This window comes from Lygodium microphyllum, chromosome 25 (genome assembly GCF_053477565.2).
Source record: "Lygodium microphyllum isolate KBCC chromosome 25, Lygodium_microphyllum_v1.1.10, whole genome shotgun sequence".
Taxonomy (NCBI): Eukaryota; Viridiplantae; Streptophyta; class Polypodiopsida; order Schizaeales; family Lygodiaceae; genus Lygodium; species Lygodium microphyllum.
This window is the reverse complement of record NC_141159.1, coordinates 40,887,821-40,959,909: the sequence shown is the minus strand read 5'-3', so window position 1 is coordinate 40,959,909 and position 72,089 is coordinate 40,887,821. Positions and strand designations below refer to the sequence as shown.

Here is a 72,089-nt window from a genome sequence, read left to right as displayed (position 1 = left end):
GAAAGGCAAAGAGGGTGCTACCATAACAGTCAAGCCTGCTAACGAGAGTAAGGACTTGTTGGAAGAGTTGATACAAGCACAGGTCGAACAACGAGAACCAGTGAGTGAAGCCATGCCTGAAACAAGAAGGTCAGGAGACAAGGCCAAGGACGGGCTTTGGACTTACAAATATTGTAGAAGACCCCAAAAGAAGCCCAAGCCTTATAAACGAAGGCATCGATGAAGGGTCAATACAACGCCAAGATAGATACCCAAAGCGTTGCTACATGCTCAAGGGTATTATGCAGGTAACCGATGGATTTGGGTATCAAAACCCCCTGCTAAACCACCTCTATCAGCTAAAGACCAGATTGCATCAAAAGCAACAAAGCACAGGAGGAAATCTAAGAGAAACTCCAGGTCTCGAGGCAAGAAACCAAACATGAGTGTTTGAAAGAAAGAGCCTCAGCCTAGCATGCTTAATAAGCAGATGCCATATGTAACCATTGAGCATGCACAAAGACCACTAGTGCTCAAGAAGCTTTTGACTTCCCAAGAAGATAATGAGCACTAGAGGCACAGTGCTGCTCGTGAGAAGGCTGATTTCTCAACAAAGCAAATGGCACAATCATCTAATAGCCTCGAGCAAATCATTCAGCTAGTGCCACGTCCACTTAAGAGTCCTAGATCTCCTACACCCTCTTTTCCCAAAAAGACACAGGAATCACAACAGCAGTCGTCAAGGGCAGTTGCTCAATCCCAATCTCTATCTCCATCTAAGCTTCCAAATGTCCAAGAGGTGGGACATGACACTAGCCATAGCTCTCGGCCCAAGGATATGCATGTGCAACCTAATGTGACTAGATCAACACATGCTCGATCTACACAAGTGAATGCTCAAAGGGCAACAAAAGACACGACCACTTCCGATTGCCCTAGGGACTTGACACTGCAATCTACTAGCAGTAGCCAGTCCATTGAAATAGCTGCTATTACTTCCAATCAGGAATCACAACAGTCATAGCTCTTGGCCGTGACAATGCCCCTTGCGGAACGTGTCCTTAGCAGTTCACCTGTGGAGGAGGTGCCACAACCAGTATCCTTGACAACTCCAACACTTCCAAAGTGCTTAAAGCCTAGGCTGGAGGAGTTAAACAGAGGGGAATTGGCTGAAGACCTACACTCAAGAGAGGCAGTTGTACCCTTACAACCTAGCGAAGCTATTCAACAGGCCACGGCCATGTCCCATAAGGACACACTAGAGAAGGAGAATGCTGAGGCCCAACCAAGCACATCAACGGTTGACCGAGTCCAGGGTCCTGAGTTGTTGAGAGATGCACCTTCACTAACCAAGAAAAAGAGGAGAAAACAGCAAAAACAACAATAGTTACAGGTGGTTGTGGACCCCAAGAACATTGACACCAGGAGCGCTGGAGAGCTGAGGAATAAAGCATCGAGTCCATCCACCAACGACCCCATTGACGCATCTCCTAATAGCGGTGAAACCTCAGACACATCCATGTGCTCTGAAAAATCAAAGCGGTCGTTGCCATCAACGGCTGCTTGCAACACTCAATCCACCGACAATAGAACTCGCATTGACCAGTTAAGAGTGGATACAATGCTATCAACAGGGTGACAAATCTATACCAATCACATCTAAGGAGAACCATGATGCAATAATGAAGCCTCAGGAATCATGATGCAATAACGAAGCCTCAGGAGAAACTTGGAGACCCCTAGAGAATAAAAAAGCCTAGCATTGGCCAAACTTACTCGTCTAGGCCTGAGCCCCAGGCTATGCTAAAGCCCAGGCAAACTCCTAGAACCTTGCATGAGATAGCAACCGAGCAAGCCCTCGTTGAACATAGAAGTGTCACAGAATGCTTAACCGAGTTGGATGCTAAGCTCAAAGTGTTCGCACGTGTCTATGTCCTGGCAGACATGGGTGCATTCCCTAAAGAGCAGCTTGAAGAATACTTGCCATTTCCCTTATCCTGGGAAGAGCAAGAACATCTTGACGAGCACTATAATAGGATCCTGTATGAATGCATGCGACTCATCTCTAACGAGTAAGCCGACGAACTAGCTTAACTGTCACATTCAATGAGGTGCTTTGCCAACCAAATCTCTTAGAGATAGAGCAACTAAAGTGACTATCAGAGGGTCGGAGTCAATTTGAACAACGTTGGTGTGAAAACCGCATTGCAATGGCCAAACTAGGAGCCCAGATCATGACAGTCTTAGAGGAGCGATTGGCCAAATGGCAGTCTCAAAGAGACCCAACCTATGTGGCACCAACTTCCTTTCGAGTGCTAATTGCCATTCGGGGTAAGGACTTAGCTGAAACTAGCCAAGAGAACTCTCTGTCTGATAAGGTTCTCACTGAGGAGGAGTTACATGTTGGCAGTAGACTCGGACAAGGTTTCATGCTACTCGATGTTGCAAAATATCTATATGTATTGAGTAAGCTGCCACGAGTACTGGATACATGTGCCACACTCCAGTACAATCCGAAGTTCTACAATTGGCTTTCATCCTCGTGAAGTGACAAGGATTCGTATATATGTACATAAATAAACAGTGAATTTTGTGACCCTGTATAGACAATATCAACACACATAAGCAATGATAGTCAAGCGCAGGGAGAAGAGTTGGGTTCAACATGCTAAGCTCCTCAAGTCCTCCTCTCACCACACATTTAGAAGTTGTGTGACCATTCCCACCTCTAGGTGGAGGGCATGCAACCCTCATTACCACCATAGGGAGCCCTGACCAACATCTTTGAGTGTGTAGACAGGGTACCATCCCTTTCTATACACCTTTCCCCCTTTCCGATCTATCCTTCCGAGGATGAGCCCTACCCCACTCCATGACAACGAGTCCACGCAACTTAGCATAAGCCAAGATCTGCTAATGGCTGGAGGCCAAATGAACATCATCATAGGGGCCATCCCTCTACTACAAACACTGCATGCCTCACCTCTCCTCTCCTCATCATATGCGCTTGATAACCCACTGTATAATCCCTTCCATGCGAATGGTTTTATCCTGTCTCAAGGCCTAATCCTTGGTTCGCATTTTGTAGGTCCCCCTACGTAGCAGACATGAAGCACCCAATACAGCTGGCTTGTAAAGACGCTCTCTGCCCCCGTCGAAGGAAGCATGTAGCAGAAGCTCCTCCACCGGAATGCTACATGCCTAGCCTCAAAAGGTATGCAAAGAAACGAGGCCCCAAGCAACACCACCCCGGACGTAGGCCGAAAAATCCCCAAGCTAGGGGAATAGAAGCTCAAAGAAGCACACAAGGCGTGGCAACACCGGATGTGCGGGCCCCTAACAGACGCTCGGGCACCAGGTGCTCGAAAGCGGAGAGGGCAGCTCGAGACAAGGAAGAATTCGATGCATTGTTCAAAAGCATTTTGGAAATGGTTGCGGCCAGAGACTACACAATTCAGGTCCCGGTCGACATCTTCCTTGTCCAACCTCACAGGAGCCCCTCACCAGCAGAGCCTCAGTTGCCTAACCACCCGGACTCACCCCACCTCGTGCAAATCAAGTAGCCCCTATGATATATAAGCAACTTAACAAAGGCCATCCTGCCATGACTTTTTGTCTTTAAATGGTTAAAGGGACAGGCTCCCCACTTGTACGCACTTTCCTCACCTATTGCTAATATATGCCAAGTCTTTAACAAGCATCGGAATAGGCATCGCAATCAGCATCATAGGATTTTGAAAAAGTAATATCTTGACATGATTGCATTTGTTCGTTGTACTTGACGCATGTGACTTGCATATACTCTCATGAAGTGACAAATGGATACAGGATGACACAGGTCTTCGTGCGAACGTGTTCAATGCCCAAGTCACCGCAAGACCACCAACCTCACAAAGAACTGCGACAAAACCACGCTGCCGAATGCGAAGAGTCACCCTTACAAGTGCCCACATCGCATGACCCATAGCATAGTCATGGGCTACGCTCTCTTTCTGGGTCAAGCTCTACAGTTGGCTCATGACAGTTGTTACCTCAATTATACCGACATCGCGTGTCGCAAAGAGGTTTGCAATATCTCAAGTGTATCTCCCATTCTCAACAACTGCTTCTCTAACAACAAGGCTAGGGCACAATCATCACTGTAATATCCATTTCCTGAGCCTTTGAAGCTTGACATTTCTCAACCCATTGAAAGGCTGATAGCCTCAACATATTGCAATGGTTGTACTCAGGCAAGTCAAAAGAAAAAAAAGAAAGAAAGAAAGAAAGAAAGAAAAAAGCATAAGAAAAAGAAACAAAAAAAGAAAACAAAAAAAGAAGATAATAAGCACCCACGATCACAGCACAGCACCTAGGGGTCCTCAAATTAGGTGCGTCCAGTGACCTTGGTCGGCTGGCTCCGTCCCTAGTCCTCTAGCCCCTTAGCATCACCCACAATTGTTCAGGGCACACCAAGGGCAGGACATACCTAGGGAGCTTGTCTCGCCTATGATTAGACTTGTTACCCTGACTCATTCACACGATTCCCTCTTGCACTCTGCCTTAATACCATTGCAATCAATTGTGGTAAGCACTGGCCATGAGATGTACATTGTCCTCATCACGCAGGTCCAATAGCTACCAGCTCTATCGATCGTGCAATATCCTTGTGTTCAATTATGTTACGTCATGCAGTCACGTTGCAAAGAATGTCGCAGACACCTTCACATGTACTTCTTCTCAACATGGACAACTTTGCTTCATCCACACATCGTTACGAGAAACCAGCCGCGGTCTTCTAACTACGTAATATCTAAGTATGCATGAGCACTCACATAATATCTGCACCGAAATATATACACAGTTTGGATCCTTAAGTGCAGGACAATACTCTCAGCTTGCTTAGAGTTCGTCGACCTGTCTCCCAAACTAATTGAACTATGTCTTGTGCACGATAGAGAAGGCTAGCACTACCCCTAGGGAGAGACCACCTATGAGAGGTTTTCAATTGCAGGTATTGAAGACTCCAATGAAAGTGTCGTTCGCTCTTCATTGACACCCAACTCTGAACTCTTATCATTTATCATCCTGCAAGCCCGCCAAGAATGGTCATGTGCAGAATCCCCAACAAACCAACATTTGTGCTGGCCATCAGTGCAATCCCTAACAAAGAACAGCCCTACCACCAACTCCAACAACCCTACCACTAACCACCTAGGCCACCAACATGCCCCCAACAGCCTTCCTCCCCACCACTACCAACACTCCTCCATGGCAACCACAGACGTCCTTGCTACCCACGTCTTCGGTGCATGCTAAAGTCTGCTACCTACGACGGTGAGTGCCATGGGACTGGCACTCGTCTAGGAGGGGGGGTAATGTTAACCCTCAAACGAACGAAGGTGGAAAATCCGAAAAAGCTAAAGCAGAAGACAAAGGCCAAGGCAAAGTGAAATGGAAGACAAAGACCCACAAGGAGAAAAGTCCTAAATAAGGGAGAAAGGCACGCAAGGAAAAGCGCAAGTCAATACTTTTGTAAAGAAGCGCAAGCGCATCATGGTTTAATTCAAGGAGCACCGGGCTCTTACCCGTGCAATTTGTAAATGTAAACGGGCGGTGGAAAGGAAGCTAGGAAGATAGAAGGACAATGGGAAAAAGGGCCTAGATCACGGCCGGCCATGTAAAAAAAGGGGATAAGGGGATGACCACTCAAAAGGGATTTAGGGTTTTGTATATAAAGTTGAAAAGTGAATGAGAAGCTCATTCTTGTGTGTGGCCAAAAGTGGCTCTCCTCTTCTTCTTCTTCTTCTTCTTGCTTGCTTCAGCTTGTGCTTGAGAGAGGGAGTGTGAGAGTGTGAGGGAGTGAGTGTGTGAGGGTGAGGGACCAGGGAGGAGAAGCTCTCCATCTTTTCCTCTCTTCTTCTATTCTATTCTCTTCTCTTGTCTTGCTTGCGGTGATGGAGCTTGGAGTGTGGAGCTTGAGGATGGAGCTTGCTTGAAGCTTGCACTTGGATCGTGAAGCTACTGGAGTGCGCGAGAGAGGAGGTAACTCGATTGGCATGGAGGTAAGCTCACTACACTTGTAGATATGGAGGGCGCGTCAGCTATGTGAGAGGTAGCCATTAGTGCTCGGCTTAGAACGTTGAAACAATAAGCGGTCCGTGGGTCTTGGCGGTTGAGCGAAAGCTCCCACATGTGTGTGTGTGTGTGTGTGTGTGTGTGTTTGCCTAGCATTCCTTGTGTGCAAAGGAATGCGCGCGCGTGCACACACACACACACACACACACACAAATATATTAGATAAAATCTCAAGAAGCAAAGGCTTCATAATCCAAGCGTTAGGGTATTGGGGTTAGAGTTAAAGGATTTGTTTTGGGGAGGGATGGACTTAGGGTTTTGAAAAGGTGGCCTTATGATTTTACAACACAATAAGGAAATCAATGTTTGGGTTTTTTTAGAGAGGAGCACACCAAGAGTTTGGAACAGTGGATAGCATTAGGATTTAATGTTTGCCATGGTTGGTAGCATGAGCAATTAAGGCTTGGAGGGGTATGGTTTAGTTGCTAAGATATTAAAGTATTAGATAAGGTTTCAAGGAACAAACTTTTAAGAGCTTCACAACATAGGGTTTTATATTCGAGGGGCATGGTTTAGTTGCTAAGATATTAAAGTATTAGATAAGGTTTCAAGGAACAAACTTTTAAGAGCTTCATAACCTAGGGTTTAGGATATTGGGGTTATAACAGAAGGCTTTGTTTTGGGGAGGGACGGGCTTAAGATTTTGAAAGGGTGGGTTTGTGGTTTTGCATAACAATAACAAAATCAAACTTTTCGGATTGTTTGAGAGAGAAGCACACTAAGAGTTTGCAACAGTGGATAGCATTAGGACCTAATGTTAGGCATTGTACGTAGTAGGTGAAGAAATTAATAGGAAAAACAATGATGCTTCTTGCAGTTCACATGCTTTATCCGTTAGAGGTGGCAAAAGTGACAAGAAAGATAATGACTGTCATGGGTAGGACTACTCATGGCTTTTCTTTTCTTATTAGCTTGTTTAGTGTATGATTGTTGGGTTTTCACAATCATGTCTTTAACTTGAACAAAAATAGTACTATGCATATTGGCAATATCATCAGCAGCTTTAACTTTGTTCAACAATGATGTGATAGGTGTAGACAATCTATGTCCATAAATGATTTCAAAAGGTGCTTTATGCGTAGCTGTGTGTGGTGTATTAGTGTATGCAAATTGAAGTAGATGTAAATGTGTATCCCATGTTTGTGGTTTTGAAATTGTATATGCACACAAAAGATCCAAAATTGTACTATTAGTAGCTTCTATTTGCCCATTGGTTTCAGGATGGAATGCAAATAAGAAATCAATATTAGTACCCAAATTAGCAGACAAAGTAGTCTAAAAATTATTACAAATCCTAGAATCACGATCAGAAATAATAACTTTTGGCAAACCATCATTAGTGAAAATCGTCTTAAAAAATAATTGTGGAGCTTGAGATGCAGTTAATGTTTTCTTGCATTGTAGAAAATATGCTTGTTTGCTAAACCGATCTAGTATAGTCCAAATCATATCATGATTAGCTTGTGTATTAGGCAAACCAGTTATAAAATACATTGAAATATGTTCCCATGGACGGTCAGGAATTGATAAAGGCATTAATAAACCATATTGCTTACCATGGTCTCGCTTGACTCTTTGGCAAATTAAACACTCACAAACAAAGTTAGAAACATCAGATTCCATTTGCGGCCATTAAAAATCTTTAACCAATGTTCTTAAATTGGAGATAATGCCTTTATGACCTTGATATGGAGGACAATGAATTTCGTGTGACATAAATGATCTAAATTGAACAGTGACATACAATCTTTTCTCATAAAACATAAATCCATGATAAAGAATAAATCGAAATCCAGTTATTAGCAACTAATTTGTTCCAATCAACTTGAAAATCGGGGTCATGGTCATAGGTATCCTTCATAGGAGTAAGGGAATCATAAGATAGAACGAAAATATTATGGATACTTGGTCTTCTACTCAATGCATCGGCAACAACATTTTCTCTTCCTGGCTAATATTGGATAAGTGGATGAAAACTTTGAATCAAAATAGCCCATTTAATATGACGGTTAGAAATTTGTGACTAACTAAGGAGATGTTTGATACTTTGCTGATCAGTTTTAATCATAAATTCGGATCCCATCAAATAATGTTTCCATTGACATAAGGCTTGAACTACAACTAACAATTTTTTATCATAGGTAGAATACTTCAATTCAAAAGGTTTAAGTTTGCAACTAGAATAGGCTATGGGATGTGAATCTTGCATGAGGACAACTTCTATTCCTGATCCACTAGCATCAGTGACTACTAAAAAGAATGATCGATTAGTGGGTTAGGTGTAGCTCTGGACACCCCTTGCCTGTCCAGAATGGAGTTGGAGATTCCCATGAGTCCAATGTCTGGGACATTGGAAGATCCTATTCTAGATAAAGGATGGAAATTTTGGTGCCATGAGATTTGGACTGGGTACTTTTGTTGGACAGAAGAGATACATAATTCTCCCGTATGGGCAGGAGACAAAGATTAACTTAAAGATAAGTTAAGGAACTTGTTTGATAAAAGGACTGCTTGTTTTATTTTTGTGTATGTGTTGTAAATTACGTGAATAAACTCTGTGCCCTAAAAGGCTTAATTAATGAAGCTAATTTTAAATGTCACACATAAATGTGATAGGACCTAATTAGACAACTAAAGCTATCAAGGGAAGCAGGTGGACGGAATCCCCAGACGGGTCCGTCCTACGGCTGGGTGGTCCCAGAGAACTGGGAGGCTTCTCACAAGGATTTACCGTCGGATGACTTTAGGTATTGTTAAGTTAGAACCAAATTCATGCTGTTTTAGGGGACCGGAATGGGACTATGCCCTATGGGCAAAGAGGTTGAGTGGTGCATGCCTCTCGTTTCCCATTCTCTATGAATGAAGTGCAGCATAAATCTGCTTCGACTGTGTTGTTTCTACTCAAACTGGATCATCTGGAGCTTGACGCTAGCTACTTCCTAGAGAGTTGGCTGTTAGGAAAGAAACCCTGACTTCAAGTCGGCCCTAAGTGGGAACAGCCGGATACTTCCACTTCGGGGCAGACTCGGGAAGACCTAGATCGCAAACCCTGTGACATTCCTTGCAAGTGCCAGGTGGCACTTTCTAGACTCCCCTCTCGATGGGCTGCTAAGATGTGTCCCACAAGTGGTCAAGTGGACACGTTACAGTTGGTATTAGAGCAAAACTTCATGATGATACATGATTGATTAATGTTCGGTTCATAGACATATCCTAAATAGAAATAACCTAAGTGGTATGGCTTGATTGTCATGCACCTTCTGCACCCACGAATGCTGACATATAAGAGAATAAATTTCTTCTCAAGCAAATTAAGGCACCTGAGTTTGATGGAGAAGGGTTAGACATCGCAGTAGAAGTAGAGATATGGATAAAGACGATGGATGACTATTTCTCGGCTTGGGAACTGCCTCCATGAATCAAGCAATGATTGGAAAACTGAAGTTAGTTGACCAGGCTCGGTTATGGTGGAAGCAATGGTGCAAAGATCAAGGTATTTTTGAAGCCACTGTTACGTGGACTCAGTTGAAAGATGCTGTACGCGGATGATACCTTCTGCCAACCTACCAGACCTTGAAGATGAATGAATTCTTCAAGTTCAAGCAGCTGTAATTAACCCTGGAAGCTTACTACTCAAAGTTTGTAATCCTACTAAAATATGCACTACCTATGGATATTGCACAACAAGTATCCAAGTTTTGCCATGGCTTGAACACTCCTCTGAACCACCATCTTGAAGCAATGCGTCCAACGGACTTGCAAGACGCATTACTCCGAGTGAATCCAATCGTCCAAGAACTTAAATCGGGCAATTGTAGCAAAGTTGACTATGGAGATCAGGATAAGAGATGCCATACGTGTGGAGAGATAGGGTACATCTGTAGGAGATGTCCCTACCGTCAATGCTTCCATTGTAATGAGCTAGGACACATCCAAGCAGACTGCCCTGATCTAAGTCTAGAAGACATTGAGCCTTCAAGAAAACGAAGCTACACAGGTGCAGTCTATGGATATATAGATGAATTAGATGAAGACGAAGATCTAGAGCCCACTAAACCTTATTAGGAGGACTAAAATTCCTAGAAGCTTAATCGACATGTAACACAATTGAGAATAAATCCTACTCTTGTACCTATGGTTAATTCGAATAATATGAGTGCACTACTTGAAACATTAAGAGTAGTGCAGCGGATGCATGGTGGGTCTTAACCCACAGGTCATAAGCCCCATTAGTGCTTGTCTTCCCCAATTTCTTTCAAGATGAGGACATCTCGATTTCTCTACGGGGGGAGGATGTAATATTTCCATGCAATAAAAGTTAGTTGGTTAGTTCGAAAGTTAGTTAGTCAGTTAATAAGCTAGTAAGATTACTAACTAAAGACTAGCTAAGGTAAAAACTGACTAGCATTAATAGCTAATAATTTTCATTTAAATAAAAATATATTTAAAATAATCGAGAGTCATAAATCTAACATTTTTCTCAGATTGATAAGGACCGTAGCCACTCTTCACGAAAAGTACAATGTGAACGGGACTTATGAGCCATATTAATCACTAGTATTAATGTGTATAGTTTGAATGGTCCAAAAATATTAAATTCTTAGGGGGGGGGGAAAACTATTATATTTTAGGTATTATCCTAAAAAGATAGAACTAAAAGTCATTTAAAAGAAAAGACAAGTAATGTTTTAGTTAGTTTTGGAGATTTTATAAAAAGAGAAATAAAGAAAAGTGATTTGCGAAACCGCATGCACCGCGATCACAGTCTACAGGCAGTAGACATCACTTTGAACAGAGAAAAGAAGAAGGAGTGAACTAAGAGCTTTCTAATCAAGTGTCTTCGGGTTTTACCCCCCTTTTGGAGCCAATGCAACCATCACATTTATGATCTGAGCATCAGATCACTGAGTCTTCTAAGAACCCCTCCACTCTTGTTCTCAGACTTATCCTTTCCTCTCTAATTCATTATAAATATGAGGCATGGGGAGGCACAAGGGAGCATAAGGAGACCCCGAAAGGCTACAAGAGAGAGGGAGAGAGAGAGTATACCCCTCCAAGAGATTGTGAGAGAGCTTCACAAAGAGAGAGAGAGAGAGAGAGAGAGAGAGAGAGAGAGAGAGAGAGAGAGAGAGAGAGAGAGAGAGAGAGAGAGAAGTTGCCCCGAGAGGCTACACAATTTCCCTCTATCTTGATCCTTGATTTAACCATCTTCTCTTACGCTCTCCCATCTCGAATCTATTCCCCTTCTTAATCTCTTGAGTCTACTTGCGGACGATGGCCTCCAAGCGAAGAATGTCGTGTGTGGATGACAATCCTACAACTAGCAATAGAACTTCGGGCGAAGGCATCATTGTCAATCCAATTGCGGTATCGGTTGTAAGTTTTGTATTTTCAAATTGATAGATGCTTGTTTTAATGTTCGCAAGAGATGCATTAGGCTCCATACCTTGTGGTGCTAGAATAGGTCATTAAAAAGGATAAATCGCATCTCAAATATTCAAAGATGAAGTTTGTGAAGTGCTTGTATCAAAGGGAGTTAAATTACACCTAGTTGCTATGTGATGAATCCATGCATATCATAAGCAACATATGGGACACTAAAGTATTGAGCATCAAATGAGTCTTTGATTAATCTTTATCGAGGGTAATATTGTTTAAAGTTCGCAAATGCATATACACGGTACATACATGGGAGAGATTATGTAAACTTTACATCGATGACATGCGACTCCTTGCCTTAGGAGAAAGGAAGATAAAGCCAAGAAAAAATGTTGCATAGTAGGGAAATGCTAAAAGATAATTGTCACTTAGAGAAGATGAATAAATGCTCTTGCTAGATTGATTAATTTGCATTGGAATGATAGGACTTACGTCATGTATAGTATTGGAACCTTTAGCATATGCCTTAGGCTAAAGGAGGGAATATTAAGTAAATTCTACTCTTTGGCCCCAAGGAGGAGAGCGAATATGCGATGGAATTATTGTCCTGTCTATTATTGTATTGTTTGGGAAAAATACAATTAGTTTTGTTAGTTGATTGAACAACACTCTAAATGTTTTTCTTTCAATCAAGGGATTGTTGCATTGTGATTTGGATAAATATTCCAAGGCTTGTGTTGATAGCAAATGCATGGTAGGGGTCTGCAATGACAAGTTGCCATGGGAATAAAGGAATGTTTTTTCTAGAATATGATATTAGGGCTCATTGCTTTGATTGTGCTTGAATTTTAATTGGATTAATTAACGAAGGATATTTTGCACGCATGGATAATCTCCAAGATCACATTGTGGATTATCTCGAGAGGGCACTGCTTGATTCATAGACCGATGGTCGAGTGGTGAAAAGGCTAACCACGAAAATGGCACCTCACTCCTAGACCGCTTGTGGATCAGGTGGAGCTCTGGACACCCCTTGCCTGTCCAGAATGGAGTTGGAGATCCCCGTGAGCCTAATGTCTGGGACGTTGGAAGATCCTATTCTAGATAAAGGATGGAAATTTCGGTGCCATGAGATTTGGACCGAGTACTTCTATTGGACAGAAGGGATACATAATTCTCCTGTATGGGCAGGAGACAAATATTAACTTAAAGATAAGTTAAGGAACTTGTTTGATAAAAGGACTGCTTGTTTTGTTTTTGTGTATGTGTTGTAAATTACGTGAATGAACTCTGTGCCCTAAAAGGCTTAATTAATGAAGCTGATTTTAAATGTCGCACATTAATGTGGTAGGACCTAAGTAGACAACTAAAGCTATCAAGGGAAGCAGGTGGACGGAATCCCCCGACGGGTCCGTCCTACGGCTGGGTGGTCCCAAAGAACTGGGAGGCTTCTCACAAGGATTTACCGTCGGATGACTTTAGGTATTGTTAAGTTAGAACCAGATTCATGCTATTTTAGGGGATCGGAATGGGACTATGCCCTACGGGCAGAGAGGTTGAGCGGTGCATCCTTCTCGTTTCCCGTTCTCTATGAACCAAGTGCAGCATAAATCTGCTTCGACTCTGTTGTTCCTACTCAAAGTGGGTCATCTGGAGCTCGACGCTAGCTACTTCCTAAAGACTTGGCTGATAGGAAAGAAACCCTGACTTTAGATCAGTCCTATGTGGGAACTGCCGGATACTTCCACTTTGGGGCAGACTCGAGAAGACTTAGATCGCAAACCCTGTGACATTCATTGCGAGTGCCAGGTGGCGCTTTCTAGACTCCCCTCCCGATGGGCTGCTAAGATGTGTCCCACAAGTGGTCAAGTGGACACGTTACATGTATAATCATGTTTCTCTCATGTTGAGCTGATTCAGATGGCTATGGGTAGAGCTTGGATGAGGAGTTTGGGACTCCATCTATTAAAACACTTGGTAGTGTGCAAAAAGACACAAGAGGATTCTAAAGCACTCGATAGTGATCTAGGTCTATGCAGGTCAAGTAGAGTAATAAAGCCGACATAGTGATTAACATATGATAGCTATGTAGCTCATCACTATGCATATATGGCTAAGGTTGTGCAAGATGTGGAACCCACTTCTTTTGAGGATACAATGGTGCGTAATGAGTATTGGGATTGTGCTATGTACAAAGAAATGGCCGAACTTAAGGAGAATAATACATGACAGTTGGTGCCTTTACATGAAGGCAAGAAAGCTATTGGCTGCAAATGGATTTACAAGGTCAAGTATAAGTCAAATAGGTCCATTAGGCACATGACTAGTTGCAAAAGAGCATGTGTAGACTCTTGGTATTGATTATGATGAGGATTTTTCTCTAATGGGTAAAATGGCCATGATAAAGGCTATCATAGTAGCTGTTGCATCAAAAGGTTAATCATGCATTAAATGTATGTTAAGAAGGCCTTCTTGTAGGCAGAGTTGCAAGAGAAAGTTTATGTGGAGCAACCACCTGGTTATGTGGATTAGAGTCATCCAGATTATATATGTAGGCTTCGTAAGGCCTTGTATGGGTCGAAGCAAGCACTTAGGGCATGGCATGATAGATTGTAGAATACCTTGTTAGCATTGATTGGATTCTACAGAGCATAGGCTGATCACTCACTTTATGTCTATAAGAGTAATGCAGATATTGTGGTTATTAATATATCTGTGCATGATTTGATCATTGTGGGTGATAGTGAAACAGAGATTAACCATGTGAAGGGTCTCCTCGAGACCGAATTTGAGATAAAGGATTTAGGAGAGCTGTGATATTTTCTTGGCATAGAGATGATCAAGACTCTAAAAGGTGTATGGTTGTCTTAGAGAGACAATATGTGTTGGATATGTTGCAAAAGTATGGCATGGCTAATTGCAAGCCTATTTCTATACCTTTGGATGTTAATACTAAGCTTAGTGCACATGAGGGTGACTTGATTAATGATGTCACTATGTATTGGGAGATTATAGGTAGCCTTATCTATTTGATGATCACTTGGCCAAACCTAAACTACATAGTTGGTTTGGAGAGTTAGTTTATGCAACTTCCACAAAAGCCACATTTGGATGCAGTGTAGTGCACATTGAACCATGTCAAGTCCACATTGGACTATGCCTTATTCTACGGTGCAAGTGTACCATTGGACTTGCATTTTTACACATATGCAAATTGGATTGGTAATATTTTAAATAGGAGATCTACTACTAGTTTTATGTTTCCCTTTGGTAGTGATGTTGTTGCTTGGAGAAACAAGGAATAGCTACTAATAGTTGCATTGTCTAGTATAGAGGCAAAGTACAGAGGTGCTACAATTGCAGCATGTGAGGTAGCTTGGTTACACAAGCTACTTGGTTATATGGGAATGCAGGTAGACAAGAAGGTTATCATTTACTGTGATAACCTTAATAGCATTCAATTGGTTAGGAACCCAATGTATTATATGCGGATCAAATACATAGAGATTCATTACCATTTCATTTGGGAGTAGGCTCTGGCAGGCGACATTGGCTTGGTTTATGTCAAGATAGAGGATCAAGTTGCTTACATTTTCACCAAGGCCTTGAGAGGTGAGAAGCTTCAATGCTTTAGGACTATGCTTGGAGCTCATGCTAAGCTCAAGGAGCAGTGTTGAGATGTCAAAGCTAGCATCCATTACATGCATTGGTGATGTGGTACGTTATTTCTCACTAGCATATTAGGTGACCGACATGATGATATGCCAATGATTCTACATCTAGACTATTTCCATACAGTCCAACCATCCTTGGTTATGGCACATTTATTGTGCCACCTCTTCTTTCCTTAGTAGGTTCACACTCAGTGACCACTTGTATATATGTGTGGTACTTTTATATTAGTATTTTATCAAATTGTAGACTTGATTCTTTTGTGTGGAAGAAGAAAAAGAATAATATTTCATCCCTATCTCTTTGTGTGCTCAAGTCTTGAGTGTATGCTCTTTGTGTGCTCAAGTCTCCATTGGTTTTGAGTGTATGCTCTTGTTTTCTTCACCTCTCTTTGCTCTTATCTATTTTCATAAGCCCCACAGCTTCTTTTGAGATGGTCTACGAGAGATAGACATCAGCGTGATTGGTTTGAGCCCTCCATGGATTATGTTATGGTGGCATATTCTAGTGAGCCACTTATTTATGAGAAGGCCATATACAAAGATGATAGTCACTCTTGGGAGAGGGCCACATAGTATGAATAATTATAAAAATACCATCCATGGGATTTGGTTCCTTTGCCAATGAAAAACATGCATTGCCATGCAAGTGGGTGTACAAGTTAAAGAGTACCCTTTGATGCCCCAAGCCAGCATATAAGGCCAGATTGGTTGCTAAGGGTTTTCAGCAGGAGCATAGTGTTGACTTTGATGAGATATTTTCTCCTATAGTCAAGATGACCACCCTACGCTTGGTGTTGGCCTTAGTTGTTGAGTTAGATCCAGATCTCTATCAAATGGATGTTAAAACTACTTTCTCACATGGGAACTTGCATGATGAGATTTATATACAACAGCCTAATGGATTTTAAGAAAAGGGTAGGGAACACTTAGTGGACAAGTTGAAAAACATCCTTTATGATCTTAAGTAGGCACATAGGGAATGGTATAAGTTTTATGCATTTATGTAGTCATAATCTTACTCCTACATTAATATGATCTATGTTTTTACATGAAGAAGGCTTATGATGGTAGTCTTATTATCTTGGTACTTCATATGGATGATATATTGACTAGGAGTGCTCATGATGAGCTGGATGCTGTTAAAACTTAGCTCAAGAATAGCTTTGAGATGAAGGATATGTGACAAGCCTCATATATTCTTGGGATGGGCATCATGCAATCACTCTAAGATGATTATTTACCTAGCATAGCAAGCATACATATAGAAGGTGCTTGAGCAATTTCATATGTAGGATGTTAAGCCTATTGGCTGTCCTTTACCTTCCCATGTCCCTAGATGAGCAGAAAGTTAAGATGGCTAAGATCCCTTATGTTTTCGCAATGGGTAATTCAATGTATGCCATGATAGCCACTCGCCTTGATATAACATTTGCAGCATGAGTTATGGCACACTATATTGCTACATCTAGCCAATGAGGTTGGGACGCCTTGAAGGATATCATGAGGTACTTGAAAGGTATTGTAGATATGAGCATTGTAGATATGAGCATTTGCTATGCAGGTGTGGGTTATATTAATGTCAACTATATAGGATATGTAGAGAGTAAGAATTTCACCTCTCAACATGTCTTCACTTTTCCTAGAGGTACTTTTTCTTGGATGTCCCGAGTACAAAAATGCATGGCCTTATCTACTACTAAGGTAGAGTATGTTGTAGCCACCATTGAGGCTTGCAAGGAGGCCCTATGGTTAGGAGCTTGGTATTATTCTTACTCCTACATAGATTCAGATTCTATGAGTGCTATTCAATTGGCCAAGAATCCAATCTTCCATGCAAAGATAAAGCATATTGAGGTGAGCTATAACTTCATTAGGGGGGTAAAGTTAACCCTCAAACGAACAAAGGTGGAAAATCTAGAAAAGCTGAATCAGAAGATAAGGCCAAGGAAAAAGTGAAACGGAAGACGAAGGCATGCCAAGAAAAATATGGAAACACAAGAAGTGCAGAAAAGTCCTAAATAAAGGAAAAAGGTGCACAAGAAAAAGCGCAAGTCAATACTTTTGTAAAAAAGTGCAAGAGCACCATGATTTATTTTAAGAGTGATGGGCTCTCACTCGTGCAATTTGTAAAGGTAGATGGGCAGTGGAAAGGAAGTTACGAAGATAGAAGGACAATGGGAAAAAGGGCCTAGGCCACGGTCGGCCATGTAAAAAAGGGGATAAGGGGATGACCGCCCAAAAGGGATTTAGGGTTTTGTATATAAAGTTGAAAAGTGAAGGAGAAGCTCATTCTTGTGTGTGGCAAAAAGTGGCTCTCTTCTTCTTCTTCTTCTTGTTCTTCTTGTTCTTGCTTGCTTAAGCTTGTGCTTGAGAGAGGGAGTGTGAGGGAGTGAGTGTGTGAGGGTGAGGGACCGGGGAGGAGAAGCTCTCCATCTTCTCCTCTCTTCTTCTCTTCTCTTCTCTTCTCTTCTCTTGCTCGCGGCGATGGAGCTTGGAGCGTGGAGCTTGAGGACGGAGCTCGCTTGAAGCTTGCACTTGGATCGTGGAGCTACCGGAGTGCGCGGGAGAGGACGTAACTCGATCGGCATGGAGGTAAGCTCACTACACCTGCAGATATGGATGGCGCGTCGGTTATATGAGAGGTAGCCATTAGTGCTCGGCTTGGAATACTTGAAACAACAAGCAGTCTGTGGGTCTTGGCGGTTGAGTGAAAGCTCCTACAGTAGTACATGACAAGTTTGTTGAGGTTTTCAAGATCTCGACTAACGAGAATCCTACAAACCTACTTACTAAAAGTCTCTCAATAGAATGTTTTTCCTTCCTTAGAAAGATGATGGGCATAGAATGAAATGATATCTATTCCTCATCCTATTGTACTTTATGTACATTTGTAATTTATCACTTTTTCTTTTTCTCTCCTCACTAGAGGCACCTTTGCTTTTAAGTGGGAGGTTGTTGGGAGTAAAGGTGCATGTGCCTACATTGCCTTGTATTTGCTTTACACACCGTGACCACATACTTGCACATTGTAGGTGGCGGGCGCTCATTAGTGTCACCTTATTCTTTATTTTTTTAGTGACTATTGAAGAAGGGAAGGTTGGTCATACATTGTGACTATTGGAGTTCTCACATATGCTCTCTCTCTCTCTCTCTCTCTCCATTTGCCATAGCTCTTGCTTTCCTCTTGCTTTTTCTTGTGCACTTCCACTTGGGCTCTACCTTTTATGAGTGTGTGTCAATTATTACTATCCAATATATTTTGTTTACAACTATACTCAATTATGAATTTTGAATTGTTCACTCCGTGTTTATGGTCTCTTAGCCATACCACTAGGTTAAGTAGCCAATTGTGATATGCAATATGGAAAAGAAAATGATAACCATGATCTCATGCTTGCATAATTCTAGTTTTATTCACACATTACTCATAGTTTTTGTATGAAAATCTATTTTGCAATTATTATGATATCTAGGTTTATAGCCTTTCAAGATTACAAAAACTAATCTTCCCTTAATCAATTCCTTTTGAAGTGTTAGAAATACCGATCATGCTTACATATGTCGAATCCACCATAATTTCCATACCAATAAAGAAGACCAAGGTGATCTGATTAGTACAACAAAACCATCACCACATCTTTGAAGTAAGCACAAGAACAAACAGAACTAAAGAAGCCAGCACAGGGAGATTGAAGAACTAAACATAGCTCTAGCGCAAAAGCAAAACAGGAAAGAGACACCTTAAGGCAGGAATCGAGCCTCTCAAGAAACTCAAATACTATTTTTAGTAGACCATGGAAGGGCTTGAGGGCTTAATTAAGGTTAGTGTTGAAAACTTCAAACAAACTTACAAGACAAAGCACAAGGGTGTGGAAGCCTCAAGTAAGAACCTTCTACAAAAGTTGGCCCATAACCATGTATGAAAGATATATGTCTAGGGATCATGTCACCACATACATCTCACTATCACTCTACTGTGTTAATCATAATCCATGTGATATGATACCTTTTTTAATAGACCACAAAGATGGCCAAGCTCTTACTAGACAAGTACTAGACTTTGTGGGGGTCTTGTAAGTAAAGTGAACAAGGCATGGTATGACATAATCTTTTGCCTCTTTACTATTGAAAAATATGGCTATTATTATTGTAGGCACAACATTACCCTATGAGGGTATAATTAAGAAAGCAATATTATGATTAAGCTTACTGCTATAATGGGTATGATTAAGCTAAGCACTATAATGGACCACATGTATGCTGATTAGCAATGGCTGACTAGAAAGAGAATGTGTGAATGCAAGTAGAGGGGAAACATTAGGTTTGCATAACATCAATGAACAATTCATTGTGTAGGCTTGAATTTGGCAGGTTATCATGATACCTTCCTTTCATAATGTATCAATATGTCAATTAGAAACAATTCCATTACAATTTGAGTGCAAGTAGAAGGTACTTTATGTGTGCTTATGGATTAGACCAGCTTGACTTGCACAAGTCTAGACTAACATGCATGTCATGGCTCTTAGAGTGAGGCCATAGTCATTTCACAACTTCAAAGCAAACTTAGTCTATATGACTTGTATTTACTATTTAGAAGATACTCTAAGATAGAAATACTATTTTGAGAAATGATCAAATGAGAGAGAGAGAGAGAGAGAGAGAGAGAGAGAGAGAGAGAGAGAGAGAGAGAGAGAGAGAGAGAGAGAGAGAGAGAGAGAGAGAGAGAGAGAGAGAGAGAGAGAGAGAGAGAGAGAGAGAGAGAGAGAGAGAGAGAGAGAGAGAGAGAGAGAGAGAGAGAGAGAGAGAGAGAGAGAGAGAGAGAGGCCCTAAATTTGACAGGGTGGCTGATATTTCATGTGACAGCTACATTTTTTGTAGTGCCTTTCATTTATCTAGATGAAGTCTCAAACTATCTAGAGATCTAAGTGTATTATACATAATATTAGTGAAGTATACTAGATTTCATCTTTAATAAGACATGTCATTTAGAAAAAGTTCCATTAGAGTTTGAGTGCAAGTGGAAGGTACTTTTACACATGTCCATGCACTAGACTAGCTTGACTTGCACAAGTCTAGACTGGCTTGCATGTCATGGCTCTTAGAATAAGACCATAGTCATTTCACAACTTCAAAATAAAGAAAGTCTATATGACATCTATTTACTAATTAAAACAGGCTCTAACATAGAGATTACCACTTTGAGAAATGAACAAATGAGAGAGAGAGAGAGAGAGAGAGAGAGAGAGAGAGAGAGAGAGAGAGAGAGAGAGAGAGAGAGAGAGAGAGAGAGAGAGAGAGAGAGAGAGAGAGAGACTCTATTTATCTCTCTCTCTCTCTCTCTCTCTATTTATCTCTTGATGAGCTAGTTTTAGGGTGCATCCATCATTAAAGGGCACATCCTTCTTTAGGAAATACCCACCATGGAAAGGACACATGCACCATGCCATTTTCTAGCATGTGTCCAATCCCCCATGCATGAGGCAATTTAAGAAACAATAGATGTAGATCTAGGGAATAAATGTATGAGAGCTTTGGTGATTTGAAGTAAAAATTAGTTGAAAATGAATGTAAGAATTTCTTTTAGATGCCAAAATATTGTAATAATAATAATAATGATAATAAATATCGATTAGATGCTAGCTAAGATCAAACTAGTTTAACAAGTCAGATAGACACAACATACCCAAAACCACCACTCCTTTGATGCCACTTTACTCCACTTCGCTTTCTCAACCAACCTCTCAAATATAATCCTATTTATCGATTCCCAAATTTCTTTAATGCTATGAAAGGCCCCCAATTTTTCCCTACAGAGGGACCCACATTCGTCAAAGATACAAGCTTGCATATCCTCTCCGTTCTGAACACCAAACCTAATGTGTGGTAGGACTTCTCTCAAAGGCTTGAGTCACTACACACACATCCCAAAATAGATGTCTCATTGTCTGCACTGCATCACACGAGCATTCACCATTCAAGATACCTCTCTCACCAAGCCTATTAGCCATCATAGCCAAGTCACACTTAAGTTAATTTCACTTGCATAAGTTTACATAGTCAAGTTTAATAGCGTGTGGCTAGTTTATTTGGCCACTCTTGACCTTTGTGTCACAAGTAGTACCTCTGAAAATGGTGGTACTCAATGAACTTGGAGAAGACCAAAGACATGGCAATCGTTGATTGGTGGAAATCATGTGCTCTCTCTTGAATTCCTTTTTCTCTCTTCGCTAAATGGTTCTCTCTCACTTCAAGCACCCTCTCTCCTAGTTGAAACAAGTGGGGCCCTTGTGTAGTCAATGTTTGGGTGGCCTTGGTACTCACACTCCCTTTCACTTGTTTAAGTTAGTCAATTTAAGCATGGCATGGCCCTTGATATGGTGCCCATGACTATATGCCATACAAACACCTTGTCTTGGAAGGGAAGTTTTAGTGTACATTTATTTTTATGATATGAATTTTGGTCTTTCTCTTGGAACCATGATGCTCCATGCTCTGGTCATCCTTTCACTCTCTTTTCTTTCTCACACATAAAATTATTTTCACCAACCTTGTTACCAATGCCTCCCTTGGGCTTCTTCCACCCAACCACAGAGGAGGCCACTTTTGGGACTCTTCTTGATTGCTATTGTTGACGATTTGAGGAAGCCTTCCAACTATGTGATCCCACATAGGCTTAGATACCTGGGTTAGGCCCCATTTGGGAGCCCCTTGATATGCTATTACAACCCCTCCATCCCGATTAATCCAATGCTCAATTATATAAGCCCCCTTGTCAACCAAAGTATGGCTACCTCAACAGGCAACCACTCCCCATTTAAAGTTGTGTACCATCAGTCCAACCCAGCCCAATATCTTCGGATCTCAAGGTGTTGTATGATCGTAGGCTCTCCTTCTTTTAAAGATACTCCTTTAAGTAGGCTAGACCTTTTTGATCCACCACCTCTTATTAGCAGTCATATGTGTCTTTCTAAGTCATCTCTTGCCTATGAGTCTCAATCTAAGTCAAATGATGTAGTAGGAGCTTTGATACTTAGTTTATAATGTCTTTTGACAGAGGAGGCAACTCTATTTAGAGAATGCATTCCTTTTTAGTGAGTTTTAGGTGTGTTCACAATGGTTGTTATCTTCCAACATGGGCATTTCTTTTTTAGTGGGTCTAGATTGTGTTCACACTAGCCAAGATGGGGCCACAACATTTTCTTCATTATTTTATCAGGTCAGTCATATTTTTGGGAATATTCTAGCAGTAAACAATTGGCTAGTTTTTAGTCACTTTGTATTTTGATGTTGCAATGTCATCAATCAAATCCGGTGCTCTCATCGATACCTTGGGCTATGTGTAGGGATTGATCGGTCCTCTTTGTATACAACATTCTTTTAGGTTCAATGCAAATTGTCTTCTTCCATTGTCTTCTTTCTTTATAGTCTTTCTCTTCCCTTCTCTCTCTTTGTTCATGTTTCTCCTCCGTTGCACACTCACATGATATCATTGCCAAAGTGAGGACTTGGAGGACGTATGATATCATTGCCAAAGTGAGGACTTGGAGGATGTATGATATCATTGCCAAAGTGAGGACTTGGAGGACGTATGATATCATTGCCAAAGTGAGGACTTGGAGGATGTATGATATCATTGCCAAAGTGAGGACTTGGAGAAGACCATTCTTAGCTTACTGTTTGGAGTTGATCTAGCTGGCACGAGAGAGGGCTTTACAAGCTCTATTCCCTTTTCATCATATAGGGTCCTCTAAGCTAGTCTTCCATAGACACATCTATTCTTGATTGTGCACCATCTATCCTACAACTTCCGTCCCACCCCCCACCATCTCTTGTAGTTCCCTTTTATCCCTCATTCCTTTTAGAGGGGGACAATATTGGTGATGCGGCTATGGATTCTGTGGCCCCTTGTGTTTCAAAGGAGATTCATAGGATCATGAGGAGATTCTTGATTGGGACAAGCTACATCGACGGGCTTCACCAATACTAGCACTTCTTCTGCCACCCTTGGATCCATTCCATCTTCTTTGGCTTTTAGCTACATCCACAATCTGAGAGTGACTGTTAGTAGTCATATGTATCTTTCTTAGTCATGTCCTACCTGTGAGCTATATTGTGAGTTAGATGAGGACATGAGGAGCTCTAACCCTCAATCTGTCATGTGTTTTGACGAGGAGTTAGCCCTATTTAGAGCATGCATTTCTTTTTTGGTTAGTTTTAGGCTCACATTGGCTAGTTATTTTCCAACCAATGCATTTCTTTTTAAGTGTGTTCAGACACGATCATTCGCAACACTAGTCAAGATAGAGCGAAAACATTCTCTTGATTATTTTATCAGGTCGACCAACTTTTTGGGCATATTCTACCAACATTCGACCAATTTTCAACCATGGCCTATTTATCGCTATCCTCCCCCGCATGGCCATTCATTCATATGCTTTCTGATGCTGCAGATTTCAACACTTTGATATTTAGGGATTCCCCTCTGTCTTTTGGTGTTGCCTTCCATCATCAACCTAATCTGGTGCCTTTATAGACACCTTGGGTTGCATGTAAGTACTGATTAGTCCTCATTATATTCAACATTCTTTTGTAAAGTGGCCTAAAGCTCCTTTGCTCCTACATCATGCACTGCTTGTTCATTGCTCTTCCCTTTAAAGCCTTTTCTTTTTCCATACCACTTGAATCGTAAACAATGCTTTGACTCCCTCCTTACCTCTTTTCTTCAAGTTTGTTTGTGCTTCAAACCATCCCACATCTTGGATATTGATGAGATTTGCTTCCCTACTAGCTAATGTCACCTGCACTTTTGCATTACTATTAGTGTATTCCTTGTCCAACCACTTGAACAACATTCTATTACTCGCCCTTCCCTTGTTACTCTTAGGTATGGAGGCTATGTGCCAATATAGACTTGCCCATGTGCTTTGCAACACTTCAATCATTTGCTTGTTTTAAGGCACCTTCCTTTTTTGAAGTAGCACTAGCAACTAACCTTCCTCGTCTTCTTATACCTTGCTCCTATCCCTAGCATCCTTGGGCTCCTATCTCAGCCTATTTGCCACTTCAACCTAGGTCTATTTGCTTTTCTTCCCCTTGTGCATGTCATTGTCTTCCTTAGCTTGAGGGCATTGCTTGTAGGAATGCCCCCAATGCCTATCGATCCTTTAGTGTTTCGGAATTTGAAGCTAGAGGTGTCAGAAAAGTTACCACAGGGATAACTGGCTTGTGGCAGCCAAGCATTGATAGTGACGTTGCTTTTTGATCCTTTGATGTTGGCTCTTCCTATCATTGCGAAGTAGAATTCGCCAAGTGTTGGATTGTTCACCCACCAATAGGGAACGTGAGTTGGGTTTCCACACTTGAAACACATCCCCACAAACTTACTCCAAACCAGCCTTTGCTTAAGTGCTCCAACATATGGGATGTTGACATCGATGTGCTACTCTAGCTTCTCCATTTTCGTATCCCAAAGTAGATAAACACTCTTCTTGAACGAACCAGCAAGGTGTCCAATGGAACATACAATGTTTTCCCCAATCCCCTTGCAATCTTAGGTAACATATTCCAAAGTTATGTATGTGAGTCAATAACAAAAAAATGGACATTCTTTTCAGAGGCGATCACTACCAATCTCCACTGGTTGGCAAGGGGGCTCGGCACCTATGAGGTCAAGGCCCCTAGAAGTATACTTGTTGCTCCATTAGCCTCTGTGTGTTGCATCCCTCTCTTGTCTAGCATGACCTTAAAACCCACACCCCTAGTATACTTGGTTGTTTGACACTATCCTCCCCCTTGAGGATAGTGTTGAACCAAGCAGCCACTTCCATAAGCTTTGGAGGCTTACCCATAAAAAAAATACCAAAACAACCCTAGTGTTCAATCTGAGCACATTGTCGCACACCTTTCCCTGAACAATGTGATCTTATTTGCTAGCCCTTCATTCTCCTCTTCTATGCTCCTACGAAAGCTTTCATCCAGTAACTCGGAAACGATCCCATGGGTCAACCTCAATCTTGAGCAAGCCCTTGGCCTCACTCTCCACGCTACTCAGTTCTTCATTTTCTCCAATAGCCTCATTAGACATCTCAACCTTGTAGGTAACTATGAACTATATATGGCATAAGTCTTGCTTGACATGAAACATAATGTATAGTCCTTTAATCCACATCCATGAAATGGTTGCCACCCTTTTTTTGGTTGAATATATAATTGCCCACTCCACGGAATCCTAATGCATGTACTAAAGTGTGCATCTCCAAGCCATTTTTGGTCAATTGCTTAGCTATCTTACTAGGTTTAGAAGAATGGCAATCTTCAACAATCATTTTTGCATTTTCCTTCTTTTCTCAAAGCTATTAACATTTTCTTCTTTCCTCAAAGCTATTAGCCTTAGGGGACTTTGAATGACGCTCTCACTAAAACTCTTTCATCTTCACCTTATCTATGTGCTCATTCACAACATATTTCATCCCCTCCTCTACCTTTTTGTACCTTAGTAGTTTGACTATATAGAGTACAAAATTAATCGAAGATTATTTTTTTCAATGGCATCTAAACTCTCTATAGGCATTTAGGCTTTATCCCATGTTAAATGCATAAGGCAACATATGGACAGAATGCATGACCTTGGTGTTACAAGAATCTATGTAGCCCCTGTGCAATCATAGTTCTTTGAGTGCTTCAACATGGCATGTCCTTTTGATAGCAATTCTAACATATCTAGATTTATCACCTAAGTCTCAATTTACATCACCATCAAGAGCAACTAAAATTTCATATTTGCTCCTAATGCAAGCAAGCAATGAGAAATCAAGTTGTCTAAACATATGAAGTTACTTTTATAAGCATATTGCACCAAGACCAATAGTCCATCATTTAGCCTTTACTATTGCACAAAATTCCCTTTGCTAAAATACATAAAAATTTGCTATTTCCCTATCTTCATCTATGGATTATATGAAAAGAAGCCCAGGTTTGTCCAAAATCATCAAATCATGCTCTCTAAAACAAAAGATGTAGTGATTTGATCCCCATCTCCAATTGTTAACAAGTGAAAGTCCATCCGCCTTAAAAGATTTGCACCATGAAGACTCGCCATCTACAATGCTTTATCTATCATCTCCATTGAACTTAAATCAACTACCATGATAAACCTATCCACTGATAGCCTATCAAGCATCATTTCTATCTTGTAACATTAGCAATTTCATAACAAAATGCATGGCATGCTCCCTTAAGGTTGAAAAGGTACTAGAATTGGTTGTGCCCAACCTTGAAGTCTTCTAATATTTGTCATCAATTCAAAGCTCCATCAAAATATACATTCCCAAATGAAGGTTGCAATATTTTCTTGAAGACTAAATGCAAGACAATCTTATGTAGAACTCATGTAGCCTCTATGAGGAATTACATCACATTCTTCCAAAACCTTCTTTGTAAAATTGATAGTTGCGGTAAACACCCAAGCTTCGATCTCAGTATGAGAAAACAAAAAGAAAAAATCATCAAATGTAGCACGTAAAGAACATGCATGCACACAAAAAAGTAAAACATAATTCTAAAATCATAACTTGGAGACCTAAACGCAAATATATTGGTGTTGATAGAGAAGTGCAAACTGAGGATTCAACTCACACCCACAATACTCAACCCACACTTGATCCAACAAGGCTACAACCCCATTGGCATATCTTGGAGACTTAGTTTGCAAGAGATGAGTAAGGAAACTTGCAACCATTTAGACAAAGGTATTTGGTGGTGATGAATAAAATTCACATCGGTGGTATTATATAAAACACTCTACACACAGAATTTAAATTGATCCGCAAGAACTGATGTTATTTTAGGACAAAGACCATTTAATCTAGTGAAGAGCCACCATGCTCCTCAAGGCAAGCCTTTTGAGAAGGGAAAAAGCAATAGGCAACTCCAAGTGTGGATGAAAGCAAGAAACAACTAATTTTTTTCACTTTAGTAATAAAACTAAAAGTCTTCTTCAAAAAAGAAAAGCACAAGTGAATTGTCTGAAACCAAATCTTAACATGCCTATTGTATGAAAGAATTTGGAAAATGAAAATTTGTGAGACTTCCCAAATAAGGGCTCCCTTTTTAATGCATGCAAAGCACACTCGATTTACCATCTACATAAAGCAAGTTTGTGTCCATAAACTTGATATTATGAAGATGATGCCATTAAGCTAAATTTTCTTGGAGACATGATAGCATTACAAATAAGTGTTGCCATCATGCTGTCCACAGTGGTCAATGACTATTAAGGGATAACCACGAGCACACATACTATGCAGATACTTCGTACAACTGCAAGCTACATGTTGATTCATCTTGGATACCAAAAAAGAAAGTCCTTTTGAAGTTAAGAACTAGTGAAATGTCACAGTTTCGCCTAATGCGACTCTTCAAAAGTCTTAGAGAGTCAATTTTGAACAGTTAATTCCAGAAACTAGTAAAATCTGATAATTTTATGTTTTAGCCTAATGCTAATCTTCAAAAGTCTACAGAGAGTCAATTTTGTACAGTTCATGCCAAAATCTAGTGAAATCTTAAAAGTTTTTGCCTCAACGCCAACCTTCAAAATTCTGCAGAGAGTCAATTTTGTACACTTTATGTCAAACTGCAATGCACCTTTTTTCAGAATTGGCTATATGGTTTTTTGCATGTTTTACCAACCTGCAATGTGCAGGGTGAAATGAATTTTCTGGCTAGACAAAACTGAATTTGGACAGCACTATGAAATTGGAATTACGAGTGCCCATCATAAATGCTAACGTTAATCAAATTCCTGTCCTTCAATTAAGATGAACTCCCTGCAGTTTCAGAAAGGCCTGTAATTAGATGGGTAGACCATACCAACTAGAAGGCATTTCAAGAAAACTGGCAAATCAAAAAACGAATACAGCAAGGGCTTAAAGAAACTGGCATTTCAAAAAACCTGGCATAAAGGTGCAAAATCCCAAAAAAGAAGAAAGCAAGGGCTTAAGGATGTGGCTCTAAAAGACCTTAAACGTTCACAATATCGAGCAAGTGCATCTGAATGATTCCTGATTGCAGCTTCTTTGATTGTAACAGCATTTTCTGGAGTTACTGAGTCCGCAAGTTTCAGCTCACAGAGTTCCTTCAAGGAACATGCTTGAGTCAACACAGCAGAATGGCCCCCTCCAGCTGCTAATCTGCGAACTTCCCCAACACACCTGTTGGAAAACGATTTGAGTGTCTGGCCAGATGACTTGGGTACTCGTTTCAAAAATCATAGCCTAACATATGGAACTGTAAAGTAAATTTCTCCAGAATCCCAATTTTCACCAGTAAGTCATCAACTTACCAATCTATAGGAGAAGGGTGCCATGCATATGGGGACCTTCCAGTGGCTGCTTGCCCGCAGCTATTATATCCCCATCCAAGTATTCTTCCATCCTTCATTGCCACAAGAGTGTGACACTGCCCACAAGTGACTTGAATTACACCTGTAGGGACAAGGAGCACAGGGATGTTCCTTGCAAACACACTGAAATCATTTGAGTAGCAAGAAAACGTGTCAGACTGTGGACCCAAGCCTAGCTGTCCAGCCTGGCCCCCACCCCACATATAAAGAGCTCCTGAAGCTGATACAGCACATGTGTGGACACCGCCACAAGCAATGTCTCTCACTTTTACACCTTCCAAACCTACTACTCTTCTAGGAAGTACTTCTTTGTTTGGAGACTGAAGTGAGCGATGCCCAAGCTGTCCAAAGTTACCTAGACCCCATGTGTACCTGCACAGCCATGGCTCTGCATCATACTTAGGATCATTCAAGAAATTTTATCCAAAGCAGAAACATTCTCCACACTGCTTCACATAGCACTTTATAGAACTCAAAATGCCTATTGCTCCAACTGAAGGGTTTAAAAAGTCAAATTCTTTTCTGAGCCTGCATAAAAACCAGGTGAACAGCTCCTTGCATTTGAAAATGAAGTTGGCAAAAATGAGAGGAGAGTATCACTTACAGGAGAAAAATATCTACACACTAACAAAATGCTCAAATTGACTACACTTATCTAATGAAATTTTTTTAGTCAAGGCGTTTCCTAAGTAATTAGACCCATAAACACTGCAAATATGTGTGTGTTACATGGATTATGACAGCTCGGATCAACCCTTTCAAGTCAGTATCTTTTTATATTCATCATAAACAGCAGAAGAGCCTGTAATTAGAAATCCAATGTCAAAAACAAGAGCTCCTAAACACTGTCCATGCTCACTGAAGAGCCTGTAATTAGAAATCCAATGTCAAAAACAAGAGCTCCTAAGCACTGTCCATGCTCACTGACAAACTCATATTCAAAAGCCAACCAACACCAACGAGCTTGACTTTATGGGTGCTCTCCTTACCTTGAGTAGTGACTAGTAGACCACAATACTGCTCCTCACTAATCGGACACATATAAGGACAATTCATTTTGTTGAAAGCAAATTTGACAGCTGTGCACCTTGCAGGGATTATGTGATCAGTTATTTCCATTCTCTTTTAACCACATTTGATCAAACCTTTTATGAAGAACTCAAAGAGAATAGATAAACGGATGGAATAAGCCCATCCACTTCATAAAAATTTCCTATAATCCTTTGGTCTATCACAACAAGGTATCTTCTAGAGTAAAATTAATGTCCTAAAGCTCGGCCAGTTTTTAGGTAATTATCGATGATGAACCCATAATATAGAGCTACTGGAGTCGCCTATCTAGAGGCCCAAGTTGTGGTGATTCTTGGAGGCACTGCTGAATATAAGGATTTGATCTTGTAGTTATCACCCATCTGAGTACAACCAGTAGTGTCTATGGCACTAAGCCACCTAAAATTGTGATTTAATTTATCATAGTTATCTCACATCTTTTTGGCTCTTAAAATAGTCCCCAAAACATTAAATACATATAAATGACACTTGAGACTTTTCAATAGGACAACTAGCTCAAAATATTCTCTAAAAGGGGAGACATTGTGAACTCCCATTTTTACCCCTTTATGCCACATTCAAACCTGTCCTAACCAAGCTCTCCACTACCCTTTTCCATGCTCCATCACCATACTTTATTGCTGCGCCCCTAGCCTATTGGCAGCTGAAACCAGCCTTCGGTGAACCAAAGGTTAGCATACATAACTTGCAAATGCTTAATTTTAAAAACTAAAATTCAGCGACAGAAAAGAAAATATAACAATGGAGCTAAAATGCTCCTAAACCTCAACACAAAGAACAGTTGGCCCCAAAGCTTGATGCCCTTGTGGTATTTCTTTATCATTACAACTGTTTGGAAACCCCTACATACTTGGGATCTCCACATAAGGACATGGTGGGAAAGCTGTGTCCTTCCACCTTTCATGCATCTATCTTGCTTTTCCTTTGTTTTGCCTGCGTTTCAGTTCAATAATTGTGAATATCAGCCTAATAGTCTAAATGTGGCAAGTCCTAGACACACCGCACTTTGACACTTCAGTAAATGTCCACACCACACAAATTACATCAGGCACTGCCCAGAATCGGCAAATTCTAACATCACCAAGGCAGGAACTAAAAAACCAAACCTTCAGCCCAGTAAGACCAGTAAAATACCTGCAATGTTAGTCCTAACTGAAATACAAAACCCAGTGTGAAAGAATTAAGAAAGAAACCTGCATACCAGATGTTTCATATTGAGATGCTTTGGATGTGGTGTTAAATGAAAAAGAGAGCTAAATGAGTGTTAGATGCTGTGGAAATAAAGGAAAAAAGGAAATGTGTGGTGGAAGACTTGAAAAAGTGTTGCCAAGCCTAAAGGAAACTAGCCTAAGGTTCCCAAGGATGACCTAGGAAGCCTAAGAAACTAGCCTAGGGGAAGATAATGGCCAAACCAAGGTACAGTATTACATACTAACAGCCCATGAAATGCACAACAGATACAGTGTTAAGACCCATGACATGTACAACCTAATACCAACATATATTTACTTTAGTTAACCAAGTGTTGACCAATTCTGATGACCTTGTACAATGCATTATATTATGCACAATTTGTGTTTGATCATTTCCAATCTATTACATTGCATATTTGTAGCAATTAGGATTTGCCATGACCTGCATTTGACAAGCAAGGTCAATTTTTGCATTTGACAATCGATATCAATTGATTGCAGTTTCAACTTCTACTGGGTTTAAGATATGTTGGAGTAATTCATCCCATCATGGAAGCAGTTTGTGCCATCATGAAACATTTCTAGGATAGGGCCAGCAGTCAGCAATTTCATGTGCAGCATTTCTGATCTTGGAGAAGCGTACAAGTCACTTCTTGGCAGTTTAGGACCTGAGCAGTTGATGATAGTCAGTTTAGCCTCCTCAGCATCAGGGCATTGTTCAGCTCAGGTTGGCATCGGTGTTGTCCGGATTTGCATTTTGGCAGCAGTGTGGTTATCTCGGCATCCACCATCACCAAGGCACAGTTACTGCAGGGGGAAAGCAATCGGATCCAGTTTTCAATAGCAAGTGTCCAAGTGAGTGGGTATAAATACAATATGTTATTCCTATGATTCAGTACTGCATTATTTATATGTTTTTAGTTGTGTATTACTCTTAAGATTCTGAAAACCTAATATTTGAAATGAATTAGCATATGAACTCAAGATACGGGATCTGAGAATTCTGAAACTGAGTTATGAATTTACTACCATTACAAAGAAACTCCTTGGCAGACCAGGAATATCTATAGGTTGAGGAAGTAGGATGCAAAGAGAAATGAATGCAGAACACAGATGAGAGTGAACAAGCTATATAAAAGATGGCCAGCCTAAGTACAATGGCACATTTCCATGAGGTGCAATGTGCACTAGCAGTGAGGGCACTGAGGGGGAAAAGACTCCAAGGACAGTTGGCTGAAAAGGCTGAACTGTTGTTGCCATAATTAGAGGCTACTATATAGATACACATACTTCAAACTAGCAGCCAGGACGAGAAGTGATTGGTCGCAAAGAGTGGCCAGGACTAATCTGGACTCAAAATTCAGTCCTCCAAGGCCATCTACTGCTTGGACACTAGCTGCACCTTGCTCATAATGGGTGCCAAATTCCAATCACGGGTGGAGACCCAACAGGTGAAACGTTGGCTTTAGACGGGTACACCATAGGGGGAGGTGGTGCTCTTGGAGAATGAAATCCATGCAACCAAAGCTTTCTGAAGCTCATGCCTAAGAGGGCTTCCATTAAGATGTATTGGCACTCCCATCAACCCCTCTACATTTCATGGGACTATGCTCAGTTAACACTGCTTGTGGACCGTAGTGGCTTTAGCCACTTTGCAGCCCTTGGGGCCTGTCCTCCAAAATATAGTCTCCTCTACTACACCTGCACAATCTCCTCCTCCCGTATCGTGGCTGAGGAGGAAGATGATGGAATATATAATTTGCTTGGCAAGACGCAGGGTCAACTCTGTCTTGCTCAAGCAGTGAGCTTGCAGTCCAAGTAATGTGTTCTGCTGATCTAGGTCACTCCTTGTATACCTGGAGGATCCTCTTAATACATGCTGTAGCAAGGTGGCCTTTGACTTGCAAATAAAGCATTGTCCCAAAAAGTGGGAGAACTCAACTCTCTAGATAATGGAACTTCTTAGGCAAGCCAGGTCAAATTTGCTTCAGAAAGTGACTTGGGCCAATCCCAAAGTCATCCATTGTGTGAGGGTCCCTAAGAATCAAGCAATTGTTGTTTGAGATTTCACTATCAGCTCAAATGTGCAACCACTAGCTAAGAGCGAGGGCAACTACTACTCATTGGCAATCTCCTCTGGTGCAAATACTATCCACAAACCTAATATATCTTCTGTCATGGTTTGACTAGAAGTGGTTGAAAAACAAACACAATGCACAACACTTGATCCTTGTGCAAGAAAAAGGAAGAGGCTTGTATGGAGAACATGCAGAGGAAAATGAATGGGGAAAATGCAGGAAGATCCACTTCATTCAACTGCATTGTAGACGATATCAGAAATGCCCTGAGCCCATGAGTCGGCTCTTACCACCAGCATAAAAGTCCGTTACTTCAGTTCTTCCATTCTCTATTGATTGTGATGCCCATGCCCATAGCTTGGCCCTTAATATAGAGACAAGATTGAAGTTCCTTTTTATGAAGGTAATACCACAGAAGTTGCCATTATAATGAATGATGCGTAATAAAACATACAAAAATGATTACTTACACATCACCAGTGCTAGAAATTGCAGCTGTATGATATTCTCCACAAGCAACCTGAACAACATGGACATTCTCAGGTGGTTCATCTAGATAAGTTACAAATTTGTCGACAATACGAGCTTCTTGTCGCCCTTCACAGCTGAAGCCTCTACCTAACTGACCGTGTTCATTATAACCTATAAAGATAAAAAAACCAAATAGCCAAGGTTCACTGCCTTGCTGATGTGTTCTATCAAACTTCCAAAAATTCATAACAAGGACATTTGAAACACCAACTACCATGTCTTGCAGAATGTCAAAACAGCTAAGTTAAAGTGTCACTTGTACTACTTGGTGACAACCTTATTAAGAACCTAAAACTTTCTTGAAACAAAACAGTTCAAAGTGAAAGACAATGATCTGCTCAAATTTTTCTTATACTTACCCCAACACTGCAGAGTGCCAAGCTCAGAAAGTGCTGCAACGTGTGATGCACCACAGGCTACTTGTATGACTGCCTGTAAATGCACCAAAAGAAAAAGGGAATGCTCCTTAACTTATTGTTTTGAAAAACCTTAATGAAAAAATCAATCTCATTACCTACATGACCATGCATCAAATTTCTCCACAAGAAAGCTTAACTCTTGAGAAGAAACACAAAAACATAATATTCTCTTTCGGAAAAAGTAAGTGGGGTGCATGCATGCATGTTGTTACAAAGCAGCCAAAAATGGTAACATAGCCAATGTTCTCATCATCAATATAGAAGCTAAATATACACAAAAGAATGTTTTAACGATATCTATAACTAAACAGTGTGCTACTCACTTGGACTTGCAATTAGATGCTGAAGTACCACATAGTTTCATGTACTAAACCTAAGATGTACACATGCTGATAGTCTCATCCAAAAGCTTCTCTAGAATGAAATGGTACTGTAGCTCCATGTGCTTCGTCCTAGCTTGAAACACGGGGTTCCGGGCCAAGGCAATGCAACTTTCATTGTCGCAATGAAGTGTAGTAGGACTTGTTAGCTGGCAACCAAGCTCCGCCAATAACCTTCAAAGCCACACCATCTCACATGTGGTAGAAGATGCCGTGTGATACTCTGCCTCAGTCAAAGATAAGGCAACCGTGGGTTGCTTTTTATTGCTCCATGAAACAACACCTGCATCCAAGGTAAAGCAATAACCTATCGTGGACCTTCTGCGGTCCACATGGCCAGCCCAATCTGAATCGCTCCAACCTATAACACAAGATCTAAACCATTTGTACCTACTGAATATAAGATCCCTAGATTGGGGGTTCCCCTCAAGCACCGCAAAATCCACAAAGCAGCCTGCCAATGTACCTCTTTATGTGTAGTCATGAACCTGGCCAAGAAACCTACAACATAACACAAATCAAGACAAGTGTTGAGAAGCCAAATCAAGGATCCAATAAGTTGCTTGTAACACGTAGCATCCGCCAAAGGTGTATCAACATGGGTTGTGGCCTTCCAGTTCAGGTCCATAGGAGTTGATAGGGACTTGCATCGGTCCATCTCAAATGTAGTCAAGAGCTCCTACACATACCGATGCAGGGAGATGAAGATTCCTAACGGAGTCTGATAGATCTCATTCCCTGAGAAGAAATGGAGAAGTCCCATGTCCATCATCTCGAACTTCTCGTGAAGTGTTGCCTTGGTTGCCTTGGTTGCCTTGACCATCTATACATGATCACCTATCAAAATCAAATCATCCACATAGAGCACAAGCAAAGCATGTGCCCCCTTTGAAATGTGGACATAAAGCTATGGATCGACCGTGGAGCACTGATACCCCAATCTCTACTAGAGGAACAAGTCTATCTTCTTCATTCCAAGCACGAGGAACCTATTTGAGACCATAGAGGGCCTTCTTCAGCTTGTACACCTATCCATCTAATGAGGAAAAGCCAAGAGGCTACTTAGCATAGATTTTCTCCTTCAAATCACCATTGAGGAAGGAAACTTCACATCAAGCTGATAAATTGGCCATCTCCTATGGTTGGCTAAGGCAAGAACGGCTCAAATGGTAGCCATCTGAGTTGTAGGTGTAAAGGTGTCATGGAAATCCACCCCTGGCTGCTAGGCGAAACCCTTTGCTATGGGCCACGTCTTATGCTTAATCAGAGTATCATCACTATGATATTTGGTCTTAAAGACCCATTTGACACCAATCACCTTCCTATGAGCGGGTCAAGAAACAAGATCCCAAGTGCCATTTTGCGCAATAGCATCCAGCTCTTGCTCCATAACCTTCTTCCAATGCGGTGACTGCAAAGCCTCCTTCACGAAGGTGGGCTTTCTATCCTACATAAGACGACTCATCAGACAATAGTTAGAACAATCAAGCTCGGTGGAATGTGCTTGCTTTCTCCAAGAATGCCGCGGACCATCCTACAGCTACCACCCCTCATGGACCCCCTCAATCCCTACCTCACAGTGTATCCCTACCTCACATCCACTGGCAATGGTTCATGTGGGGTGGCCAATGGTGAAAAAGAATTCTCACCTAAAGAAAAAGCATCCCTAAGAGGCACTGGCTCCAAAGGAACAATCTCTGAGGCCCAACTATCTCGAGATCTCTAAGTACACGGTGCTCCTCACCCCTGTAGAAATGCGGGATCTAGAGCATGACATAACCGGAAGCTATGGAGGATGGAAGGAGAAGTGTAGACTCATGATGGAATGGACACTGTTTGTTACACAAGTGAATTAGGTTCCAAGATTGAGACTTGGACTCATAAACACAATCTTGTGTATGTGGACAATGACATTGACACTTTACTGAAATGAAAAGAGTACTATCATTGCATTAAGAAAGGAAGCAAGTACAATGCTTTATAGGAAAGTAGGAAACTGCAGTAGGCACCATTGTGCATATGGGATAAGTTAGCCTGCATGTCCTTGACCCTGAGACTCCATACAAAGAGGCTGTTTGAGTGTGATTGCTGATTCTCAACACCCCTCCTCAATCACAACTAGGAAAGGCACAAAGTGTGTAGAGGCTGTAATGAGAACCACCTGCAAAGTGTGGGCATACCACAGACATGGCAAAACACCAGAGGCTGTCGCAGAAAAAGCTAAGTGTGGGTACCATAAACATGGTGGACATCCAGAGGCTGTAACAGGGGCCTCACAAAGTGTACAGGGACTGTAATGCCAAGTTACATAAGGAGTTTACATAGCTTATGGCAGGAAGCATTAGGGCAAGGAAAAATACAAGGCTATTAAAACAGTCTATCAGAATTATGAGAGTACAAGGACTGATGAGTCTTGTCCTTCCGATCCTGGTGATCTTCATCTTCTTCTTCCTTTGCTTCATTTTCTTCTTCTTCTTTGACTGCGACTAGATAGGCCTTTTGGGATCTCTTTCTTGCGTGGCAGAACTTCTCGGTGTGTCCGGTCCTTTTGCAGAAGTCGCAAAAGAGCTGATCTTTCTTGCCTTTGTACCTGTTGCCAACATATAATGCATGCTCATCTCTAGAGGTACTTGGTTCTTCTTTAGTTTTTAGCTTCTTTTCTTCTTCTAACAGTGATGCCTGGATATCAACAAGTTCAGGATTTGGCATGTTGATTAAAGTTGTTGATACGTTATTATATTCAGGAGGCAAGCTCTTAAGTAGAACACCGATGCAAACATCTTCATCCATTTTAATGTTTATTCCTGCAAGTTGGGTTAGGAGTCCTTCCATGTAATTGAGATGTGTGGCAAGTGATGTGCTGGACTTCATTTCAAGCCTGAAGAATTCAATCAGGAGACCATACTTTGATGATTTAGATTGTGCACCGAACAGGGTGTCAAGTCTTTTCCATGTATCCTGTGAGGTCTCACAGTTATCCACATGATGGATATAACTGTCGTCTAGCTCCAATTTGATAATGGCCTGGGCTCTGTCATCATTCTTTTGCCAAGTAGTTGCAAGGTCCGCGTCCCGCGGTTTCTTCTCTTTGCCATTTGTGATGGCCCAGAGACCCTTCTTCATCAAGATGAGCTTGATGCGGGTTTGCCAAGTGTGGAATCCGACTCCTTTGAATCGAGCATTTGGCGAGTCTTTGCCCATGTTAGATTTACGGGAACAGTAGCAAATCAACTTCAGACTTTATTAGATTTGAGCAACAGAAGAATTGATTGAGAGACACAAGTGCTAAAAAGCACTAACTTAGTGTCAATGAATACCAAATCTGCAAAAGTCTTTTACTCCAAGTGATCTTCCCCTTCTTGATTTGATGCTGATGCCTTCAGATCTGAGTGACAGTACTTTAACGAACTTCAGAGAGTATTGCTCAGTGATTAAAATCACTGTTGATAACTTCAGTGAGAGAAACAGTGAAAAATGTCAAGATTTTGAAGTTTTTGGCTATGGTGGAATTAGGGTTTCTGAGACAGGGGCCTGGTTTTTTTCTGATTGCAGGAGCTACAGTGCATCATTTTCAAAACTTTTTACATATCTAGGAAGCTTATGTCATGGGCTACCAAAGCCCCATGGAGATTGTCAACATCGTGGTCAGTATACAGCGCGCAGGTGCCGCGAACAGAATCGGCGCAGATCTGGACAGCGAGGTCGAATTTGAGCAATGCTGGAGCTGTAGATCATCAATGTTGGTGTTTAAAGTGACAGGAAGCTGCGCCCTGAACCAAGGAACATTTCTCCAGAAGAAATCGTGTTGAAATTCTGCCTGGTTGAAGAGTTATGGAAGCTCCAAGCAAGGTAGGTCCTGTCTGGCTATGGCAGACACAGAGCAGAGATTGGGGATTTTCACAATGCTGAGCTCCAGATGGTCCAATGTCCTGGATTGATGTGATACAGGGAAGCTTTATGAGTTGGGGAATACTTTTCCAGAAGGAAGCTCCAAGAGATTTGACCTGTGGAGTGAGATATAAGCAGTTCAATCTGACAGGGTGCTGCTGGCTATGGCTGCCATGGAAGCTTCAGTGAGAGTAGAGTTGAGAAAAGAAGTCATACATTGACACTGAGCTGGATGGAGGTTCAGAAGAATCAAGAGAGGCTGGAGAAGCAATGCCATGCCCAACTGGGCTCTGATACCATGTAGAAATGCGGGATCTAGAGCATGACATAACCGGAAGCTATGGAGGATGGAAGGAGAAGTGTAGACTCATGATGGAATGGACACTGTTTGTTACACAAGTGAATTAGGTTCCAAGATTGAGACTTGGACTCATAAACACAATCTTGTGTATGTGGACAATGACATTGACACTTTACTGAAATGAAAAGAGTACTATCATTGCATTAAGAAAGGAAGCAAGTACAATGCTTTATAGGAAAGTAGAAAACTGCAGTAGGCACCATTGTGCATATGGGATAAGTTAGCCTGCATGTCCTTGACCCTGAGACTCCATACAAAGAGGCTGTTTGAGTGTGATTGCTGATTCTCAACAACCCCCCTCCGAAGCCAGAAACTCCACAAATTGCAAACATCTAGCTTAACGAGATCATACAAGCGGTAGCCTTGGGATTGCGAGCTATAGCCCACAAACACCTGTTTCTTCAAAGCCACTTCAAACTTGTCCCTCTATGTCTTTGGGATATGAACATAAGCATCACATCCAAAGTCTTGAAATAAGAAACATCTAGCTTGGCTTCAAAATAAGCCTCATAAGGAGTCATACCAACCATGGCCGAAGTAGGTAACAGATTGAGGATGTGGACAGCAGTAGCCACAGCCTCAGCCCATAGATACTAAGGTGTTTGACGATGTTCCATCATGGTGCGAGCCATCTCGATCACACTCTTGTTCTTCGACTCCAATATGCCGTTCTCCTTAGGTAAGTTTGTGTTGGCAAACTCCTGGTGAACACCACAATCCACACAAAATCTAGCAAGCTCCTTAGAGACAAACTCTCCTCCCTTGTCTAACTGCAAGGTCTTCCGCTTCCGATCTGATCAGTTCTCCTTGAAGAGCAACCAATCCTTGAAGTTGGAGAAGGCCTTCGACTTCAGCGTCAAGAAGTATGCCCATGTCATCCTGCTAAACTGGTTAACAATAAGCATGAAAGACAAACTCCCCTTAAGGGACCCTGTCATCCGCATAGGTCCACAAAGACTTACAGAAACAAGCTCCAAGGGTGTTGAAGACCGCCTCAAAGCCTTGCTGGGAATGGCATCACGATGCTATTTTCCAACCAGAAATGCAAGATACACAAGGCTGCTTGCTCACCACTATATCTTGCTTGGCCAAAGCTCGAACTGTGTCTGTGAAGTAAGAAGAAGAGAAGTCAAGGCAGAAAGAGACTACAACTTGTAGACTCCATTCTCCTCATAACTTGTAGAAAGCACATTTCTCTCAAGAATTTTGAAAGAATCTGTATCAAACTCAATAAACAAGCCAAAAGCACAAATCTTGTGCACAAAAAGCAAATGGTAACCCAAACCTAGAACATAAAGCACCTCGGAAGTATGAGTATCACCTCGTCCATTTGGAATTAGCTACATATCACCCCTACCTTGTATGGAAATAGAAGAGCTATCTCCTATAAGAATCTATCCATGCGAATGCCGCAAATGGGCAACACCTGCAGAAGAAGGCATCACGTGTTGAGAGGCACCATTATCAACAATCCATTCACGGTGGTGTGGGGCTATCAATGCAGCACGCGAAGCCTTAGGGATCATTGCTTGAACCACCTCCAAATGGAGGAAAGTAGCTAATAAAGGAGCAACCACTGTATCGGAATCCTTTGAAACCTTCTCCTTGGTGTCCTTCTTATCCTTGTCTAAACAATCCTTCTTCCAATGACCTATCGTAGAGTCCTTCTCTTTATCCTTCTTAGTTTTGTCGTCCTTCTTCTTCTTCTTGTCCTTCCCCTTCTTCTGAGAGGACTAACATTTCAATGCCTCTAACTTAGAAGCATTATGTCCTTTAAATTGTTCCTCTTGGTCCAAGGCCATAGGAACCAACTCCTCCCACCGAAGAGTAGACTCCCTGCCCTAAAGCAATCAAGGCAGAATAAAAAGCACCAAACCTTGGCGGTAAATGTGACAGAAGAGTTATCGCCACGTCTTCGAATGTGATCACCTTCCCTACATTCTAAACCTCCATTTGAAGTTGTTGTAGCTTGTTCACATGCTCCCGCATAGAAGATGACTTGTTAGGATTCAACGTCCGCATTTGCACCTCCAAAGACACTGGTTTCATAACGGTCATTCGTTTGTACATTTGATCAAGCTCCAACCATATGTCCTTAGCCATCGTTAAGTGTTCAATATGAACAATCACGGCTGGAGTACATGAAAGGAAGAGAAAAGAGCGGATGTAGGCATTTAGTTTGTCCCAATGTGCTTGAACCTTTGCTAACTCTGCACGATCACCTGCAGAAAGTTTGGACTCGTCTCTCGATGTAGAACAATCAATGGCCTTCGTAACAAGCTCCACTAGACCATAGAACTCCAAGATGGCAAGTATCATAACACGCTGGATGCGGTAGTTCTCACCATCCAGCTTCTGATCGGATGGAAGAGCTAGTAGGATGGTCACCTTCCGATCCATAATCGCTTGAATCTCCATATCAGCCTCTGAAGACATCTTCACCAGAAATGCCTGTAGAAACACAAAAGCAACCCCTTCTGACTATGAAAATGTAGCCTGCTAGGGCTCTTCTCCACTCGTCTCACACCTTCTTCACCCAACAAAGGTGATGAAAAGGTAAAATCTGCAATTGAAGGCTCAAAACATAGTCTTCCTCCTTCCTATACAGCAAAATCCCATAGCAGAATCAGCGACTTTGCTCCTTTCCTACACGTCCACACTCACCCTAGTCTTGTTTCGATGTGCAGCCCTCCCACTCGCCCTTGAATGATGAAAATGCAGCCTTGTGTTGTGCTGAAAACTCCTCTTCAGGTCTACCCACGATCAATTAGTCCTTGCGCTGCTTTGAAACCATGTTAGAGTGCAGCGCTGCGGAAGCGTATAACCAAGACTAAGAGATAGAGGGAACACTTGAAAGGAGAGAGAGAGAAAGAGACAAAAGAACGCAGATCTACAATATGAAGAATGCTGAATAAGGAATACAAATATGTCATGGGCACAATTCATATGTTTAAGTATCTCCACCTCAATGATGTCACCTTGCTGTACACCTCAAATTTTGCAGCAGTCAGTATGATTTCTGCCCCAAACTGAGCCTGGAATCTGTGATCCGAATGTATGAAAACTGTGGTGGAATTCTGCTATTTATAGCAGAAAATGGAGACAAACAAAAATAGTAGTCAGCCTGCTAAATCTAGCCAACGGCACCAGATCTGGCCAACTGCAGGACAAAACTGTCTGACTGCTGACACGTGGCACCTGTGGCCTACTGCTGATATGGCAATGACTGTGCAGGGTGATCAAACAGCTGCCTGTCCGGGGGATGACCAGATGACCATATCTCTAACACCTTTCTCATGCGGGAAGTAACATGCAGGACCCCCATGCATCTCATCACCTGATGAGCTTTTTGTGGACTCCCATGCTTAGAAATCTCGACATTGAATTGCTTCCAAAGCTCTTTTCTCCTCTGATTATCTCACTTTTGGAAGGCAATGAGGCACTTGTGATGAACTCACTTTGTTCCCCCATGTTAAATGGGTATTTGCAGGAAGAAGTTTGAAATCATGATTGAATGTTGACTTCCAAGGGTTCAGTATCTATACTCATTGAGCTTATCTTTTCTGAAATCTCATCTCCCTACAGAGAAATCTGCCTGTGATCATAAGGCATAGCGCCACTAGAGAGCAAGTCTTGGGCATTGCAACGAACTCCTCCACAAGTTCTAAAATACATATCAGCGTCTGGCATTAAATAACATTGCACTATTTGTATAAGGTTCATGAACTCAAATCCTGAAAAATATCTCTCGTGTTCAAAAGGCTTAGTCAACAGATGACTTCTTATTGGTAAAGCTCTTTACTAGCTTCTTGGTATTTGCTTTTACATGCATATCTAATTATAACCTCTTGCTTCAGAGTTTCACACATGTTTCAAATAATGTAATGTCTTTGAAAGACTCTGCTTCTTGAACCATCAGTGCCTAGTCTCTATAATTTGGTCATCTTGTTTGTGCCTATATTCGGACATTGAGGGTGGATGGTTGTGGCAAATGAATCTTTGTCTCTCCATCCTTTGTCTTGTTGTCTCAATCTTTAACTTCACATGTTTCACTATACCCCCCACAAGCATGTATGGATACTTTTCATCATTGTTGCTCTCATCAATGCTTAAATATATGAATATTTTGCAAGTGCTTGTAATTATTTGAATATAGCATTTTGGTAGATCTTTGATAGAATGAAGAGTTAAAGACAAACTCTATTGCACACCACAATTTCCGTGTCAAAGAGAAGCGTTTAATAATCTTTATGAGGAGCTTTAGTGCGCCTCTGGTGGCTGACTCTTGTTAAGAAGACCACATAGATGCTATTGATCTACATACCCTTGCATATTTGAAGGTTACCGATAGTGCATATGATTACCGTTCACTTGATAATGATGTATAAATAGAGTTTACAGCAAGAGATCAGAAAGAAAGTTGTGCAAGCCAACATTGTGTGTGTGTGTGTGTGTGTGTGAGAGAGAGAGAGAGAGATTTGTTTTACGAAAAAAAAGAGAGAGAGATTTGTACAAATGTATGCAAGCAAGAATTGAAATGGAGCTGGTGGAAATCGTACAATTTCAGAAACCAGAATATATTTTTGTTTTCCCCTCAACAAAAAATAGGGCTAGATAAGAATTGTCTCTAAGGCTATGCCTGTGGTAGGCCAAAGGGGATTCCTATGTTAGCAATTGTTATCTGGGTGTAGCATATGCTGTCATGGGGACATGTATTTTTTATGCTTTGCTTAGCAATTGGCTTTGATATTAATTAAATGTGCACATGTGATGTGGAAGTTTGTTGTGTCACAATGGCTTGCTGAGTTCCTCGAGATGTCAAGGGGGGTGTCAAAGGCAAAAGTTGTAATAACTTAAATGGTCAAGTAGTAGGTCATTCTTGGCGTCAATGCGGTATTTAAGTAGCCATTAAAGTCAGTGGGGTGACATTAGGACCTAGGCATTAATTAATTAATTAATACCAATTTAGGGGCTAAATAATACACTGGATCACTTCGGAGACGATGTGGCCTAGCCAGTTTAATTGTGTGCAATCACTATTAATTTTTAAGGCATGGACAAAGCATTGAATTGATTTTTAGAATTATTTAATTCTGAAAATTAATTTATAAGCTGAAAAGATCCATTTGGAAGGCTATCACTTGGCAAAACCTTGGTCCTTCCCATACAAGTGCAGAAAGGTGGATTGCAGGACTAGAGGAGGGGTAGATAGGTCATTTTGCAAGTCAACCAGGAGGAGAGGCTATATGGTCATCGCTAGCATAAAGGAGGTGATCCTAATCAGCCCACGCAGCCAAGGCAGCAAGCAACAACCTATAGAAGCCAAAGAACAGGCAGGCAACAACATCTCAGCAGGATGTGACAACAATTTTGGGCCTTTGGCTGCAGGCAATAGCATCTTGGTTATTAGGAGGCAGCTGGCTGATAATTCAGCCACTTCTTGGTAACAAAAATCTCAATTCTCTCTTTTTCTCCAGCCATTTCTTGAAGCTCCTCAGCAAATTTCATCCATCACAACTATTGGAGGTGCTAAATTCAAGAATTTGTTGCTCTAAACCCCAACTTACAAGCAGAAATTAGGGTTTACCAGCCATCTCGGTTACACTGCCGAAAAATTGGAAGTTTAGCACTTGAGATCAGTTGCTAAAATTTGGGCATTTTCAGAGATCTCAAGAGATCAGCCAACCACAATTAAATTTGGGGATAAATTTGTCTTCCCAAGTGCAATCCACCGAACAACATCGTGGTGACGACCATCAACCCCCTTGCTATGCACACACCTACCATACCTAATTATTTTATTAGGCCCTATCACACTGTGAGACATATAAACATAGCTTAATTAATTAACTCATTACACAAGGTTCTTTTCACACCTTTATATCATATACACGAAAATAGTAAAAATAGTATTTTCCAAACAATGTTAGCAATTTTTATTTGACCAGTCTTCAATCGAGACTACCAGGATACTTCCTCTTCATCCCAAATTTCTCTATCCTTTGATCTCCCGCCATTGGATATCCCAACCCTAAACCAGGTCGAACACACCCTTTCACCCCTCTCTTTGATGAGAGTTCCCCAAGTGCCCATCACCATGCAACGTGCTTGTCACGGATTTCTTCCCCATCAGAGGACTGGTCACAAATATTACCTAAACAACCAAAGCCCCACTAGTTCTCACATCGCCATGAGGGAAAACCTTCCTCATACGTTTGACCTTATGTCTAGGTGGTGGTCTACACTCTAAATAATAATAACTAGCCGTGTGAAAGCCATGACAAGAAGACTCAATGGCAAGTACATGTTAGCAATGATCACATCATAACAACTATGATACACCTCTTGAGTCACATCCACAACCAATCACATCCAACCACAAGCATCTCTCCCAACTAGTACTCCACTTAAAACAATCAACTTCAATCACAATTCCTCGCAGCATTTTAACAACAGTTCATGCTTACACAAAAACACATTCAAACCATAGCGAAATCCTTGTTGTACGATGATGTATCCATATACACACAAGGTTGATATCTGCAACCTGATACCATTGCATGATCCATAATGCTTCCATATAGTCCTTACAAGCGCAAGGTGCGGTTAAGTTAATCCTTATATTTTTTTTTGTTATAACTATCCCCTCGCTACCATTTGAATGATCCTTATCTCCAAACATCAATGCATCCCTCTTCCACAAGTTACAATATATAACCTTACATCTTTCAATACTTCCATGATCACACAAGATACCACTGTAAGATCCTTATATGTCCTAACCATGCATACACTGAATGCTACTGCATAATCCCTATCTTCAACAAAATTGCATCCATCCTTGCTCAAGGTGCTATTTCAAAAATCATTACATCTTATTATCTAATTATTTTGTTGGTACTATTTGTGTGGTCTCTACCAACGTAACCATTCTAGCTCTAGGCATTATTCAAGATTTAGCCATTTTGCTTCTTTGTTGCTTTGACTATCCTTATTACGTGGGAATTGGGCACATCTCCTATGCTTCTATTTTAACAACTTAATATTTGATATTTCAATCCCTACCATTGTCTTTTAAATCTTTTTGACCTCTCAAATGAACCCCTATTCCAACGAATCTTATGGTTTGCCATATTTTCTCCTTTCCTATCTCTATCTTATCACGTCTATGCTAGCATAAGATGCTACTTGAAGGAGGCTCGTTTCATTTGCATGCCTTTGCTTTGGCTAGCTCTTATGCATCTCCTCCTTTTGTTTCTTCCCCTTAACTTTCAAGCTCCTCAATATAACCCCTAGATTATTGGAGTGCATAAGCGTATTTTTCACGATGCCCTAGTTCTAGCATTTCACCTAATTGTTTGAGTTGCTAGAATTCAGGTTTTATCTTTATCAAATAATATTTTATCTATTTTTCCATGAGTCACTTATCATTTTCCAAAAAAAATCAATGTTCCATCTGAACAATTTTTTTTTATGGTTATTTCCCTAAGCTCTATCCTTTTCAATATTAATTTACTTGTTAATATTTCAAATTCTCTAATTAATTCTATTTTTTCATTATAAATTCTACCCAAATAATTTCACTTTTATTATTTTGCTGCAATGATTCTATGAGATATCCACTCAATCATTTAAGCAAAAAACAAATAAGAAAAAACTTAGATTTAGAAGTACTTGGCCGGTTTGATGTGGCATGATTAGGATAACTGGAGGGGAAGCACTTCCTATGGGTTGATTTGCTGCCATCAAGAATGGAAAATTAAAGGGGTGAAGGTTGCACGCAAACTTGAGCTTGAATGTGCCCCGCTTTGTTATATGTGGATGTTGCAATCCCCTCTTTGCACTTCTCTCTCCCTCTCTCTCCCTCTCTCTCTCTCTCTCTCTACAATTGCGAACTTGGCCTAAAATCCTCCTTAGGATGGTGTACTTGGGGGGGGATTTCAAAAGATGATGTACCAGCGAGATAGTAGGGTTTGCGGGGAGGAACACGGAGTAAACTCGGCAAACATGGAGAAGAGAAGAGAAGAGAGAAGAAACTCTGATGAATGGAATGACGAAGTTCCAAATCATGGAGTGAATGTGATACAAGGGAACAAGGGTGCTGTAGCACAAGGAAGATGATGAAGACAACCACGAACCACGAACCGCAATGTCCTCTTGAAGGAATGTGAGGGTAGTGGAGAGGTTGGAGAGAAGAGATGACGGACTGAATGAATCAGTTGTAAGGAATGAATGAGAGAGTGGCCTATAAATAGGCATAGTCAATCTAGGATGGCGCCTCTTTTTGGGGCTGCAAACCCTAAATGCAAAACGCAGAAACGCAAAAATGCAAACTGCGGGTGAAGGGTGAAGGGTTTCTCAACACCCCCTCTCAGGCCCAAAAAGGAGAACAAGAGAAGAGTGAGGTGGAGATGCAATGCTACATGCTGAAGAATGCTCATGCAGCAGGTGCCACTTGGACAGTGTCTCTCGTGGGGAAATTGTTCACTTGCCCAAGCACCCTAGTATAAAGATGATGAAAACATGCAATGCATAGGAGGAATGTTGGACTTTGTGTGGTGCCGAGAACCATAAGGATATGCCTGTACTCGATCTCGGGAGGTGGCTCCAGGCTGACCAAGTGACCAAGGCAAGAAGATGTAGAGGATTCCTAAGATCCAAGATTTCCACCGTAAAGGGAACTTGTAGTAAAGAACAGTAGATAGAGTGAACTAGAGAAACCGAAACTCAACCTTGGGAGAGAAGCCACTAGCTCCGTGCATCCATGCTGGAAGGAATACGAAGGCCTCATTACCAAGTCGCGGCTGAACCTCCGAGGTCCCGATCTAGGTGGTACTTGAAGATCTTGGGTATTAGTAGAAGAGATGACTGGTCGAAGACAGCCACCCCAAGAAAGTAGAGAATGGGTGAAGAACTTCATGTAGAGTAGGTTCCCCCTCTGAGGTGGGAGGTGGAGGGTCCCCCGCAGAAGTCAAAGAACAAGTAGATGCTCCCTCTGAGGGCAAAGAAATAACATCCCTCTCTGAAGTAGATAGGGAATCCAAAAACTTATGGATCGCGGACTTTGAAATGTTTGAGGACAAAGGAAGTGCGACCGGTCGTGCTGAAGAAGATATCTGGGGTGCCGAAGAGCTCCCAGAGGTAGCCTCTAGAACCTGAGTAGTCGAGGGTGGGGAAGGGTAGGGCTCAGAATGAGCAAGAGATGGGCAACAATCGCTGTCTCTCAGTGGAGCGGACTGGGTAGCCGAAGAAGAGGAAGGAATCGAGCAGCCAATGTCTCTTGAAGGAGCGGACTGACGAGGAGATGGTATCAAACAATCACTATCTCTCAGTGCAGCAAACTGCAGAGCCGTAGGTCATAGAAGCCACTGTACCTGAAAATAAGTGGGAGAAGACTGCCGCTGGCATTGCGACAATCTCCAGGAGGTCGTAGTGCCAATCGATCCTCCGTGTGCTCGAAAGAACTTAGTGCGCATCGGATGCGTCTTATTGCCTTGAGCATAGTACTCTGATAGTCGATGCAGAATGATCTCTGTGGCCCAGAAAGGAGAGGTGGCACAAGGAGTGCCTCATGGAAGATGCATATACTCCGGAGGGGGGGGGGAGCAAAGGTCGAAGTCGGCAAGCATCGGTGGTGTGGCTGGTGATGCCACAATAGGAGCACCCAGTAGTCTGGTCATCTGTTGGTAAAGAAGCCATGGATACCAGTGTGCCTTGCTGAAGAAGGAAGAGGTCAGCCACCATGAACCACGAACTGCAATGTCCACCTCAAGGGGTGTGAGAGCAATGTGAAGCACGAACCGCAATGTCCGTCTCAAGGGATGGGAGGATAGTGGAAGGGCTGGAAGTGAGTTGCCAGTGGGAGGAGGATGTGACCAGCAGTGAGAGGTTGCAACCAGTAGAAAAACGCAAGTGAGGAGAGAGAAAGACTAAAAACACACGCAGGACTACCTACAGGAGAGAGAAAAACTGCAGCGACTGCAATAGGAGAGAAAACTATCAGGGCAGCAGCTAGGGCCTGCAAACGCAGCAGTTTGCTGACCTGGCAGACAGTACGACAACAGTGCAGATGATTAGCAGTGAGTTGCCAGGCAGAAACAGTAACAATCAGCGTGTGGAGGGCTGGAAACAGGCCCAGACTGTAGGGAATAGTGATGGACAGCAAGGGTTGAGATGTCCTCCACGAACGGGTGTGGGCAGCAAGTTGATAATACCTGAAACCTACAAAAATGAGATTTTGATGCAGCCAAAGAAGAAGAGAAGTGGATGCCGAACCCGCCACCGGTCTTTGCCTTCACTAGAGTGAAGGATCTTTACCGCTATTTGAGCAGATCCAACTCTAATACCATGTCAAAAGATGACGTATCAGTGAGGCAGTAGGGTTTGCGGGGAGGAACACGGAGTGAACTCGGCAAACATGGAGAAGAGAAGAGAAGAGAGAAGAAACTCTGATGAATGAAATGACGAAGTTCCGAATCATGGAGTGAATGTGATACAAGGGAACAAGCGTGTCGTAGCACAAGGAAGATGATGAAGACAGCCACGAACCACGAACTGCAATGTCCTCCTAAAGGGGTGTGAGGGTAGTGGAGAGGCTGGAGAGAAAAGGTGACGGACTGAATGAATCAGCCGTAAGGGGGGGGGGGTGGTGTGTTTTGGATCTATAAATGGCAGCCCATTTTGGGTTACCCTCCCTTAATTTCTCCCTCCCCTTTTAAACCTTAGCCTTTTTGCTTTTTATAAAAAATATTAATTTTTAACTAACTATTAACTTTTAAATTATTAGTTAATTCAAAAGCTAACAATTAATCTACTAACATTAGTTACCTAGTTAATTAATCTACTAAGTCTTTACTATGCTGATCCAACTTTTATTTTTATTTTCTTTCGTACACGTGTTTCAAGGTGTTTGTGCACGTTCTTAAGGCAAGGATAGATGGGAATTTGGTATTTGTGCTTGTCAACCATTTGCACATGCTTGTATTAGCAAGATGGTTGGGGGGCAACGAGTATATTACAATTTCATCATCACCTTGTGCAACCATTGATCAATCCATGAAGTCACAAAGTATCTAGGGGGTTAATGATTCTAATTTCTCAATTATGTTGTATATAGACTCTTTGTTTACCATAGTTAAGCACATGGCAGATTAGACTTATTTGTTGAATTCGTGATCCTGTATTAGACCAATAGCATATAAACTTTATGTTTGCAGGCAGACGCTTAAGCTAGAAATGGTAATTTTGTTTGTGTGGACTTTAAGCTGACAAGCTAGGTTGGACTCTTTAGACAAGAACATTGAATATCATCAAAATGATAGCGATTATCACTATAAAAACGACATACATTGGCATTCCCCATTAGCACCAAATAACCAGACACACTTGAATCCATTTTGATAATATTTCTTCCTGAACCTATGCATTGAGTAAGAAGCAAGCCATTGCAAGGAAATCTAAAAATAGCTACCATATTTCATAAAATCTAGCTCGATGATTAAAATAATGAAAATGCTGAGAAATGATAATTGCTTACCAAAGATGGTGAAAATGCTCCAAAAAACTGCTGAGGGTAATTCGACCCCTGAGAAATGTAAGAAGAAGAAGAAGAAGAGAGATATTTCATAAACTCAAAAACAGGAGAGATTTATTGCATAGGTTAACAAAAATTAGATAGCAGCAGCTAGACACCTGGTTTTGGCCCCACACCCAAAGTGTGGTAGAAGGGGATCCTTCTTTCTTAGATGGCTTACGAGGTTGTGTGATTGCAGCAGTACAATTAGCTCCACATGCTATTGACTTCACGAACTGATGTCGTAGAGCTTCTACCCTTATTGGCTCCCCACAATCATCTTCACTACCATCTCCAAGTTGCCCAAACTCATTTGAGCCTGCACTTCAATAACAGCCACAAATTAAAGTAACTTATGAAGAAACTTAAACACCAAGCAGAGGGGGATTAAAGTAAACAAATGAAAATATGCAATAAAATCTAGTTGTAAGTTACATCTGCCTGAACTTCCATGACAGATTGTAAGAAGAACAGGATGAAATACACAGCAAGATGACAGAAGACAATAGCATTTCCTTGACATAGATTCAAGGAAAATTAGTTAAACCTTCAGTTGAACTCATAGTATGAGCTAGCATGCTGGATGGTATATCATGTAGCATCAGAAATAAAGATTATCAGCTCCTTGGACTCACAAATCACATGTCACCTAGGTATTCTTTTGATCTAACACTAGGCCTCATCTCATTGACTTTCTTGCTGTGGGTGTAAGCGATGTTTGCCTAATGCTTCCAATAGGCCTGGTCAGTGCACACAGCCTGGTGCAGCATAGCATGAGTGGGGATCAGGAGTTGTCAGCCCAGCAGTTCAGCCTGTAAGTGTGGTCCATGTAGTGTGCCTCTGAGTCTGCTTTGCACGGAATACTTAAACAATTTCTCAACTTGAGCAGTCAGTTCAAGTACTGCAACTGCAAAACTGAAAATCCCTAGCCAATTGTATAGCCCCTGGACTAATCCCCTACATCATGGGAGCTGCCAGTTTGCATCAGACTTCACCCCTTCTATCACAGAAAGACTGCTGCCAATTTTTCCTCACTACCGAGCTGTCATTTAAAACCTCAATCAGTTTCATATTTGCTGCCTACAGCCAGCAGATTTTTTAATCATGTTGGCCAGAATTAGAACTCATCTACACCTGACTCTGAAACTAAGGAACACTTACTTATTACTATTGGTAAAAATTATTAACCAACCAACACCATGGGACATGTTGTATACACAATGAATGATTAGGATATACATTGAGCTCTAGACCACATGCTCAGCAGCATCTCTAACTTATGTTCCTCTTAAAAGTTAGAGCTGAAGTCACCTTGGGATCTATGTTTAGAGCTGCATTGCTTCTTTGGAAAAGTCAGCTTTAAGCATGTAAAAGGGCATAATTTTCACTGTGCATATTGTGAGAGGTTGAAAAAAAACTAACGGAGCCATATCTTCCTCATCCAGAATCAGAGAAGGGTGATTCAAGTCATAGTTAAAATTTTTAGGCATGCAGAATGCCGTCACGCAATCCAACTTTTTCCAATTATGATCGCAAAAGCTGATTTTGGCCTTTGGAAGGCGATTTGGAGGTATGTCAATACATTATTCAGCGACCCTCCAGCAATATGCTGTCATCTTTATAACTGTTCAGTGCAAAACTCTCAATGCTTCACAATCGTGCATGAGCTAAGAAATGCACTCAGCCACTTAAACAGCCCCAAAACAGCTTATTTTATGCCTATTTTAGGCTTATTTTAGCTAAATCCTAAAATGGGGCACAGATCAAGAGAGTTAAGTGGGGGACTCCCAAACTTTCTATAAATAGGCAGCCTTCCCTCCACTCTTCCCATCTCGTTTTTGCAGTTTTCAGGTCTTTCAGCTTGATGCACACACCCCGGATGTGGAGGACATTGCAGTCCAAGCTAGCCATTGCTATCTACATCAGTCCGGCACCCATTTTCAACCTTTTCCACACTTACAGCCAGGCAGCTGTTGCTGAGTGCTGCTGCTGCTGATGTCAGCCTGCCACATCATCATCCTTGCTGGTGACTGTTGTTTTGCTGCTGTACAGACAGTTTTCTCTCTCTTCCAGCTGTCGTCCTACTGCGCTGGCAATCTCTCACCTCAGCCAACTGCCACCCAGCTTGCACATGCGTTTTGTTTTTTTCTCTCTCCTCACTCTAAGTTTGCAGATTTTCTCTCTCCTCAGTGTCCGTTTCCTACTACACACTACCGTTTGCATTAGATCCAGTACACTTGCCATTGTGTTGCTGGTGTTCAACATCCACAGGCTGCCTTGCTGCGTTTCAAGATCCATTCATAGTACGACACACTCTCTAGCTCGTTAGCCCTGCCTAATCCTCAAGATACAGAAGCTTGTGGTACAATATTCACTCTCTGCATAGTGTGTTCGCTGCATGAGCATTGTATATTCAGCAATCATTCATTTCATTATTCTCTATGTTCATTGTCTCTAAGTTACCCTAAACCTAACCCTAATGGTGTTCTGTGTTATTAGTTTGTGCTTGGTCATACAGTATTGTGTTTTCTATGTTTAGAGTCTTTCTTCACATAGTCTGATGTTGTTTGGGTGTTCTCTTAGAAATGGGGGCTTGTGAATGTTTTGTGACCGGTTTTAAAGAGTGTTTTATCCTTGAGTCAAGCTGAAATGTCCCCCTAGGATCCAACCTACATATGAGACATGACATAAGTTATCCACAAATATAAGGGACTACACATCAGACTCACCTTCTAGCCATATTGCCAAACGGGCTCACCCACGAGCTTAGGAGCTATCTAGAACTGGGAGCTAGCAACACTCCAAGTCACAACCACATCTCAAGGGTTGGCATCCCATAACACCAGTTCTTAGTGCATTCACACTAAGTCACTTCATAACCATTGTGACCAATGCTACTAGCACCCAACCGGATGTCCAAAAATATAATACTTCCCCCCTTATGAATGATTGTTGTCCTAAGCAATATCCTCAAGGACAAACTCAAGAAAACAACTCTTCAATGAACCTCAGTAGCCTCTACCTCCGGGTGGTTTTTCTACTTGATCAAATACTTAGGATAAACAATCCGAAGGGATCGTTAGTTCTAAGGTCAAGAACCAATTTGGGTTCAAGTGGAACATAATAAGAAGTATCCTCAAGAAGCGGGACTTCCTCATAAGGAATAATTAATTCACCTTGTCTCAATTGTTCTTTCAAACAACTCACGTGGAATGCAAGGTGAACTCGGATTTCTAAACAAAGGAGTTGTGCATCTGCTTTGGAAAGCAAAAGGCATCTGTTTTTGGCTTTACAAATGCATGCAAACTATGCTGGTCATACTGACTACAAGAAGTCTACTTCAGGGTATGTATTCACCTTCACAGGGGGAGCAATTTCCTAGATTTCCAGGCTACAAAAGTGTGTTACGTTGTCTACTGCAGAGGCAGAGTATGCGGTTGCTACTAAGACATGCAAGGAGACTTTAGGGCTTTCACATAAGGTGGGAGAGCTTGGTATTATCGAGACCCTTGTCCTCCATTGTGATAGTCAAAGTGCTATCATGCTAGCACAGAACCCCATCTTTCAAGCAAAGACAAAGCACATACAGGTGAAGTATCACTTTATTAGGGATGTACTTGACAACAAAAGCATTGAGCTTATCAAGGTACATATAGATGATAATCCTGCAGATTTTCTCAAGAAGGGTCTTCTAGTAGAGCAGTTTGCTCATTGCCGACAAATGATGGGAACTGGATAGTATATGTATACTAGCTTTGTACATAGACTTAGCTGATTCTTTTCTCAACCTTAAGGCATGCTACCTTTAGGTGGGAGGTTGTTGGGAATGAAGGGCCACCGTGCCTTTTATACGTGCTCAGGTGTGAACACACCCTTAGCACTTGTACTTTACATATATCTATCTAGAAAGACCTAAAGAGGTACACAACTAATTGTACCCGCGCATCATGCATCTCACACACACACTCTCTCTCTCTCTCTCTCTCTCTCTCTCTCTCTCTCTCTGTGTGACAATGAAAAACCTATGGAAGAAACTGACAATAAAGGAATCACAAAACCAACCATGGAAACAATGTTTCATACACCGCCAAAGAACACGAGATACAAAACCTATAGGCGTAAAAGCTGAGATTGGAATGTTTCTCCAGGGTCAAGTAGATATGGGAAGACATCCCGCAAAATTAATGAAACACTATATAAGGAGATGTTGACCATACTCCGTGCTGAAATGCGTACCATGAGGAAGGAAATGGAAAATGATATACAAGAGCGGGTTCAAGCTGAAATGATGGAAGAACTAAAAAAGGAGATGCAACAAACATTGGATGCACACATGGCAGAGAAAGAGACAATGATCTCTAATCTACAAGAAGAACTAAAGGAATGCAAAAAGAGATGCAACAAACATTGAATGCACACATAGCAGAGAAAGACTCAATGATCTCTAATCTACAAGAAGAACTAAAGGAATGCAAAAAGAAATTGGACGCACAAAAGGAACCACAAATCGCACCGGAACTACAAAAAGACATGGATGTTTTAAAAAAGGATATGCATACCTATGCAAGTGTGGTGGAAGGCACCCAAAAGAAAATGGAGAATGTTGAGAATACTGTCAAAGAAAATGCAAAATGGATAGATGTGGCAAAAAAGAACAAAGGAATGCATGGCAACGAAGTGGAAGTTATGAATGCCACCTTGGAAGAAGAGGCAAAAAGACGGGCACGTGTACTCCACGTAAGAGTGGTTGGACTAGATGAGAAAAGCTCCCCAATTGAAGATGCTACAGCTCTTGCCACCAAAATTGGGGCTACAGATGTACCCATCATTGGGGGTTGGCGAGTCGGGAAAGCTGACACAAAAACAAAAGTCCTCATCTTGAAGTTTGGAGACTTGGAAAAGAAGAGAGCCTTCCTCTCCAAGAGGATCGCTCTCAAAGGAGAAAAGATCTACCTAGGTGAAGACCTCATCCCAGCCCAGATAGCCCACAGGAGGGAAAATATGCCACGTGTTCTAGAGGCACGGAAAGCAGGTAAATGGACTGTCTACAGAGATGGAAGAGTCATCATCACAGAGAAAAGGACAGCATGACGGTGCGTGGCCTATGAGACCCTGAAGTTCACACTGTGGAATTGCAATGGCTCCCTTAAGACAGATGTAGGTTATTTTGAGGATACTTTCAAAGGGATAGACATTGCTATGTATACTGAGACACATCAATGTAAAGACAGCCGTCTACCTGATGTATATGAATATAGATGGGAAAGTGTATATCGCCCTCAGCCTAGGCGGCCTGGAGGGACGTGGGGATCAGGAGGTGTGGCAATTCTATTTAGAGAAGGGCTCTGAGATACAGTCCAAGTGGTACATAGAGATGTAGAGACAAGATACATGTGGATCAGGTTACGTACAAGTAGAACTCGAGACATGTATATTGTCATATGCTACTTTCCCCCTGCATACTCTAAGTTTGCCCCTAAAGAGGCATCCTCGTATACACCACTATATGAGGACATAATGAGATTCATGAGAATTGGGGATGTTCTACTAGCAGGAGACTTTAATGCACGCACAGGAAGCAACCAATCTCCTTTCTTTGACACTAGTGATGAGATGTTCAGAGATATTGCATTAGATGAAGTGGGATTAGTTAGATCAGCCCAAGATAGAGAGATAACAGAATATGGAACACACCTATACTGGCATTGGGAAGTGCACATGGTTTGGCCATCCTTAACGGGCTACCACAGTGGCCAAGATCTAATGGTTTCACATGTTGGAATAACAAGAAAGGGTCAAGCACAGTGGACTATTTGATTGGATCACCCAACTTGCTACCTGACATAAAAAGCTTTGAAATCTCAGACAGACCAATTGGATTAGCAACAGACCATGCTATTCTAGCTCTCACAATGCAATATGGGCATATACACGAAGCACAGCCACATATACCAAAATTACCACGCTATGATTTTGTGGAAGCGACCTCACACATATACAGCACTACTGTGCGAGATGCATTGAGGGAGCTAGACACACAGGCCTCTCTGGATGAGTTTACAGGACAGTTGGCCGAGATAATACACACTTCAGCAGCCTACGCTTTCCCACACACTACACCATCAGATAAACCTCCACGAGGTAATGCCCCACAGAATGGCTGGTATGATGATGAGTGCAGAGAGACACGAGCACGTTTTCAGCGAGAGGTGGCACTTAGCATATGTACACATAAGCATGCTCGAACACTCTTCAGACGATTGGTACGCAAAAAGAAGCGGGAATACCTGAGCAGGCTAGAAACAGAAATGTATTCCATGTTCTTGGGACAGGACAGCAAGAGAGCATGGAAAAAGATGCATGAGAACCAGCCACCCCTACATATTACTAGACCGGATGATTAGCATGGATATATGCTTGCACACTCTATGATGTTCCTGGCCAAGAGCCTATGCCACTCCCCTCAACCTCACGACCAGCAAATTGCAGATTTTTCACAGAAAAAAAAGTGAGGAATGCCATATGGAAACTAAAAAATGGAAAAGCCCAAGATCATGATGGTTTAGAAGCTGAACACTTCAAGCATGCTTGTGATATCTTGGCACCAACGCTGGCTCACATCTTTAATAGGGCAGTTTGTGAGGGATTTCCAACATGTTGGTCAGACCATATTATTGAGCCGCTCTTTAAGAGTGGAGACCCCGCGCTACCTAGTAACTATCGAACTATCATGATTGGACACATGCTGGCCAAAATATATGGCTCTATCGTGGAACAAGTATTGAGTGAATGGGCCGAGATGCATGGCCTGAGATCAAAAGGCCAGGCTGGCTTCAAGTCTAGACCATATCTTTACATTGAGGGCAATCATCGAAGAAGGCAAGGCATTCAAGAAAAAGATCTACTGCTGTTTTGTGGACTTTCGCAAGGCCTTTGACACAGTGCCATGTGCTAGACTCATGAGAAGAATGCAAAACATTGATGTGCCTGTAGAGATACAGTGGAGTATCTATGCCTTGTATGAGACAGTGACGGGCACAGTACGAACACCTGAGGGCATCTCAGATACAGTCAATAGCACCATTGGGGTGAAACAAGGCTGTCCACTTTCACCGACACTATTTGGGTTGTATATAGATGAAATTTCAGAATATGTGGACAGAACTGGTGGAGCCGGAGCCAGCCTAGCTGGAGTGCTGATACCATTACTGCTTTATGCCGACGATATTGTACTTATATCTGACTCACCTGAGGGACTAAATAGACACTTGGATGCATTATCAGCTTTTTGCAGAGATAGAGATCTTAAGGTGAACCTTGGGAAAACTAAAGTTATGGTATTTAACACCTCAGCTGCTTGGGTGACAAGAGCTGAGCACCAGTTTACTTTTGATGGAGAGTCAATGGAGATGGTTAGGCAGTATGTCTATTTGGGGGTCACATTGAAGGGACCACAGTTCTCTTGGAGAGAGACATCAGAGGCTCGTTTGGAAAAGCATATGCAGCCTTAGGTGCATTGGAGAGGCAATGTGCTCACGTACAATTTCATGAGCCGCACACCAAATTGTGGCTTTTTGACACCCTGGTTACACCCACACTCCTAGATGGGGCAGCTATTTGGGGTCCGAGTCTCTTTCACACGAGGAGACAACCTTTGGGAGACCAGGATGGACCAGAGAAGGAATACTATGACGGGTGGGAGCATATGGAAAGACCACTGGTCATGATGATCTCACGTATGATACGAGCGAAGAGCTCGACCCCACATGAGATTATCAGAGCTGAGTTGGGAGCATCACCCATGGTGGCTAAGGCCTTGGTCCAGGCAATGACTTTCATACATAGACTATGGGAGCTCCCCCAATATAGATACCCACGGCTAGCCCTAGCCTCTTCTAGACAACTAGCAGCAGATGGTGACAGACATTGTTGGTATGCTCAGATGAGTACATGGATGAGCCTACATGGGCTGCAGATTGACAGACTACCCCCCTTTGACTATAGCCTGGATTGCCCTACACTTGACCTAAGCCGATCAGAGCTAAACCATGTGATCAGAGCAGACAAACTGAAGTTAGATACGGAGAAGACCTGGATCCGACCCCCCTCCCCCCATGGCACGAGGATGGCACACTACCAGACCCACTTCCTTCAGGTATCTGAGGATGGTTTCATCACCCGACCCAATTACATGGACACACAGCTGCCTCATGGACTACGCACAGTTATTGGTCAGATCCGCACCTCATCCCACCACCTGAGGATTGAGACAGGCAGATGGGAGGATATACAGACAGAGGAATGCATATGCCCACTATGCGACAGAGAGCCAGAGACAGAGGAACACTACATCTGCCGATGCACTGTATATTATGATATACGAGGTAGATACCACTGTCTGTTTCGAGAGGTTTTTGGACCCTTGAGACGGATCATGCAGTTTGAGGATCAGATATACTTGGGATTCTTCCTCTTGGAGCTCCAGAGGCGCAGAGCAACAATTCTACGGAGTAGGAGGCCCCCACAACTCGGCTCACATAGACAGAGAGCAGTCACTGACTTTTTCACTGATACACGACAGAGTATGGCAGATACCACTATTACTGCCACACAGCCTACAGGAGTACATCATCATTGGACCTCATCTTCTGTAGGTGTCCCTTTGGATAGAGTAGTGGCACTTAGCCGGTCTAGGTGCCCACGTCCACCCGGACGAAGGCCTAGACATCCACACCACAGACAAATTAAAGCCATCACTGAGCGCCACAGGAGACGGATGCCGAGACGCCTCAGCCATGCAGAGATACACCTCCTTTAGAGGACAAACATATCATTGATGGAGAGTTTTCCTTTTTCTACTTTCACTTTTAGATCATTGACATGTTTCCCTTTTATAGGACACTATTTCATTTTTTTTAGTCTTATAGGCATGTTTTTCATCTTTTCTCGTTCCAGATGAGAAACACACCATCATTGTATGTATTGCTTTGGTCTCATAGGCCACTTTGGCCTTTTAGAGACGTTAATATACTCTCTCTCTCTCTCTCTCTCTCTCTCTCTCTCTCTACCATTGCCATTGCTGCACATCGCATCTCCACTGCAAATACACCACTTCATCACGAACAATCAACCTAGAAGGGTTGAACTAGTGCAAAACACATTTGCTCCAAACCTTTGCTTTATTTAGACTTGTTTCTTATTTATACACAATTAATGGAGGCCACATAAACCCAATATTATTTTCCTAAAACCATTAGACATGAAAATTGTTTGGATTGAATTGACCACACAGAATAAGTGATTTGGCCGCATAAATTTTAATCCCATAGGCAACTAAACAGCCACCTTGTTAGACCAACCTGCTATGATAATCCCATAGACCCAAAAATGAAGTAAGGTATAGCCTCACATGGTAAAGCTGATGCCTTATTAAAACAATGTTTGCTACAAGCTTGCCTTATTGATAATGTCATGATGATAATACTTTTGAGGATGGCTATAACAGCATATGGTGGCATCCAGGCTAAAGTACTTCTAGATAATCGCACCTGAAGAAGATGAAGCTTCTGTGGGTTCAAGCAGTTTTCAGCTGTCAGGTTGGATCAGCAAATTTGCCAACTTGCTGGGCCATTTGCAGTTGCATTATGGATCAAGGTTCCCATCAGCTAGGCCTTTTCGTCCTGCTCATTTTTTTTGACAAACAGCCGTGTTTCAAGCACTGGAAAGCAGCCAATATTACCATTTGAGTGGACAGCCACCTTGGAGCAGTCAGATTGCAGCATCCCTCATACTCAAAGAAGTAGTGTTTTCATGGAGGAGCAACACCTTAAGCAACAGATGTGGGACATACAAGAGGACATCCAACATTTCCACATCTAGAGGAGCTACATCTACAATGTGACATGTAGGAGAGACTTGTGTTTTTATGCTACCATGCAAGATAAACTCGAGTTTTCCCCTAAAAGGAGTCATGGACTGCTGGTGAAGCTTCTAGAGCAATTTGCAAAAAGGCATGTGTGAAGTTAAGTGGGCTAATAACATGCAGAAAAAATGAACTCCTCAAACAACAAACTAGTGCACAAATAAATGAAATACACAACGAGATTTTGAATGAGCATGTGCATGAACCTCTGCATAAGTGAGGTATGTGATCAAATGAAACACATAGAGCAGTAGGACCAATGACCAATCCTAAAGAGGTGAAAAAAGGGTGAAGGCTTGACACAAAAGGTGGAGCTCAAAAGTCAAGAATACTTGAAGAGGTAGTCTAGATTATGCAGAGCTGAATGTAAGTCAAAGATTCCACAAACAATAGGGTAAATAATGTCATCAGTCGTACAGATCTTGGACATGAGCAGCCAGCCAGCACTCAATGGTGAACAACAAGGTTGGATGCTTAGGATAAAGAAATAGCACATACAAGGGCCGCTTTGTATCAACCATTTTCATCATCAATCTGAGTTGTTCATCACCTTCATGATTGCTCTTCGGCATTCTCGTCCTCTGTTCCATGTTCCTTCTTCCACTGCCATTCTTACATAACGTGTCATGCTCTGATGATTCCAAAAGCAGCAACCGCCAAACCTCAATGCCAAATCTACTATAGGCAATCTAGGTAGGAATGATGACAGCAAAAACTACCAACAGCAGTCTCCAAGTAAAAAGGATGTCACCAAGGCTAAGGAAATGTAGACCGTGCAGCAAAAAACTGAAGCTCTCTGATGAAGGTGCAGGCTGGAACAAAAACACAGAATCAAGGGCCAGGTGAAAGGCTGCAGCAATTGAAAACACAGCAGTGAGGTGGTCGTCCTAGGGCTGGCAAGCTGAAACTCAAGCTTTAGAGGCTGTTGCCAACACTTGAATAATGTTGCCAAGCAGCAAATGATGACATCAGCACAGTAGCAGGTCACCAAGCCTGATAAGGTTGGACAGCAAACATGACTGGCAGTGATGATTTTGGATGGAAAGCGTGGCCAGTCCATGGATCCCTTTTATAGTACTTTTGGAAACAATTGTCCTACTAAATCTCTCAAATCTCATATTTGTAATTATTTCTCTAAAATTTTCGTTTAGGATTGTCTGAGACCTGAAGAAACTAGCCCATAACTTGATATTAACTTTAGGCTAAAATATGAGGTCACTCGACGCCCCCTCTCTAGCTCAAAACAGAATAACAAGGGAGATAAGAAGCACCCTGTGTGCCCGACCCAAAAGGTCCCTCCCCAAACAGACCAAGGCAGCCAAAGGGTGTCAGAAAGAACTGCCCTAAATTCTACAATGATTGCAACCGTGATGCAACTCACTCAATCCTTGTTAACTTAGCATAGCCAATCTGTAACCTTCAACAAATCCAAACATCGCATGTACAGGTTGTACCAAACAGAATTTTGCTTAAATTTTAGCTACACAGTCAATTTGACGCAGTGGGACATAAATTAGCAAGCCCGTTTTGATGACACTGAGCTTGCAAAACAGAAATCTCATCAAGAATAACAAGACACCTAGCTGCAACAAACATTTCTGTTCTGACAAGACAATGGTTGCATAAGGATTTTCTTTAGAACTAAAAATGTAGTATTTTCCATGGGGTTGATAGAAACACTTTCCATATTGACATAACTCACAAAGATGGCCATTTGCCCGTTCCCAAGGATGCCCAACAAATCAATCAAAATAAACATATGATGATTAACAACAGGTACAACCATGCACCGACGTCAAACAAGAAGCAGAGCTTACCCCAGGTAAACAGATATCCATCAGAAGTTACTGCTGCTGTATGCTGCAGGCCGCACGCAATATCAAGCATGCAAAGGGAGTCAGAACCCTTTTGTGCCTTGAAAAGATGAGGTGCAACACGCTTTGGCACTCGAAGGCAACGTCGCACATGCAGAGCTGCAGTTTGACCGCTCTGGTTGTAGCCCCAGACATAGAGAGCACTAAGGACAGGGTTTCGAGAGCCCTGAGGAGCCATTTATCAGCTAGGAAAGAGGGACCTTTGCTCCTCAGCAGCCTTACTCTGGATGATTGCTCCGGTCGTGCTAAAGTAAGCGCACAATTTAGGCTGCAAATTCATAATAAGTTTTAGACAAATCTCCACTGTAGTTTCCACATTGTGAATTTCGACCACATCATGAGCTTCTACGAGGGAGCAACCCCATACTGCCAAGGGCACAGGGTGCGGCCACATCGCACCTAGCTAGGTATGTGGTGCTTCTCGAGAGGAAGCTCATGATGATGAACATTAGAGGGAACAACAAGGGAAAAGCGGGAACTTTGCTCCTCGGCAGCCTTACTCTGGATAATTGCTCCGATTATGCGAAAGCAAGCACGGTTTCTTCCAAATTAAGCACAATTTCGACCCTACAAGGGTAGCGTCACGCGGTTTTGGTTAGCAAATTCGGCTTTCCCTGCCGGCTCAGGGGCTAATCGGGGGGGAATGTCCGTCCTGAACAGAAGAAAGGCGCCTTGTAATGGAGTCCCTGAGAGATTTTTCAAGAGAACGTGCGAGAAGCTTCTGGTAATTCGAATTCACGTCCCCTTCCCTGTTCGCAAGAGGAGGAGGAGGAGGAAGAAGAAGAAGAAATGTGTCAGAATAAATAGGGGGGGGCGCGTGTTTGCTGTGAGAAATCTGATGAGACGAATGAATGCGCGTATAATGTTATTTGCTGCGGAGATGCGTGCTTCCATCGATAGAAAGAGAAGAGAAGCGTACCTCTTTATGCTAGTCGGGGACCCACGCTGTTGTGATTCTAAGATTCATTTAACTTCTGATTGGTCGGCAGATCCCAAAGTATGGGGGTGTACCGTGTCTCCGACTAGTTGAATAACGTTTGTAATTTGTAAATTGTTACATTTGCATCCCAGTGCGGTTTTCGAGGGCATAATAGTCACTCAATGAACCACAGATGAACTAGCCCCACACTTGGCATCTCCCACAAGAAAGCTTTCCCTTTTGAGGAAGCCTCCCCTAACATTCTATGTCACATTAGCCATCTCCCTTAGCCTCTCCCAATTGTTCTCAAACTAGTGAACTTCTTGGTCAGGTCCTAAAGGAAGAGAAGAAACGATTCTATCCTTCACATTGAGGCTGGGGGAAAGTGGGGCAGTACACATCCCACATGGAGGTGCTCTTCCCCAATTCGGGAGTCATTGTTTGACCCAATCATGAATCAAGATGGTCATTCTTTTGCACAAGACACCTCGTTAAATACATCCTTCAGGTCCATCCTGCGCAACCCACTCTACAACACCTCTAAATCAACATCACAACTTAGTGGCTTCTCCAATCAATATCTATGGGCTCATCCCCATCATGGAATTTCCTAGAATTACTACCAAATGAAGGATGGTCCAAAAGGGTATCAAGGCCCTCCTAAAGGAGACCATAAAGAGCTCGCCTATGAGGGTAACCAGTGATCTAGCACCTCCAGCACTGAGAAAACTCAATGCGATAAAAATGAGGCAAATGGTGGGCTTCCTCCTCAAGGAAGCAAAGAAGGTCGAGACAAAGGCAAGTGGAAAGAAGAAGAAAAAGGTGACATGCAAAACGGCCCACAAAAGCGGACAGCTTGCAAACACCAAATTAGGTATTCTTGTAACAAACCCTGTAAACAAAATAACTGCATGGAATTAGGTATTTTATTCTCAAGCCCTAATTGCCCTTTGCCATGGCCCTAGACCTCCTATAGAAATTCTAAATTCCTAGGTAAAGAATAACGAGGAATCCATTGGTTGTAGAGTGCAAACAATGCAGGATCTGCCCAATAATTATATGATATTTCTATTGGAAAACGAAGAAATGGTGTTATCTTTGCCAATTCATGGTCAATGGATTCTCAAAAATGCTCCATTGCATTTTTCACATGGTATGAGTGTTTTGACCCTCTAGGCCCCAAACCCTCTAAAGTGCCAGTCTAGGTTGAACTTCCCAATGTGCCTTACAATCTTCAACCCTTCCTCAAAGGGCTAGTAGCTCCACTTAGGAAATTATTGGATTAAAGGCCTACTAATGCATATAATCCAAGGTGGCATCCCCATGTGTTAATTGTTGTAGACCTAAGTTAAAAATTATATGACTACCTACTCATTTCTAACTCCTCAGGCAGATTCCTAAACTATGAGAATTTACCTAATGCATACTTTAAATGCTTTAAATTTGGTCATTTTATAGAGATTGCCTTGGCATGAAACCTAAAGAAACCCCTAGCAAAATCCACCCTCTAATGATAAATTAGAGGATGGTTTCCAAACAATAAACAAGAAAGGCGGTAATAAGAAAAACATCCTAGAAAAGGGGGGAAAAAAGAGAACAAATAATAAGGAGTTCTCAGGGACTTCTCACTCCTAATGGATCTCCCTAATGAATCAGAGAGACCTATTAAAACTACTTCCCCTCCTCTAATCAAAACAATGTGAATCAACAAAACATCCCTTTTGACTCAGAAGATGAGAAGAAAAGGGGACTGAACCCTCATCCTCTTCAAATCGGAGGTACTCAAAAGTTGGACCAACTGCTTAGTAGTCTATTTGGCAAAGGACTAGAGTAAGCAAGAAAGGCAATTCTACAAAATCAATTGCATGCAACACCAAAGGGCTCATTAACCCTCTTTGAGATTGGATAATATCAGGATTTGGTTAACCAACACATAGACCTCCCCATAAATAATTTGCATGGAAGAAATAAAAGCAGCATGGCATCTCCTAAAAAAGAACCTCCAACTTATATATACACTAATCATAATTAAAGCAGTGGTGGTGCTACCATAGGGATTAGCACAAGGAATAATAGCCTAATGTCTGGAATCACTAAGGATCCCAATCACAAATGGGTGGCCCTTCACCTTACTTCACATGAAAAGTTTGCAATAATATCCTTTGTATGCTCCCCCTAATCCCAATGAATGAACCAATCTCCGAGAAGGACTACTAAAGTTGCAATGTCCATTAGTGCTGACAATGGACTTTAACATGGTGGAAAGTCTAGAAGACACGTATCAAAACAAAGGAATAATAATTAATGGCAAATAAAAACTAGTAGGGATAAGTGCAAAACATACCACAACCTACTTGATGTTAGCCTAGACACTAGCTTCACATGGGCTAACAACTAAAAATGGGTGAACCATCCCAAGGTGCATAAATTGATGGAGTGAATTATAGTGCAACCAGTTTGACAAGCTAGGAACTAAAAAGCAATTATAATATTTGAAGAAATATAATGTAGAGGAAAATGATAAATAATGGGAAATAATACTAGCCACATTGATAGGGTATATAAGATGTAAAGAGGCTCATTTTTCATTGTCATTCAATATAATAAACCAAGTCTCTTTCATCTTCAACTCCTTGCATAGCTTTCATGGCTGCCTTCCATTTCTCTCTCTATTCCTTGTCTTTCTCTCTCCTATTTCTCTCTGTTATGTAGTCTTCTCTCTTCTCTTTCTTCTCTCTCAATTTCCTTCTTAACAAGTGGTATCAAAGCTTCATTCTTTGATCCATTTTTCAGCCATTTTCATATTCCTTTTTCACCTATTTCCTTCAGACAATCTATTTTACTAGAGGTACAATAGGTACATGCTTTGCCATGACTCACAGTCCATCCATAGGTAGCAGACACCATATCTAGAGCTATTCATAGGATCTTGGGATAAATTTGGAGGCAAGAAGACCAAAATGGCAAGTCATCACCAACTTCCAAGAAAATTCTAGATATATTTTGTCAAAAGAGGCTTACAAGACTTAGAAAGGGCTTTAACTATACTTAGTTTTTAGAAAAAACTTCTTCTTCTTCTTTCCTTTAAGCTTTCATGGAACAACAAGAAATCTCTATTGTCCCCTTTGATCTTCATGCACCATTGGCATTGGACACCTAAAAGGCCTTGGCAGCATAAGAAGCACATAAAATACCATTTTGCTTTAGTTGTAGCCACTTGGATAGCCAGGTCCATTAGCATATCTTGTGTTGTTTTTTAGTAGCAATATCCCATTAAATCTTAGCATTTGGCTCCTTTTTAGCCCTTGTGTCTTACATCAAGCTTTTGGAAACATCTATTACACCCTTGTGATTAAGAATGACTCTTATTTCTTCTCTTTTGAACATAATATTTTCATAAAAACCGTAGGCCTCTTATTTCGTTTCCTTTGAACATCATACTTTCATAAAAACCCTAGGACTGGCAAGGAAATGCATTAAAGCTTGCTTAAGATTTCAACTTCTTGAAGGTTTATGCAAATATTAGCCATGAGATTCATATACATCAGCAACACTTCAAGTTGTGTGGAGATTCAAAGCATTGAAGCCTATTCTTCATCAAGAAGCTCTTACACAAATGGATTTGGGAACCGTGGATGAAATTGTTCAATATTTCATTTTTGAGCATTTAAAAGTGCTAAAGATCATTCAAGATTGAAGCTACATCAACCTTTAAGCTACCATGGCTCACGCTATTGAGCTTTAAGAGTGCATGGGAGCTATCATTGAAGCTTCATAATAAAGCATTGGCTGCATTTAGTACTTTCAAATATCCAACCACTCATCGAAGAGCTATCATTGAAGCTTCATAATAAAGCATTGGCTGCATTTAGTACTTTCAAATATCCAACCACTCATCGAAGAGGTATTTCTTCAAATATCTCTCTAAAATCTCTCTAATCCATTTGCTTAAGCCATCATCCATGATGAAAGAGAGATTAATTCAATAATGGCCTTGATTTTCATTCTTACATAGTGAAAATGCTTCATTATTGAAATTGTGGAATCCATAGAGTCATACATAGTAGCATCTTCCCATAGTCATGCTTCCATTAAAGTCTACAACTATGGATTGTTTAACCCATGATGTTTTATGCTTTTCCTATTGATGAATCCCAAGAAATTATAAAGGGGTAAGTTAAAATATCATTGAGTCACTGACTAGTGAAGCTTCCTAATCTCTTGAATCAATCCAATTCCATGCACACTATCAAAGGCTAAAAGTTTATTTTTTATCTATGTATTTCATTCTTGTATTTTATATTAGAATGCTACTACCATGTTGAAATACCCATCAAGGAAAAAGATGGATGCTAGAGGAGATAGCAAGATAAAAGAAAGGTGACCCTTTCTTGCTACTTAGGACTCGAAAGGGATGAAAAAACCAACTTGAGGTGGAACTTTACACACCCCTCAGTGATCCATAATCTATGTAGAGAGCTGTATCCACCATTTTTATCCCTCACATAGGTGCCCATGTATGGAGCATTGAAGATAAGAGCTTTGTTGAAGAAATAGTGTAATTCTAGGCTCCTGTAGGAATTGTGTAGGTCATTATGGGTAGTAGAGAGGAAGTTACAGGTGTTACAAGGATTAACAAGACATTTATACATCAAATACAGGTACTATAGGTATTTTTGAGCTCTTATAGGTGGAATACAAGTCCCTCATGGTGTTACTAAGTACTTACAAGTCCCATAGGGATCCCCACAAGGTTTGTATGCCTTAAATAGAATGTACAATGTGTTTTTACTCTAAAATAAGGCTTCCACAAGGTGTTGGATTATTTTAGATAGTCACAAATATTTGATTCCTAAAATTTTCATATGTATTCTGACATAGAACTTGATAGCCCATTTCAAATAGGGCATTGTCACCATTGATTTGAACCAAAAGTTTAGCATTTGGGTATTGAAGTCAAAAATTATAGTTATTTTAGTGACTGTAGGTCTAATGGATAGCACTTAAAAATAACAATCCAAAGGGGTGAAAGTATGTCAAATGAGGAGCTACATCAACAAATCAAGGACAATGAGATATCTAGTTAGACGTCATGAGTTGGTGTCCAAGATTGATCAAATGGTTGAGTAAATGGCCCTCTCAAGTTCTCAAACAAAGGAGACTATTGATCACATGGCTTAGTCAACCAAGGAATCATTAGATAAAATTTTAATTCAAATTTCTCAATTCATGGCATCACAATTGCATGTCCAAGTAAGCTTTGAAATTGTCAAAGCTTTTCTACTCCTAGGTCCACGGTGAAACCATCTACTATAACTTGCTCCTCTATGCTCACATATATGAGATCAATGTCACTTGCCAAGACCCACTCTTTGATGAAACAATAATAAACCTCAATGTATCTTGTGTGTGCATGAATTACTAGGTTCCTTGCCAACTATATGTTGCTTATGTTGTCACAATAGATGGCAATGCTCATGACTATCTATATCTCCAAAATCATCAAGTAGCTTTCACATCCAACATCCAAGCTACCTCACATGCTGCTATAGTTGTACCCTTGTACTTTGCCTCTGTACTCAATAATGCAACAGTGGGTTGTTTCTTACTACTCTAAGTCATAACCCACTTCAAAAGGAAAATACATAGCCATTCGTGGACTTCATGTCAGACGCACTACTTACCCAATCTGCATCAATATAACCAAATAACTACACTACCAAGTCTGCCTCATAAAGATACCATAATCTAATGTAGCCATAAGGTACCACAAGGTATATCAAACACTATCCAAATGAGGCTTATGAGGCATATGCATAAACTGACTCTCCAAGGCAACTCTGTAGTTACAATCTGGCTTGGTAATAGTGGTGAGGATCAAAATTCCCACCATCTTCTTGTACATGAAGGGACCATCCAATATCTCACCCACATCAACACTTAGCTTAATGTTTTGAATGGCACTAAGATTAGCTTGCAATCAACCATACCATGTTTTGTCAACCTATCCAAGATGTGCTACCTTTGTGTATGCCATATTTCCTTCAATGTTCTTATCACCTAAATGCTAAGAAAGTACTTTAGTTCTCACAAATCTTTCATGTTGAATTTTTGCTTGAGAAGACTCCTTACATGCTCCACCTCTTGCAAATTATCACCCCCAACTATTAAATTATCCACATACAAGGTAATTGCAACAATGCCCATAAAGTGAGTAATCTCCAATTTCAACATGAAAACCAATAGAGACAAGATACTATGTTATTTTGTCATGCCATGCTCTTGGTGCTTGTTGTAGCCCATACAAGGCTTTGTGTAGTCTACACACATAATCAGGATGAACTATGTCTCATAATCCTGCGGCTACTCCATGTACACTTTTTTTTTGCAATTCACTATGCAAGAATGCAATTTTTACATCCATGTGATGTAAGACCCAAAAATTTTGCTACAACTGTTGTAGTGATAACTCTTATAGTTACCATCTTTGTGGTTGGAGTAAATATCTCCTCATAATCAATCCCATAAGTTTGTGCACAACTTTGGGAACTAGTCTTGCTTTATACCTACTCACACTTCCATTTGCATCATGTTTTGCTTTGCAAACCCACTTGGAACCTATAGCTTTCTTCTCCTTAGGTAGTGGCACCAAATCCCAAGTTTGATTTACATCTAATCCAACCATTTTTCATCCATGGGTTTCTCCTAATGCACATAACCAATAGCATACTTGTTTAGTTGTTTTATAACCTTTTCCATATATGCACAATGGTGAGCAACATAATCATCGTATGTCAACCTATTTACAGGATGCCTTACTCTTCTTGACTTGCTTACTTGTGAAGCACTATATGATCCCTTTACATTAGCCTTGGCTTTTGTTAAACTAGGTTTATGAACATTTGGAATACTAAACTCCTCATCCATACTTTGATCTAAACCATTCGATTTACCATCTACATGTGCATAGCCTATAGAAACGTCAGGCATACCAAGTCGCCAAACCACTTTTTCTTTTTCATTTTGTCATGCATTTTAAGAAGTTGTAGAAATGCTATTGACATGCAACCTAGTGTTCCATGGTCTCTCAATACTTCTATTAGAAGAGGACTCTTCTAGCCCACTCAATATCCATGACTGTGAACCCACATTTTCTGCAATCACCTTTTCTTTTACATCATCTACAAGAATATATTTTTAAGTAGCATACCAACTACTTATCTCATTAAACCCAACATCTCTACTCACTTATAACTTGCATGTAACTCAATTATAATACCTAAACCCTTTTTCTCAAGGGAATAGCCAATAAATACACACTTTTTAGCTTCGAATCCAACTTCTTTCTTAGCTCATCAAGAACATGTGTATATGCAATGCCCCCAAATGCTTTAACACGTGACAAATCTAGTTCCTTACCAATAAACTTATCCTCTTATCTCATATCGTGCACTATAGTAGTGGAGTCGTATTTGCAATATACATAGTTGTAGAGACAACCTTAGCCCAATAATAACGAGGTATATTCTGTTCAGCCACACCGTCAAGGCTTGTGTAATTTGTGCAATGTGCATGTTCTTCCTTTCGACAGTACCATTTTGTTGCAGAGTATACCCACATATAAACTTTCTTTGAATTTCATTTTAGAAAATTACTGAATTCATTGGAGAGGTACTCTCGTCCTCTATTCAACCTTAGATACTTAATTTACACACCTACTTGTTTCTCAACTAGATTTTCAAAATCCTAAAATTGAGAGTACGCCTCACTTTTCTCCTTCATGAAATACACCCATACCTTCTTTGTATGATCATCAATACAGATTACATAATACTTACATCTAACCATTGATTCAATATTTATAGGACCCCACACATGCAAATGTACAACATCAACTAAAATCCTGCTTACATGTTTATCATGAGAGAATGCCTTTTTTATTTTCCAAGTTGGCATTCTTCAAAGACTTTATGCATATATCAGCCACTTTGAACTTAAGCAAACCTGTCACAATTTCAGATGATTGCATATTCTTCAAATGTTGAACATTTACATGGCCAATATGTTTATGCCAAATATCAATATTAGCTGCAACTCTTGCATCTTATGCAAACATAGTAGCCTTCAGCTCGGGTATATTTACATCCAAGGTAAATATCCTTCCCATACGCTTATCTTTTGCAACCAATTTATATCTATTTTTGAAATCTTCTATAAAGCAGCCATTCTAATTAAACTTTAGTTTCAATTCCTACTTAACCATTTGCCTAATAGAAACCAAGTTCTTTGTGATGTCAGGCACATGCAACACATCAACCAAACACTTAACTTTTCCATCTTGCATAGACCATGGGCACTTTTAACATGAGCAATGAGATGCGTTGTATTGTCACTTGTTTTCACAAAATCAAGCATTCCAAGTGTCTCATTTCTCTAAACCATTTTTATAAGACACCATATGTTTAGAAGAACTTGAATCCACATACCATACATCATCAGTCCTTGGGGGGTATACCTATAAGAAATCATCTATATAACGTGCATTCAAAGGATATTAAGAAATACCCTTTCTTCACATGCTTTAAGGCCTTACAATGATCTGGCCAATTACTTTACTAAACTTACAGGTTTTTTTCAAATTGTAATTAAAAATTCATTTTTTAAATACAATCTTATAAATTTTATTAAATATAATACATTTTCTTTTGAACTCATGTGGCATCTTACATGTTCTATAAGGTGGACTCCTCGAGCATCAATAATTATTGCAAATTCATCTACATTTACTACATTCATCATGTGTCACATAGTGAAGAACTTCTCATTATCAATCAGATTACTAATAGATGCATAATTGTTATGCTTCTCTCTTTGGACAATCATGTGCAATATGACCTTTTGAATAACGTTATAGCATTCTTTGTTATCATAACCTACATTCTGTTTGCCACGTCCTCTATGGCCCCCCTTGCCTTGAGATTGGTCTCTACCACTTGTATGTGAATGCTCTTATGAATCATGAGATTGCCCTTGATTTTGTCCATAATGGCTAGTTCCAGGCATCTAAGAGAAAGGGAAAAGTGTTGACTAAAGCCAAGAGCTAGTAGAGATGAAGATGGAGCTAGCAAGGTTGCAAGAGATAGTGAGGAGACCTACACGCCCATTTGTCTAGTGCATGCATTGCGGTGAAAAACACCTTCCAGTAGAATGTCAGGACCTTAGGTCTCGACCTTGCGCCAATTGCAGTAGACTTGGCCATGAAGCCACGCATTGCAGGCTACCAAGGAGGCTTCCATACTCGCAATTGTACAACCAATCATACCTAGGGAA

At 41.3% G+C, this 72,089-nt stretch overlaps 1 protein-coding gene across 3 annotated transcripts; it reads right to left on the bottom strand.

Moving 5' to 3' along the window:
* Nucleotides 1-26,395: 26,395 nt before the first annotated feature.
* LOC148014121 (Regulator of chromosome condensation (RCC1) family protein) lies at nucleotides 26,396-62,721 on the bottom strand. Of its 3 annotated transcripts, XR_015688607.1 has the most exons (10): nucleotides 62,341-62,721; nucleotides 61,784-62,108; nucleotides 50,164-50,363; nucleotides 50,009-50,056; nucleotides 33,784-33,856; nucleotides 33,364-33,535; nucleotides 28,492-28,923; nucleotides 28,169-28,360; nucleotides 27,840-27,976; nucleotides 26,396-27,748 (listed from the first exon to the last, which is right to left on the bottom strand). XR_015688607.1 is itself a non-coding variant. In XM_087666437.1 (9 exons), exons 2-9 carry the CDS (start codon nucleotides 62,016-62,018, stop codon nucleotides 27,940-27,942), a joined length of 1,389 nt encoding a protein of 462 aa, XP_087522563.1. In that variant the 5' UTR covers nucleotides 62,019-62,108; nucleotides 62,341-62,721; the 3' UTR covers nucleotides 26,398-27,939. The 3 variants fall into 3 exon arrangements, 2 of the variants coding, with proteins under 2 accessions (XP_087522563.1, XP_087522562.1); XM_087666437.1 differs by having other exon boundaries at nucleotides 26,398-27,976; XM_087666436.1 differs by lacking the exons at nucleotides 26,396-27,748; nucleotides 27,840-27,976 and having other exon boundaries at nucleotides 27,987-28,360.
* Nucleotides 62,722-72,089: the final 9,368 nt, after the last annotated feature.

Coding starts and splice junctions, on each gene's coding strand:
- LOC148014121 (XM_087666436.1), bottom strand. CDS start 62,018: ATGGCTCCTCAGGGCTCTCGAAACCCTGTCCTTAGTGCTCTCTATGTC. Junction 33,857..50,008: donor GAGCATTTTCACCATCTTTG/GTAAGCAATTAT, acceptor GTGCATTTACAG/GCAGTCATACAAGTAGCCTG. Junction 33,536..33,783: donor TGGCACTCTGCAGTGTTGGG/GTAAGTATAAGA, acceptor TTATCTTTATAG/GTTATAATGAACACGGTCAG.